General features: G+C 51.1%; 2 protein-coding genes across 2 annotated transcripts; one reads left to right on the forward strand and one right to left on the reverse strand.

The window, feature by feature from the left end:
• Positions 1-13,447: 13,447 nt before the first annotated feature.
• NGEF (neuronal guanine nucleotide exchange factor) lies at positions 13,448-51,001 on the forward strand. Its single transcript, XM_035006838.1, has 13 exons — positions 13,448-13,615; positions 14,325-14,467; positions 20,238-20,542; positions 39,486-39,646; positions 40,960-41,112; positions 42,267-42,396; positions 44,648-44,722; positions 46,346-46,435; positions 47,348-47,511; positions 47,746-47,901; positions 48,527-48,606; positions 49,364-49,468; positions 50,022-51,001. The coding sequence occupies exons 1-13, from the start codon at positions 13,509-13,511 to the stop codon at positions 50,210-50,212; spliced, it is 1,860 nt and encodes a 619-aa protein (XP_034862729.1). The 5' UTR covers positions 13,448-13,508; the 3' UTR covers positions 50,213-51,001.
• A 1,833-nt stretch (positions 51,002-52,834) lies between these two features.
• On the reverse strand, positions 52,835-59,366 carry SNORC (secondary ossification center associated regulator of chondrocyte maturation). The gene is made up of 3 exons (XM_035006847.1): positions 59,279-59,366; positions 53,090-53,272; positions 52,835-53,012 (listed from the first exon to the last, which is right to left on the reverse strand). The coding sequence occupies exons 1-3, from the start codon at positions 59,349-59,351 to the stop codon at positions 52,903-52,905; spliced, it is 366 nt and encodes a 121-aa protein (XP_034862738.1). The 5' UTR covers positions 59,352-59,366; the 3' UTR covers positions 52,835-52,902.
• Positions 59,367-69,985: the final 10,619 nt, after the last annotated feature.

Raw genomic sequence — 69,985 nt, forward strand, 5'->3', positions numbered from 1 at the left:
ACCCCTTGTGAAAACCTAGCCTCCTCGAAAAAAGAAAATTAAAAACATCACACCTTACTGAAATTTCCCTTAAAGTGATCAGACTCTTAAAGACATTCTTCCATGCCCATAATTCATTAAGATAACTTTTAAACAAAGAAACTCTAAGTTTACAGCATTAAATATGTCATTTACCCAGCAATTTTTCAAAAATTATTTACAAGGCCTCTATTCTGTGAAAGACAATGAAATAAATCCTTCGGAGACCATAAAGATGAAATAATGTGTTCATGTCACATTCTCAGTATTTTCTCGTGTGAGGTTTTGGGATTTCACACAGCGATCATTAAAGTCGGTAACAGCCAGCGATGCGCGTGCTGGCTGTCACAGCAGGTGCTGAGGCCTGTCTATAGGGCTTTGTAGATAGTGGATGCTCAACAGTCACTTGTGGAATAAATAAATTACTGAACAGTTGGCAGTTGATATAAATTCGTCAGCTATTCTTCCTTGCATTTTTTTGGGAAGCATGTGGTGAAACTGATCATATGCTAGTGAGAAAAAGACTGAACCGACAGACAAGGCAAGTCTGGTTTTGATGGTGACGGTTTCAGATCAAACTGCCTCAGACAGAGGTAGGGGGACACAGGCAGTGGTCAGGGGACTTCCTGCAGGTGACTGGAGGTCTCAGCAACTGTTCAGGACTAAGGGGCCTACGCTGAGCCCCACCCCACCCACATGGTCCTGAGAGGGGCAGTGCCCCCTTGGTTGTCTTTTCTACATCTTTTCTATAAAATCGTGATACAATTATCTCGCCTGCCTCAAGGCAGGGGCTGACCCTGTGAGGCTTCTCTCTGCCCCCCAGCCCCTCATCTCCTGGGGGAGAGTAGAGCGAGGATTCCCAGGGGGGCCGGGGAGGGTGGCTGCAGGGCCGACCCCACCACCCTCCACTCAGCATCCATCAGTTCTCACTGATTCTTTGATCTTTCCTACAAAATTTCCTACCATTTTTTTTAAGCTCATATAAACAACATGGCACACTGTATTTAAAATCCATTAGAAAAACATATACATCCTAAAATTCAAACAAGCAAAAAACACACAAAGATTATTCACAAAAGAACAATGCTAAAAAAAAATCACAAACCAAAAACAAACAAACCAAAAACTTCACTAGGAAAGAAAGAAATGTAAAATAGAACAATATACTGTTTTTCATGTATGAAATTGTCAAACTGTTTAAAGTTCTAATACTGGCTATTAGAAAGAATGCAGAGGGAAACCAGTATAAACATTTGGAATTTCATAATATATGTGAAAGGCACTAAAAATGTTCTAATCTTTGACCAAGAGTCTATCTGAATCAGACAAAGATGTTTCTCACTGAGCTATCTACATTTCATTTCATCAGGTGGGTGTTTTGGGGGCATTTACCATGATCCAGGCTTTGCTCTAGGAACTGGGGGTCTAGCAGTGAACAACAAGGGACCAAAAGCTCTGCCTTTGTGGAGCTCACATTCCAGTGGGTCCTGGCACCCCAGAGCTCCCGAGTTTGGCAAGGTGACTGGCAAATGCCACTTCATTCCCTTGGCCTTTGTACCATCCCAAAGTCAATATTCTCCATCTTACAACCGACTACATTTAAACTTGATCATTCGTACATTTCTTTAAACCAAATGTGCTGTTCCTCTAAATATTTTTCCTTTTCCCCAATTTTTTATAAAGAAAAAATTTAAACACCAGAATAAATGAAAGAATAGTACAACGAACTCCCATATACGCTCAGCCTAGATTCAAAACACTTAACAGCCTGCATACCTGTGCTTTCTCTCTCCCTCCTCCATTTCCACTAAACCATATGAAAGTAAATTGCAGGCATTATAACACTTCACATTTTAAAAATCCGGAGTACAGCTTCTAAGAATAAGGCTGTTCCTCTACGTAATCAGAATGCCGTTATCACACCTAAGAAAATTCACAACCGTCCCATAATCTATCTGAAATCCAATCTCTATTCAAATTTTTCCTGATGGCCCCCCAGAATGGCTTTCACGGCTGGGATTTGTGAACCAAGATCTCACCAAGTCTCAAGCACTGCATTCGTCGGTTTGTTCTCTTCAGACTCCTGTAATCTAAAACATCTCCCCACTTTGTCTTTCTGACTGACCTTTTGAGAAGCCAGCCTTGTTGACTGCAGCGTGGCCCCCACTGTGGATTTGTGTGACTGCCTCCTTAACACGGTGTTTTAACTTGTTCCTTTTCTGCCTGTATGCTCTTTCAAGGGGAAGTCAGGGCTAGACGCTTCATTAGATGCAGCTTAACCATATTTAGCAAGAATGCCATCCAGGTGATGCATGCTTCAAATTGCATCCCATCAGGAGATAACTGTGTCAGCTGACCCACCGCTCCTGATGCTAAGTTTGATCATTTAGTTAGTGTGGAAGCTGCCAGATTGTTCTGAAGAAAAAGTACGATTTTTCCTTTGGCAACTATTAAGTCATCTGTAGAGAGATCGTTTGAAACTATGTAAACATTGTCTTTTCTAATAACCTGTTAACATCCGTTAATGATCCTTCCTGAATTAACCATTACATTGGGAATTGCAAAATGGGAATGTGCTAGTGTTCCTTCTACTTATATTAGGTGATATTTTCTATGAAGAGGACTCCTCCTTTGTTTTTTGATTTGTTTTGTTCTGTTTTTGAGTATCAGTACGGATTCATAATGAGTTTGTTTTCGGTCTGGTTTTTTTAGTTCAATGTGCTTTTTATTTTTTATTTTTTTAGATTTTTTTTTAAATTTATTTGACAGAGAGAGACACAGCAAGAGAGGGAACACAGGCAGGGAGAGTGGGGGAGGGAGAAGCAGGCTTCCCGCTGAGCAGGGAGCCCGATGCGGGGCTCGATCCCAGGACCCTGGGATCATGACCCGAGCCGAAGGCAGACGCTCAATGACTGAGCCACCCAGGCGCCCCTGAATGTGCTTTTTAATCCATTACTGTCATAGTCTTGATGCTCAAACTGTCACAAATGTAACCAATAGGAGCCCCTTTAAGCTGGCTACTATGTCTCTTTGATACATCTCTTCCCATCATTGAGCATTTCCTTCCCTTCTGACACAGCAAGATCCTTTATATACTTTCTTATACTTTCTATATCCTAGACCTGCAGTCAGCCAGTTCTCCAAAGAGCCCTGGTTCCTGTTAGTGCGGAACAGTATTTAGAAACCAACATCTGGTGGCTCTGTGTGCTCATTACTCCCGGCAGGTCAATGCCTCTAGGACTTTGCAGGACACACAGCTAGGAAACGTGTGTGGGTGTGTACACGTGCTCAGATGGATACCTTCGATTGCAATCCCACACACGGCGTTCCTCTTTACTCTGCCCATTTACCATCAACATCAGTACATTGTAGGATATTTCTCTACTCTCCAATTACAGAATTTCAGTCACGCTGCGCCATCACCGACAACAAATCTACCATATTCGTTTCCTAGGGCTGTTGTAACCAAGTACCACAACCCGAGTGGCTTCAGAACAATAGACCTGTGTTCTCTCTCAGTTCTGGAGAGCAGAAGTCCAAAATCAAAGCATTGGCAGGACCATGCTCCCTCTGTGGGCTGCAGGGGAGGGTCTGTGCGCGTCTTTCCTAGGGTCTGCAGGCTGTTGGCACCCTTGACTTTCCTTAGTTTAAGAGATGCATCATTACAGTCTCTGCCAATGTATTCACATGGCGTTCTCCTGTGTTTCTGTGTCTGTGTCCAAATTTCTCTCTCTTTATAAAGACCCCCGTTATTGGATCAGGGCCCACCCTGATCCGGTATGACATCATCTTAGCTTTGTTACATCTGCAAAGACCCTCTTTCCAAGTCACGTCACCTTCACAGGTACCAGAGGCTGGGACTTCTGCACATCTTTTCAGGGGACACAATTCAACGCACACCACCTACTGAGTGAAGTTTAGAATTTCTTTGCTTTTTTTAGTCCCAGAAAAGATAGATCTCAGTAATGCTATAGAATATGAAATTCAAAAATTCCTTGAATTTTTTTTTTCTGTGTGGGTATGTTATCAATTTGATAAGTACTTAGGTTCATTGATATCAGTTTATTTTCAATTCCAGAGTCTGGTTTTCCCCCCCAGACTTGCAGATTTTTCTTTATTCATTGAATACGTAAAACATCTACATGGTTTACAAGTCAAAACTATATGAAAAGGTATACCCAGAAAAGTCTTACCCTCTGCCCCACCTCTGGAAGTAACCAACTTTCCTAGTTTCTCTGTTTTCCTTCCTGCACTTCTTACTTGAGATAAGACCAAGAAAATTGCATGTGGACCTGTGTAACTTCCCCTTCTTTAGTTCACACACTTCGTAGGCTTGTTCACAGCGTGCTCCTTTTACACAAAGCTGGAAATCACCCACTGTCGGGTCAGGAATGCCTCCCCATGCTCACGTCTCCAGCTGCACAGTACTCCACTGTGTGCCTTCCTCATAACGTATTTATCCAGTTTCCTGGGTATGTAGGTTCTTTCCGGTATTTTGCTATAAAAAAAATAATGACACAGCAAATAACCTTGTGCGTATCTTGTTTCATAGTTCAAGGTAAATTCTTAGAAATGCAATTGCTGGAGCAAAGGGCAAACTGTCTCCGTGCCATCAGGCAGCTGTGACAGAATACCAAAGTCTCGGAGCCTTATAAGGAACATTTAGGGGGCGCCTAGGTGGCTCAGTCGTTAAGCGTCTGCCTTCAACTCAGGTCATGATCCCAGGGTCCTGGGATCAAACCCCGCATCGAACCCCGCATCGAACCCCGCATCGGGCTCCCTGCTCGGCGGGAAGCCTGCTTTTCCCTCTCCCACTCCCCCTGCTTGTGTTCTCTCTCTCGCTCTGTCTCTCTCTGTGAAATAAATAAACAAAATCTTAAAAAAAAAAAAAATTTAGTTTCCACAGTTCTGGAAACTGGGAAATCCAAACCCAATGCAAAGGATCTCTCTGGAGTCTCTTTTATAAAGACACCAATCCCATTCACATGGACTCCATCCTTATGACCTAATCACCTCTCAAAGCGCCCCCCCCTCCAAATGCCATCACCTTAGGTTTGGGATCTCAGCATCTGAATTGGGGGGGGACAAAAACATTCAGTCCACTGCCCATCTGTGCTTCTGTCAGTTACGGGCAAATTCCCTTCCATATGAGATTGGGCAATTTTGCTCTCATCAGCAACGTATATGAAAGCCTGTTTCCCATGAAGATTTTCAGTTTGATAATAACAGTGGATTTAATCCAGAAAACTTAGAGTGCTCCATCTTTAAGACAAGTGCACCATTGATGGAGATTCACAGGAGGTAGAGTGCTGGGTTAAGGAAGGGACATCGTATATTTGAAGGTGTTCTCAAGGGTAGGAATTTTTCCATTCTGTTCTGTCATTGCTCTGACTCACTGTGTCAAGGAGGCTTTCCTCTCTCCTGGTAAGAATCCATCACTTCTAAGAGAAAATACTCAACTGATGACAGGTTAGAGTCTCTTTCTTTTTTAAGAACGAATGCTAATTTCAAATGGAAGAATGTCTTTCTGGCGAGCTTAAGACCCTCCTCTGAGACCCCTACAAAAGATCCTCATGGTTAAGAAGAAGAGACTATTAAAGACTGTCTTTTACCCTGAGCCTAACAGAGCAACAGGCCTAGAGATCCTGCTGACTCTGTGACAAATAAAAGCCACTCCAAGGGCTGAGTAACATTTTAGCAATAGTGATAATTTAGCATGCAATCTTCACTGCATGGAAAAAATGAGACATGGGTTTAAAATTAGGAAAAGAAGCATCAGCTGGTCAGCTCAGGGGAAGGGTAAACAGTAAACAGGGAAAGAAACAAAAGTGAAATTTCATTTCTTTGTTGGTAAACTGATGCTCCCCCCAGGTAATAATGGTCCCTCCAGCTGAAGGTGCACTTAACTTTCTAGAGAGTAGCAGGTGAAGGTCTGTAGTTAGTGGGTAAAGGACAAGGATCCATGAGATGTTTCTAAGACTGTGACTTACCCTGAGGCACTGGGATAATACCAAAGCGTGCCTGTGTGCTTGTGGATGTCCAGAGCCTCGAGGATGTATACAAGGTCTCTGCCCACACAGCAAGGGAGGTGACATCAATCAGGCTGACTCCTGTCTCCTTGCATGGTCCCAAAGGACAGAGAATTAATTCTCCAAGAAAGTAATCAAGCTTTAAGAGAAGCTCGGTGAAGTGCTCCAAGAGAGCCTAAGAGTGAGAGAATACAGCCAGCTATTGGATGGAATGGGGGGAGGGCTTCATGGAGGAGCCGGCATTTGAACTAGCCCAGGTGGGATGTAGCCACCCAGCAGGGGCAGGGAAGGGCTTCGGGCCTTAGGGAGACCTGCCTTTGACAGGAGGCAGTGATTTCTTTGATGACTTCTTTATGACACCGTGACTTCAATTGAAAAGGCAGAAAAGCATCCTGGTTAGAAGTCGTGCTTGTGGAATTATAGAAGGAGAGGGGAATTTCTGGAAAAGGGACTATTTTTATAACCAGGCCAATTAGACTATCAGGTAAGTGCTTTAGTTTTAGAGATGCCAGGAAGTGATCTACTGTTAAAATTTGAATTCATGATTCCTTAGAAACCGAAGAGCTTTTTACAAGATTTATGTAATGAATTGAGGTGTCTCCTCCCCACCCCCCCACATCATGTAATTCTAGAGAACACACAACAGCTCAGCCCTCTTTTTCAAGTTCATCAGGATTCTCCACGGTTATGTGAATGCCTTAAACCCATGCTCTAAATTTATGCACATTAAGGGACTGATGTTGTTTTTGAAAACAACTTTTTTCTCCTTGTTACGTAAGTGACACATTTATTGTAGAAACAATTTTAAGCAGGCGAACAGAAAAACAGGAAATGTTTTTGCGATCATTCTCGCAGTCCTTCTTCAAATATATATGGATGCCTAAAGTTCCATGTCCAGAAGTCTATTTATAAACAAAATAAGATCATACTACCATCCAGTTTGGGAATCTGCCTTTCCATTCAGTATATTATGGACATCTTTCCAGATTGTTAAATATTTTCTAAATCGTTTTTCATGATCCTCCGCTTTAGAGATAGGTCCTAATTTGAATAGTCAATCTCCTATCGTTGGACATTTAGGTTGCTCCACAGATTCTTACAGCTTATTAGGATATATTCCTAGAAATAGAATCTCTTCGCTAGAGAGTATGAACATTTGCAGGTTTATGCTCTGGGTTGCCAGGTTGCCCTCCAGAAGAGTTGTACCAATTCACACTCCCACCCCCAGAGGCAAACGACAGTCTCCAAGCCTCGGCGAACACTAGCTGTTCATTTTTAAAATGATTTGATTGCTGTGTATCTGATAGGTTCTTTAAAATATCTGCTTTCTCTTTATGCTCGCATCCACTTATTTGGTGCTAATTTGTGCACTGTGGTCGCCAGTTCCCTTATTAGAGTCCTCAAAATAGAAATATCAAAAGTAGTCAAAACCTTTGAATTTCAGGGGGAAAAGGCTTGGCTGTGAACGTGATGATGGGCAGTGGAGGACCGGGCACTTGGTCTGACGGCATATCTTGTTCTCATCCATGAAAGAGCTTTTGCAAAGTGATCAATCCCCAGCAAACACGTATTGGCCTTTTCATGAGACTCTAAATCCTTATGCTTACTCCTGGTGACTTAACAAAGAACATTCTCTCTCCTGGGTGTTAAGGCTGAGGTGACTGATTTCAGCAGAAAATGAAAAGTTACCATGCTCCTTACTTCTTGGTATGGAAAATACTTCTCTGAAATCCAGTTACGTGCAATTTTCAAGGAACAGTCTGTGAACAATTTCTTGTTATTAATTTTGTTAACTATGTGCCATTCCTTCAAAGCTACTTTGTTTATGAATGGACATCTTTTTCTTTCTCATTTCATACCTACACGATTTTGCTACCTTTGGTTAATGGTTAAAGCAATAAATTCTTCATTACAACAGTGAATGTATTTTAGTGCTAAATGTAGGCTTCCTAAGTACTAATAATACTAATACTAATTCCTATTTGTATAGTACACTATATTCACTATATATGACTAAATTAGATCTAACTATATAGTTTATAAGGTAATTTAAAATGAATAAATTTAAGTGGAAGGAGGTGGGCTAGTCATCCCTTTACAGTTTGAGTTTCAACAAAGAGTGTATAAACCCCCATGGCCACAACCTAAAATGTAAATTATGTGTACTGGGGCAACTCCCTATTTACTCTAAATTTCAGCCTCCACATACCTTGAAAATAACAGTATTTTTGATTCCCCCTTATTCAGGATGTTCCTATTGGTCAAAAGCCCATGACATCACCCACAGCCAAAATTCTTGGACCCTATATGTCCCAGGCTTCTTGGTTAGGAATATTCCAAAGAAATTCACAGCCCAGGTCTCCTCTCATTTCCCACAGTTCCAGATAAAGACACAAGCATTACAGGTTCTTATCCATGAGTTATTTTAGGGAGCCAGCTTTGAGAAATACATTTCTATCAAGGCCATACGATTGTCTGCATCTCATAATTGAAGACAGGGCCAGCATTTGTCCCAGCCTTTTAAGGACACTATAAGGACACATCAACCATCAAAATGCTTTGGAAATTCCAACATTTCATGGGCCAAGCAACAGCATCCAGGCTGCCTCCCACATCTGGACGTGGAGCAAAGCTTGGCCACCTATTTTTGATTCTGAAAATGTAATTCAGCACAGCAATATCAGTCTCCAGCAAGTAAGCCTGCTTCCCAGGATCGCTGAAACCTATCCAGTATTGGCCTAGCTCCTTAAACCAGCCCAAGGGTTCATATGCATCTCTTTGTCCCTCTGAGTTTTTCCCTATTTAACTAAAACTGTAACAACTGTCCACCATAGCAACCATATCAAAGAAAAAGAACAAACACAAAATACTCCTCACTTTACCAAAATAGTGAATCCAGCCTAAGTGGTTTTTTCTTTCTTTTTTTTTTTTTACGCACCAAAACAGGTCACAGGGACCTCCTCCAAGCTTGAGGCAGCAACCCCAGAAGCCCACTAGTTCCCAAGGAGGTCAGTTAAAGAAATATCTTTGTTGGCCAAAGAAGGACAAGAAGTACCACCAGGGAACGCCAATGCTACACTCAATAACTGTAGGAGGACTGGAACCAAGGATACATCCATGTAGGCTGTTTAGGGAACACAGAGTAGAGGCTGGTGATGTTTGCGGACAGCTTACAAGTCCACCCTCACTTCTGACACCAACTGCAGAGTTTGAGGGTCTCCAAACCCACCCTTAACTCAGGTTCAAAAATTCAGTAGAAGGACTCAGAAGTCACTGAGAGCTGTAATACTCACAGTTATGGCTTAGTCCACAAAAGGCTACAGATTTCAATCAGCCAAGGGAAGAGATGCATGGACAGAAAAGTCCAGAAAAGGTCCACTTGGAATTCCAGTTGTCTTCTCCCAGTGGAGCTCTGACCAGGACTCACATGTGTGACAGCCAGGAAAGCTCACCTGAGTCTTGGTGTCCAGAGTTTTCATTGGGGCTCAGTCACCTAGAACTGTTTGGCCACTCAGTCTTCAGCCCCTCTGGAGGTTGAGCTATTATCACCCGGCCCAAAGCCCCCACCTTATCTGGTCCCAGGTCTCCAGGAAAGCAAAGACACTCTTCTTATCAGATAAGCCATCCCCGTGGCTTAGAGATCACCTCCCAGGAGCCCAAGGCAAAGGCTAAATTCTTTGGGTAAGATTAATTCTTCACTACAGAGAGCTAAATTGATTGCTTTTAACTTATTTCTGTAACATTTATAACCCCACATTTGTGATTTATCTTCATGATCAAAAGTAAGGGAAGAACTCCACCTCACCAGTAAAATACTTCCAAACACCCAACAGAATAATCGACTTCTGGAAGCGGAGAAATCTTTCTATCCATCAGGTATGGATTTCCAGGTTTCTCAGAGCTGCAGTATGGTGAGAGGGGTACATCTTGTCCTTTTCCTAACTCTCTCCCTGAATTTTGGGGGTTCAGTTAACCTCGAGGCAGTAACCCCTTGCAGATTGACTGCTGGGGCTGCCTATGTGGTTTAAAAGTGTTGATTTTCAAAGCAAGTAAAAAGCCTTCAGAGGGTGACAAAAATAAACTATTGTCTTCATGGCTTTAGAAGATACAGGTAACTTAATTAAAAACTATCAAGCACCTGTTTCTAGACGTTTCCAATGTATATGTAAAGATTATCCTCTTACTTACCAAAAAAAAAAAAAAAAAAAAATCCAAGTCGTTTTCCTACTAGATTTAAAAATGTAAATGTGTCTTAACATTTGAGAACCTGGTAACATGCCATGTGACCCTATAAAACAGAATAAGTGAATAGAAATGTGCAGTTCCTTTGTCCACACAATATAGCATACTTACTAGCATATACTTCAAAACTCTGCCATTAGCCAGCTGTGTGATCTTGGGCTTGTCATTCTAACCCTCGGGTTTAGCTGCTTTTTCTGTAAAATCAAAGTGTTGGATGAGATCGTTTCTAAATTTCCTCTGGTTTTCCCTATTCTTTCCCAGAATAAAGTAACATTTGTAAATCTAAATGAGGGTTCCTCAAAGCAGAGATTGCTACATAAATAAGAATCCCCCTTGTTTCCAATATTTACCTTTTATAATGCAAAGGAAGAAATAAACAATGTTTAGGCTACATATATAAAATAACTGAATATTTTTTAAAAATATGCCATTAATATCTTAGCAAATCATATGGAGCACCTACCATGTGCTAATCGGGTATAAATATTTGAAATATTGATCTATATTTTGTGAATGATCCTGCATAAATATTGGTTAAATGGAGATTTTAGTAATAGCCTGATGAGCACTAAATCTGACAGGAGAGAGAATGTGCAGGATTTAGCTTAAAGTTATATGCCTTCAGAACTCAGTGACTTTCTAAACCGATTTTATAATTAGGAGGATATTTTTAGCTTCTTTTTCAATTGGAAGGTTTTATTATGCTCATCTTAATATATGTAATTTCGCTTGAGTATTTTCTGATTTAAAAAAAAATGAATCTTTTCCCCTTGGTGAAGCAAAGTGTGAAAGTAACAGCTTCCAGCTTAGTGTTACATCAAATTTAAGGGCTGGTGAAACCATCCTAAGAGGTAGGTCGTACGGACTGTCCACACAGTGCTCTTCCTTGGGCCCTGATGAAAAATGAGCCATGGAGGGAACCATGGCTTAGTGTAAGGATGGCCCTATTCACAGAGAATTACGGTGCCAGGTAATGCCACTGGTTATTCAGGGGAAGGGGCCTGGTGGGGAGGCCCCTGTGTGCCTCGACCTGCAGGAGTGAGGACTTGACCAGGGGAGCAGAGTTCTAGCAGAGGGAACAGCACTTGCAAAGCCCAGAGCCTGGAAAAGTATGTGGTGAAGCTAAAGCCCCAGAGGAGCCGGCAAGGGCAGTGGCCCCAAGGAAACAGAAAAGGAGTGGCATGCTGGTGAAGAGCCTGGTACTGTGCCAGGGGGCTGGTGGTGATGGGACTGCAATGCAGGTTGTTAAGCAGGAAAGGGACCAAAGCAGACCCATAATTTAGAAAAGGGGCAGAGAGAAGGATGGACTGGGGAGAGGTCCAAATGCAGGGGGTGGGGGTGGGGAGTACTACTTTGAAGGACTTTAGGGACCCAGGGGGCTCAGCAAGGCCCTGAGGCATGGGGTGACAGGAAGAAGGTTGAGGCCAGCTCTGGGGTTCTGCCTGGTCTCCTGGTTGGCTGCTGAGAGCAGTGGGGACATGCGTGTGCCATAGTGGAATGTGTAGGAGGCATCACGGCAAATATGGCCAGAGAGCGGATGAAAATGTGGAGTTCAGGAGAGGGTTGTCTGGGATCTGTGGAATGAGTCAAGGAAGGAAAGGGTTTGTCTTGGAAAAAGACCAGGTGGTTGTCATGCAAATAATTTGCAGCCTTAAGAGCAAGACGTCAGACCCCTCCATCGTGGCCCCTCGAGGTGACCAAGGGCCAAGTGGCAGCTTTAGGGATTGGGATTCAGTCAACCTGAGTCCTTTTCCCAGAGTCAGAACTGGGGGAAGGCCCATGGGGGTTCTCCTGCTAGTGTCTGGGGAGGGGAGTTCCCTTCCAGGCAACAAGCCTCCCCTCAAGCTGCTTTCTTTCGCCCCGCCCCAAACTCTCCCTTTTACCACAACCTCGGTGTTCAAGACGGCTGGCTAAGGAACCCAATAGAGCCAACCTACTAACCAGTAACTAAAGCCCTCCCACCAGGATTATTTGCATCCCCAAAGGAGGAACTGGTTAACTTAAATAAATGCCCAGTGGGTGGAAGGTACGGGGCAATGTGCAGAGGAAGATTTTCCACTTTGCTCTGCACGCCACTCCCCACGCCCGCAGGCATCCCCAGGAACCCGCCCTGGCCTGCAGAAGAAGCTGGCCGCTGTCACCGAGGGCCCACCCGGGGGAGCGGGCAGGCTGGCCTCAGAAAAGGACACCGAGGACCAGGCCAGTGGTCTCGCTTGATGAAAATCCCTCTAGATTTCCCCATCACACCGGATCACTCACATTCCACTCGACTCCAGTTAGACCTTTTTGCTGGTTTTGTGTATCCAGAAGTGGATTGAACCAGTTAACCCGAAGGAGCAGATCGCAAGGGTCAATGTGAGCAGGCAGGGAAACCGGGTGGAAGTTTGCGTGCACTTTGTCCTCTTCCCGCTCCCCCATGCCCAACCCCGGCCACCAGGCCCTCGGGGTTTCCGAGGGCGGCCAGACCCGCAGGGAAGAGGCCTCCAGCGGTCCCCCTTTCCATAGTCTCTGTCAGGAGCAGGGGTGCAGGGGCGCTGTAAGACCCCAGTCTCCACCTGGGGCTCCCTCAGACAGAGTGAGGACGTCCACGAGGACGCACTCCACTAAAGCTGGGCCCGGGGCATAAGAGGCGGGGCTTCCCGGGCCGGCGCCGGGGGGGGCAGCAGAGGATGCGCCGCGTGGGCCGGGCGGAGGCTCGAGGGGCGTGGGGCGGAGGGTCACGTGACCCATACCTGCCAAGTTCGCGGGGCGAGCTGGGGCGGGGAGGAGGCCGCCAGGCGACGAGGAGGGGGCGGGAGGTGAAGGCGCTGGTCGCCGGCCCCCACCCGTCCTGCCTGTCCGTCTCCCTGGGCCGGGCGAGGCCGCGGCGGGGCAGGGAGGCGCGGGCCGGGAGGGCGGGCCGGGCTGCAGTCGGCGCCCGCGGGGCCCGGGTCGCACCCAGTCCGGGCTCCCCCGCTCCGCCGCCGCGCGGCCTCGCCCCCGCCGCGCGCGCTCCTCCCGCCTCCCCCGTTGCCGTGGCAACCCGGAGCCTCCAGGCGCGCGCCCGCCGGTCCGCCCGCCTGCGGGAGCGCTCGGCAGCGGCGGCGGCGGCGGCAGCTCCGGCTCGGGCGGCGCGCGCTGCGACCCGGTTCTGGAGCCCACTCGTCGCGCCCGGCCCGGCTCCGAGCCCCCGGCACGGCCCGCGACCCGGCCCCAGCGCCCGCCCGGCCGCCGGCCCCCATGGAGCTGCTGGCCGCAGCCTTCAGTGCCGCCTGCGCCGTGGACCACGACAGCTCCACCTCGGAGAGCGACGCGCGCGACTCGGCGTCGGGACACCTGCCGGGCAGGTGAGAACGAGCGGCCGTCGCGACCCCCGCGCACCGCCCCCGCGCGCCTCTGCGCTCCCCCCCCCCCCCGGGGGACGCCGACCCCCCGCGGCCTAGCGCCGGCCCCCGGCTCGCCGCCCCCCACTCCCACCCGCGCCGCGGGTCGTGCAGCCTCCGCGCCCGGGGCTGGAAGTGCGCCCTGGCTCCGGCCGCCGACGCCGGGACCCCTGCCCCGGGCTCCTCCCGCGCTCCCTCCCAAAGCGCCCCGGGCGCGCGCGTCCTGCTCGGCGCCCCCCTCCCCGCGCCGCGTGGCCTGGGACGCGAGGATCGGAGCCCGAAGGGAGTCGGGGGCCGGGGGTCGTGTGACATCGAACGGCGCGGGGTGAGCAGCGCCGGCTGGGATCTCGGCCGCCGGACCCGTCGGGGCGGCGGGTCGGCGCCGCGGAGCAGGCAGGGCGCGCCAAGTTTCCGACGCCTGCCCGCGAGCTCCGAAAACATGAAGGTTTGGGGCGGGCTGGTGTGGGAATGAATCACCCGGTCGCTCCCTGGTGAGGTGACAAAAAGGGCCTGTGGGGCCCGCCTGGCCCGGAGGGGCGACGGCCGCTCGGCCTGGACCGTCCCGGATAGGGTCCAGTTGGCCAGGGCCCCTTGTGCGGACGCCACTCGCGAGCTGGCCAAGGTGTGTCATTGCTTAAAAATAACAGGCCCTGCCTCTCCTTCTCTCTGGCAGCGAGTCGTCCTCCACCCCAGGAAATGGGGCCACACCCGAGGAGTGCCCGGCCCTCGTCGACAGCCCCACCACGCTCACCGAGGCGCTGCAGATGATCCACCCCATTCCCGCCGACTCCTGGAGAAACCTCATCGAACAAATAGGTGGGTGTCCCTGGCGGCAGCCGGGCTTCGCTGGGGAAAGGCGGGTTTCTGGCGGACTCTGAGGGTCCCCCTGCTCCTGAGATGTCGTTGCATCTCGGTGAGCAAAGGTATCTGATGTGACTACGGAACGTTTTTGACATATTTGGCTCTAAATGGTTCCATCGGCAAAACCACCACATTTCAATAGTGCTATATAATTGGGCTTCAGCAAATGGATTTCTGTCCTGCTCTCCGAAGAGGTGTACCTGCCCAGCCCCTTCCTGGGGAAGGGCCCTCTGTCTCCTTGTCATTTTTGCCAGAAAGACCAGGGGTGAGGTGCTGCTGGGCCTTGCAGGAGGGGGTGCTGCCTGAGCACCCCCGCACCCCAGGGGCCCTGGGAAGACCTGCAGAGACAGCAAAGTCTGAGAATGGTTTCTGCAGAGACCCAGGCTCGGCAAGAAGAGGCATGGGGGACTTGGCACAGGGGAAAGTGGAGAGAAAGTGGGCGCCCCAGAGGCCCCTGGGTTAGGAAGGCAAGCCTGGTTTCCCCGGCTTTTCCAGGAACGTGGCCGGAGGTGTGGGGCGCGGCCTGTGTGCGCACCTTCCCCACCACGGCGGCTCCTGTACTGTATGAATGCAGACAGCGGATTGAGAAGGTGTCCCAAGAACCCGGGCAGTTGGATTTAAAAGTCAAAAATTGCTAATGACATCCAGCTAGTTCCCATCACAGTCACCAGTGGTGGTAGCGAATGGGTCATGTGGGTTCCATTCCCTGGGAAATGGTACCAGCTGCTGAGAAAAGCTTCTCGTTCTAAAGTGTTGTCCGTGCAGCAGACGGTTTATCCGTTAAGTTAAAATTCTAGGTTTGGAAATTCGCTTCCCTAAATACATCGCCATCGTCCTCCATCCCAGACGTTCAGATAGATGCGAAGTGGAAGTAGAGCTTCTGTTGCCCCAGGAGACCCTGCCTTCCGGAGCCTTCTGGGGCCAGCCCCCTCTCCCCTGGGAGGGTTTTTCCAGACCGAAGCCAGACAGGAGCCGAGCCGGGCACAGCGGAGGGGGTGGAGGCGCTTCGCTGTGCCGTGCGAAGCGCTGACTCCGGGAATTTGGTTGGCGTCAGGCTGGCTGGTGGCCGTGATGGTGGCAGATTCGCCCTTTATTTGCTGGGGGAACAAAGGGGGGTTGAGCTGAAGACAAAGACTCCTCCAAACCTTTTTCTCCCACCTCTCTGCCACGGTGTCCTTTGTGGTGAGGACAACCCCCTCTGCCTTGGCAGGCGCTGAAAACCTTGACTTCCACCCTCTTGGAAGGGATCCCCTGCGGCTCACATCCGTGTCGTAACTGGGAAGGACATAGAGTGGGGGTGGAGAGCTCTGTGCCTCCTTGCCCAGAGAGGGAGGCTCTCCTCTGCATCGGGGCGTGTGGAGACACCTGTCCTGGAGGCAGCTGGTCCTGTTAGGCGAGTGGCACAGGCTTGAAGCTGGGCTCTGGCCCGCACCCCTGCTGGCCCCCCCACCCCTCGTCTGGCAAAGTGTAGAGACTGACATTCTCAGGCTTTTCTCCCACTGCCCGCTTCCAGTATCTGCTGGTATAATTGGTGAATATCTTTTCCTGGCTCCTGGGCTGGATCCATAGTAGTTGCTCACCAGCTGTGACGGACGGATGACAGCCCGGAGCTGTCAGCACCTTCTCACTTCCCTCATCACGGACTTGGGGGCTGTGCTAAGCAGAGTCCTACAACAGCCCTCCCTGCTTTTAGCTCTAGGAAGGAGGTGAATCCTTTGCCAGGTTATCCGGAAAGGACCGATTCCTACAACCACAGTAAAATGAAGCAGGGAAGAAAGTAGGAAACGCGTATGGGCATATTTGCAGACCCCATGTTCGAGTCTGCGGCGTCTCCCATGGAGGGCGGAACAGAATTCCTCCGGGTCTGTGCACGATACGGGGCGCAGCTGTCATTACAGATCACAGCCCCTGAGCCCCGGCCCTTGGTTTCGCGTGCCCGTGCCCACTGCTGCTGTCTCTGACCTGACAAATGCTTGGCACATAGAAGGCGCTTGCTAAAAAATAAATGAACCCCCCGCCCTTTAGGAATTTGTGTTTGAGTGATTCAAAGAAAAAAATGACTCTCTTCAGAAAGTGAGATTTTTGAATGACTCCAGGGGCTTTGGCAAGAGGAGCTGGGGACTTACCCTCTTCCGTAGGATAGCACACCCAGCCTGGTACAAAACATTTTAAGTAGGGAAGATGGGAACTGGGTCTTGTATATCTGCACGAATATACTATACCAGCTGCAAGATTTTACCAGTAAAGTTCATTTTCATATAAAGTTGTGCTTGCTGACTGTACAAAATACAAGATAGGAAAACATTAAGAGAACAATGAATACAGAAATTTAATCAGTTAACATGTAGCTCCTTAGGTAAAGCTATGCTATTAGTCTGACTTTAAGACCAATAAAAATAAACAGGCATTGAAAAATGGTTACACAGTGTGTCAAATAACTTTTTGTAGTCACAGTAATTCCAGGAAAACTGGTATTTAAATTCATATTCTAAATACTTCAGAAAGAAGTAAGAGTTTTAAGAAAATTCTAAAGTTACTTGTGGTGGGAGTCCTTGGCTAAAAGTAACAATATCCAGCAAAAAATGACCGTAAACAATGGCAGTATTTTTTCTCATTTAGAGGTAGAAAATTCTGGAATTTGGTTCATTCAGCCAAGCAGTTACCCAGCTCCTTTCCCTCCACCATTCTCGGCATTTGTGCTTCATGTCACAAAATAGTTGCCACAGCTCCAGGCATGGCATTCCCCAAGCAGCCGCATGTAAATGCAAAAAAGAAAAGTTTTTCTTCAGGTGTCTGCTGAGGAGGGACATCTTTTTGGGAAGCCCTTCGCTCTCTTTTTTTTTTAAGTAGGCTCCACGCCCAGCATGGAGCCCCATGTGGGGCTTGAACTCACAACCCCTCAAGACCTGAGCTAAGAGTCAGATGCTTAACCTACTGAGCCACCCAGGCGCCCTGGGAAGCCCTTCTCAAGGATGTAAAATGTCCCCTTACTTTCCTTGGCCGGGTTGTGTCATGCTCATGTCTGAACCCACCACTGGCAAGAGGGAGGGAAGTATGGTTTTTTTCCCAAGTGCTTCTGTTAAGTTTATTTCCTGGCTTTCAGCATATATATGAGCAACCTGTACACTTTGAACCTAGAGATTAGGACTGAGTGCTCTCTGTAAATCTCATAGGGCATATGAGGCCAGATTTTAAGGGAAATTTACATTAGATGTGGACATTTATTTTCTAAGTCTTGAGTCTAATTTCTGTGATTTTTCTCTTGTCAAGGGAATCCCTAAGGCTAAGCCATTATACCACTGAGACAACTGAGAGCTCCCTAAAGAATATTTTCTTTTTTGTTTGTTTATTTTGTTCTGTTTTGTTGCTTTTTGTTTTCCCTCCGGAGAAAGTTTTTTTTATTTTAATTTTTTATTTTAATTCCAGTTAACATACAGTGTAACAGTAGCTTCACGTGTGCTATATAACGTCACAGTGGGTTTTGATCAGTCAGCGTTCACCCACTTCCCTGAGCACCGAATGGGTCAGCCCCCAGAGGACACCCCTCCCCTGCTAGCTGGGAACCCGGGGTGTGAGGGATACAGGAGAGACAGCCAACAGTGTCTGCCACAATGTGATTTCAGAATTAATATTTCCAGCCCGGCTACCCACAACGCTGATATTTCCGTCTCTTTTCACCATATGTATCACACTGAGACGCTGGAGATAGTACTTACCCATATGTGCCCACGATAGCATGTACAAGACATATTTCTGAACTGTCAAAAAGATGCCAAATTAGACACTTCAGCGAAGCTTCGACACTGCATTTTTTTTCCTAACGTAGGCTCCACACCCAGTGTGGGGCTCGAACACACAACCCTGAGATCGAGAGTCTGATGCTCTGCAGACTGAGCCAGCCAGGCGCCCCAAAGCTGCATTTTTAAAAGGGGTTCAATGCAACAGATATTTGAGTACCTGCTGGGTGGGAGGCTCATTCGCATTGAAAAGTGAATCCAAGTCAACTCATGGAAACTTGGTTTCTTTAAACCTCTGTAAACACCGTGCATCAGAATCACAGGAGAACAGTTGGTTCAAGGTCAGCACAACAGTTATGTCTTACGCTCATGACTGGTCGTGGTGGATGCAGTGGCGTTAAACCTCTGTCTTTATAGATCTTCAGTCCGGATTGCATTTAACAGAGACTTCGCTTTTCTCTTTCTCGTTCCTTTGTCAGATTGCCTTCCTGTTGTATTCTGCTGGATTGTAACATTGCAAAATCACAGGATCTTAATTTTTTAAAGTAAATGCTGTACTTACCATAAAGGCTTTATAATCTTGCGTTATGGGGCATAGGAAGCCAACTAATTAGTTCCACAGGGCAGATTTATGGGGCTCCCGTTCATGAATATACATGATCCGGCCACATTCAGGTTTTCTATCCTTCCTTTGTCTCCTGTTTAGATACCTTCAACAATGCAATAAGAAAGGAACAATCGCTAACGTTTGTCTGCATTGTAAGAGAGAGTGCTTTACAAGTGGTACATTTATCCCAGTTAGAATTTTCCTGGGAAAATTATCTTTGTTTTATAAGTAGACATGTCCAGGGGCCCCGAATGCTGTCCAGACCAGTGTGTTCAGCTAGCTGCCTGCTGGACCTCTCTAACTGGGAGCCCCTCTGAAGCACCTGGATCTCTCTGCTACCCCCGCCCCCCAGCACCAGGCAGTCCTCAGGACCCATCTTCTACCTTAACCCTGTTCCCTGAACCAGGCACGTGGTTCCATCCCTCCCCCGCCCTTGCAGTTCAGGCCTCCATCATCACCCCCTTGGGGAATTAACACAGCCTCTCTCTTCCTATCCACACCCACCCAAAGATGGAGACCAGAATTGCTTGCCTAAGGTCTCTCGGGGCCTCCCTCTTGCCCACAGAATAGTGCCACCTCCATGGCATGGCAGGCAGACAAGACCTTAGCGGTCTGACCCCCTCCCCACTCCTCCCCCACTCCCCTTCTCCCACTGCCTGGGGCCAGGACCCCCCTTTTCCCCTGAGGCTTTCCTACTGTAAAAAGACAGTCCCTCCACCCCAAAACCGGATGTCTGAAATGGGTCCCCCCCGCCCCGGAGATGCTACATTTGTGCTGATTCATATGTGCCCCCAAGACTTAGAATGCATTTATTTTAAATACAATTGGTCAGGGAAGTAAGTTTGAAACTGTAAAAGCAAAAAAGGAATGTTTCCTTTTTGAATCATAAGGTTGATGAACTATTGGTTTCTCCTTCAAAATGAGAATTTACAACTACTCCCATTTCACAAATGAACATACTTGAGTTTTAATATTGAAGCATTTAAGGCTAGGGAAAGCATACTGTTGGGATATTGAAACATAATCGGGACATTTCCATCAACTGTGCACACTGGTTATTAACACATCAAGTTCTAGACTTGTTTGCCAAGTGTGTGTGCAGAAAGCGTATATTTGTGTGACTGGATTCTGGATGCGTTCAGGGATTTCTTTATTTGTTGGAAAGAACTTCCATATGCTGATCATTCCCAAGGAATGAAGACATTCATTGGGCCGGGTAGAGCCCTTTGTGGGGACAGGCGCAGGCAGGCTGGCTTTCTTTCTGTTCTCCTGGGCACAGCATCTGCCCTTGATGAGAGGACCAAGTCTTGACCTAGTGATTGGGAAAGATCTTCCTCTGAAATCTTTCCCTTTTCTTCATTACAACTCTATTTGATTTCAGGGCTCCTGTATCAGGAATACCGAGATAAATCAACACTCCAAGAAATTGAAACCAGGAGGCAGCAGGATGCAGAGATACACACCAATGCCCACAGCTCTCCGGTCAGCGAGGAGACTCCAGAAGAGGAGGAGGAGGACGACGATGACGACGAAGAGAAAGCAAGCCCACCTGAGAGGAAGGCTCTGCCTCAGATCTGCCTACTCAGTAACCCCCACTCGAGATTTAACCTCTGGCAGGACCTCCCGGAGATCCAGAGCAGCGGGGTGCTGGAAATCCTCCAGCCCGAGGAGATCAAACTGCAGGAGGTAAAGGGCCACCCCAGGGGGTGGGAGCTCCGTTCAGAATGTACAGGTGTTTTAACCGGTTCGGCTGAGGCTTTCTGCGTGAGGGAGGCACCCCCGCCGGCTCACCAGAATCCCTGGCAGGGTTTAGCCATCCAGAACAGGCAGGGAAATTCACAGTATTTCACAGGCAACCAAAAATAGCTCGTTACCTTGTAGGAGAGCTCAGCCCAGTCGTGAGTGTTTGGGCGTCGCTGTATCAGGAGAGAGCGACTGTCGGGTATCCCCGGGCACACGTGAGCCTGGTGCCCTCGGTGACACCCAGCTCACTGAGCCTGTGAAGGAAGTCAGTCCCCTGAGGTTCACGTCCACCGCTGTATTCCGGAGTCCCATGAACCCTGCTGAAATGGTGCCGAAATGGAGGGCTCTGCCTTCCCGGCTCCTCTTGATGGTCCAGGCAGACCTTGCCCATCAGCTAGGCCGAGGCAAGAGCACTGGGTTGCCTAACGGTGTATTGCTAGCGGGAGAAGTGATCCATGAGAAAGTTACAGTCACGGACATGCGGAGACACGGGGCTAAGAAATCTGCGTGTGCATTTCAGTGGAGCGAAGGTGGAGAGAGAAAGCCGGCGGTCTAGAGGGACGGGAGCGCAGCCGATCAAGGGCAAGAGGAGAGAACGGTGGGGAGGAATGGTGATTGTGCACATGTGTGTTCACCGTGAAATTTCAAAAGTGGCGATAGAGGGGGAAAGGAAGAGATTTGGTTCAGTGCAATGTCCTCATCCGTGTCCTGTCCCCCATATTCACACACCCCTTCAGACCTGTTCTGAACTTGTTCTAGCCCCAGATGTCTGCCTCACTTTAACCCCCGCCCCTCCCTCCCGCACTGGAGTCTGGAGAAACATTTGCTCCTCTCGTGTATTTAAAAGGCAAAGTAACCTGCGCACCGCTCATGACCAGGACTGAGGATACTGCTGACCAGGGTGCGCTCGCTGGCTGCTGGGGGAGGCCTGGGGAGGCTGGATTTGTGTCTGGGAGGATCAGGCGGGATCGGTTGCAACTTGACATCCCTGGGGACTTGTGAGCAGGGATTTGTAAATGGCTGTGTCAGGAGTTTCTAATGAAACATCTGATGTAAACAACGTGTAGTCACCTGTTCCCAATGCGGCTTCTACAAAAACACTGGAGGAGACATAAAGATGCCCCTTGCCCCCAATCAGAAATGAAGACACATGTGGGGGATATCTCCACTGAGGCAAGCACGTGGGAGGTGCCAGAACACGTGGAGAAATCCCCCTGCAGTTGTCCATCCCTCCTACCTTGGGGCTCCCCCAGCCACTGATAGGGCCACCGTCCCTAACTTTGACTTCCATATAAAAGGAATTATGCGATACTGTTTTGTATTTGGCTTCCTTCACACAGTATCACCACCACGGGGCCTTTTTTTTCGCCCCCAGAACAAGGAAAAAAGACCGGTTTCTGGGGGAATACTTCTTTTTTACCTTGATAATGAGAGAAGTAAAGATTCTAAGTCCTTTAGAAAGCTTGGAGATAAACCCTAGTAGAACTTAAAACATGATATAAGCCTTCTGTGACATAAGCAAAGCTAAAAGCAGAGAGAGAAGGGGGCCTTTGTAGTAAAAGCAAACAGTAAAAAAAAAGCCCCCCAAAATAGCATAAAATAAGGGGGCAGAGTCAATAGCAAACGTATCAGTTACAGTGAGTTTAAATTGCTTACATCCTCCATGGAAAGACAACTCCTCCAATTGATTGGAAATCTAGACCCATTATATTGTGGGACAGCGTGGAATCTGGAATAAGTTAACAAAGGAAACGGGTCATTTTGTGTTATTCAAGGTATCCTTCACATTGATAAAGGTATCGCTGTATTTTTAAATGTTTTAAAGTTAAATAAGCTACTCATTAATAGATTTTCACTGTTTAAAGAAAATGCAGCACAAACATGTGCTGGCCTTGGCTCCTGGCTTCTCACCGGAGGACGGGCTGTGTCTGGCTTATCTCTCCTGATAAAGGATAGTCATAATGCACCATCTGGTTTTGGGGTTCATACATTTAAGAAGACTCTTAGGTGCAAAATCCTTACAGATCTTTATAAGGCTTCCCCCCATATTTACATTTGTTCTGTTCAACAGCAGTTTGATTTTGATTTTGGTTTTTAGCAACGTAGAGCCTCAGCTTAGTTTTAGTTTTAGCTTAGTGAGAACTGCCTGTGTCCTGAGTGCCGCTGGCTTGAGTGAGAGCAAGAATGAACACAGGGGGCTCCCGCGGTGGGGCGGGGGAGGAGAAGAAGCATGCAGCTGACCTGGAGAGTAGCCTGCTGCCCAGAGCACTCAGTGGATCCCACTCAACTTTACAGGGAAACCGTGCCATTGACTCAGCAAGTGGCCATGTGGGGACGCTGATTAGGGGGAGCTTCGGTGTGCCCACTTGACATTCCTGGGGACTTGTGAGCTGGGATTTGTAAGGCAGGGAAACTGTGGCTGGTCAGGAGAGAAGTGCAGTTTAAGTGGTGGACAGGGACGCCTGGGTGGTGCCGTCAGTTGGGCGTCCGACTCTTGGTTTCGGCTCAGGTCATGATCCTAAGGGTCGTGAGATCGAGCCCCACTTAGGGCTCCATGCTCAGTGTGGCGTCGGCTTGAGATTCTCTCCTTCTGCCCCTCCCATTCGTGCATGCGCTCTCTCTCGTTCTCTCAAAAAAATAAGTAGTGGTGGACACTGCCAAGTTGCCATTCAAAAAGGCAGGACACATGTCATGCTACTACAGGGTGGGAGAGACGCCATTTTCACCCAGCCTCCCAGCCCTGTTAGCAGACTTCATGATGTTTGCTCCCATCAGCCCATCTGTTGGATGAAAAATCCTATCTCATTTTAACCTGCCTATCCTTGCCGACTTGTAAATTGAGCATCTTTTCATATGCTGTTTCCACTTGTCTATGAATTGCCTGTTCTTATCCTTTGCCCTTTTTTCTGTTGGGTTGTTTATATTTTTCTTCATGATGGCTGGCAGCTTTTTATACATTTTGGCTTTTACATTCTTTTAATATGTTTAAAATGTTTTCTTCCATCCTGTAGTATAGGAGAAGTGATGTATGGGTTTGAGTCTCAGTTCGGCTGCTTCTTAGCTGTGTGACCTTGGGCAAGTTACTAAACCTCTCTTTGCTTTTGTTTCCTTATCTGTAAAACTGGAATCATCCTAGTACCTGCATCCCAGGGTTGTGAAGATAAATGAGTTAACAAGATAAAGAGCTGGACAGACTGACCTCAATCGAGCACTTAAGTGGCTTGCTTTGTGGTATCTTTTTTCCACATAAAAACATTTGGTCATTTTTATAGAAAATCTGCCAGGCTTTTTATTTTTTTGAAACCTAGGCTCCTGGATGTTATGTCTGTGATTAGGAAAGCCATTCTTAAGAGGTACACTTTACAATAAGAAGGTAATATTACAAACTGTTATGAACTGGCAGCCAGATAGAGTGGACTCTGGTAGAAACGTGAGCAGACATTACTGTCCACACTATAGTATTTTCTGTAAGAGTAGGACATCCATGGATATTAGCAATCTGCAAAAAGTAATGAGGTGGATTAAAATATTTTTACGGAACTTTGTGCAGCCCAGTGCAGTGGCCACAGGCCATTGGTAGCTACTGAACTCTTAACGTGGTTGATCCTCATGGAAACGTGGCATGTGTATAAAATACACACCAAATTTTGAGGACTTAGCACAAATTAAAAGAAAGCAAAGTACCTTATTAATAATTTTTCTATTACATGCTGATAATGATATTCTGAATATATTAGATTAAATAAAATATGTTAAAATTTTCCTGTTTCTTTTTACCTTTTTTAATAGTTACTAAGTGGTTGCTAAGAAATTTAGAATTGTGTATGAGACTTCTATTTCTTTTGGACAGCAGTGCTCTTAAGAGAAGCAATCTTTTATTTTCCAGTGCCCATAAATACCACCAGAAAGTGGTCGTATATTAAGCCATAAGAAAAAGTTCAATAAATATTTATTAAAATTGTATTGGTCATAATCACTCGGTATAGTGCAGTGAAACAAGAAAGTAAATGTAAACAATGTAAAAACCTCAAATCAGAAATGTTTAAAATGCTCCTAACCTTTGAGATAAGAAAGTAAATCTTATGTTGACAGATTATTTCAAAGATAATGAGGAGGATGCTACATTTTAAGAACATGTGGAATGCTGCCAAAGCTGCATTTGGATAAAAATTCACAACCTTACATGCTTTAATTATTAAATAAGAAATAAATACAGAATTAACTGAACTCAGAGGTCAGCTTTGAGACATTCGGGGGGAAATACACAAACGCAGTCCTAAGGAAAGCAGATGGAGCGGAGATCAAAAGATACTGTGTAAAGTTGTAATGAGATGCATGCCTTCCTAGGAAGATAGAAGCTACCACAAACTGACTCAAAACTAAAAATTTTTTAAACACCAAAATATACCAGGTAACCAAAAAAGTCTACAAAAGAGATGTTGCACCCAGATGGCTGAGTTGTGCCAAGTGGTCAAAGCACAGAGAAGTTCCTTGTCCCTTGGGCTAGTCTAGAACACGGCTGCATCCCCCAAAGTCACCAGCTACATGTGGCTACTGAGTGCAATATGGTTGGTGCAACTGAGGAACTGAACGTTTAATTCTGCGTGATTTAAACTAACTTCCCTTTCAAGAGCCATGGGTGGCTCCTGTGTTGGTCAGGAAATATCTAGAGCGGGGGCCATCCCTTTTGAGAGGACCAGATAGTAAATATTTTAGGCGTTGTGGGCCCTATAGCCTCTTTCAGAACCACTCGGCTCACTGTTATAATGTCATAGCCGCAAAGAGCATGTAAAGGGATGGACATTCCGGTTAAACTTTCTTTATGCTCACAGTTGGCCAGCCTGTGGGCTCTGGTTTGCTGTCCTGTGGTCTAGAGCATGGAAAAGAGGGAAATACACAAATCAAGTGAAAATATTAGCAACCAAATCTGATCCAGTAGTGCACAGACATTAAAACAAAATCCAGGGGCGCCTGGGTGGCTCAGTCATTAAGCGTCTGCCTTCGGCTCAGGTCATGATCCCAGGGTCCTGGGATCGAGCCCCGCATCGGGCTCCCTGCTCAGCGGGAAGCCTGCTTCTCCCTCTCCCACTCCCCCTGCTTGTGTTCCTTCTTTCGCTGTGTCTCTCTCTGTCAAAGAAATAAATAAAATCTTAAAAAAAAAAAAAAAAATCCACATAGTTCATAGACTTCAGCATTCCTCTCTTCGTAATCAGTGGGACCAGGAGACGTGAAATCAGTCAGATATAGAAGAGTTGGGTGTCATCAACCAACTGGCACTAATAACGTTTCTAGGACGCTCCACTCGACACCTTAGCAGAATACACATTGTTTTTCAAGTGCACACAGAACATTCACCAAGGTAGAACTTAGCACACTTTTACAAATTTAGAAGAATTCAGATCATACAAAGTATGTTCTCTGGTCATAATGGAATTAAAATGAAAATCTGTGACATAAAGATAACAGGAAAATCTCCAAACACTTAGAAATCGAGGGGCACATTTCTAAATAATCCCTGAGTTGAAGAGAAAGTCTGCAGGGAAGTTAGAAATAAACTGTCCCTATTCACAGATGATATGATGATTGTCTATATAGAAAAATCAAGAAATCTACAAAAAAAAAAAAGCCCTCTTCAAACTAATAATGATAATATACACTAGCTTAAAAAAAATTAAAATACAATACCAAGTGCTGGTGTGGATGTGGGATAGCTTGAATTCACGTACATTGCTGGTGGGATTGCAACATGGTCTGGCTGCTCTGGAGAAGAGTTGGCAGTTTCTCATAAGTGACCAGACACCGTACAGCCCAGCGGTCCCAACTGTAGGTGTTTACCTAGTGCAGTGTCTCAAGAGCGACATTATGACGTCTGGAGCTGGATCATTCTTTGTTGCGGGGTGGGGGGGCGGGGGAGGTTCCTCCTGTGCATTGTAAGAGGTTTAGCAGCATCCCTGCTGCTAGATTGCAATAGATTCCTACCCCTAGTTGTGACAACCACGAAAGTCTCTAGACCTAGCTGAAGAATGTCCCCTGGGGAGCAAAAGTAGTTCCTGGTTGAGAACCCCTGTCCTATAGAAATAAAAACTTAAAATTTATACAAAAACCTGCACATGAATGTTTATAGTATCTCTGTTCATCATAGCCAAAAACTGGGAACAACCCACATATCCTTTAACAGACAGATAAGCAGACTCTGGAAGCTCTGTACAATGGCACGTGACTTAGTACTAGAAAGATCTATTGATGTACACAGCTGAGGTCAATGTCAAAGGCACGTTGCTGAGCGAAAGAAATCAGAAAGGTTGCACACTATGTGATCGCATTTGTAGGACCTTCTGAACCAGACAAAGTTACAGTGACAGAGACCAGATCAGTCGTCACCAGGGATGAGGGCGGGGAGGGTGTGCCTAGAACAGGAGAGCACAGGGGACTTTTCTGGAGTGATAGAACCGTTGTGTGTCCTGGTGACAGTGTTGGTTATAAGAATCTATACCTGTGTTAAAATTCATAGAATCGTGCATCCAAAAGTCAGTTTTACTGCATTTTAATTTAAAAACTAAAACATTTCTATAAAAGGGGAGAAAAAAGGAAAAGAAGCAGGTTGAATGTCCTCATTCTGTTCAACCTAATCAAATAAGCACTCTTTCCCACACCCCCCAAAAAATAAAATCTAGATCTGTCTACTGTGACATAAGGCAAAAACTTACATAAAACACAAGAAAATCAAATCTGGAGAAACATTAAAAGAGTGGCATACATTGAGGGGCGCCTGGGTGGCTTGGTTGGTTAAGCGGTTAAGTGTCTGCCTTCAGCTCAGGTCATGATCCCAGGGTCCTGGGATCGAGCCCTGTGTTGGGCTCCCGGCTCAACGTGGAGTCTGCTTCTCCCTCTCCCTCTGCCCTTCCTCCCCTTCCCCCACACTCGTACTCACACGCGTGCGCTCTCAAATAAATAAATAAAATCTTTAAAAAAAAAAAACAAACAACATACATTGAGGACCTATGCATGAATGCAAAGATGGTGTAAAGTTTGGGGCCAAAATTTTCATATCAATAGACCAGAGGAGGAGAATACCCTGATCGTCAAAGACATTAAAAAGGGAAGTAGCACATTTATTTCCATCTATACAAAACTCAGGATACTTTCTGAAATTTATAAGGAATATCCTAGGTCTATGTTCAAGAATATCTTAGGCCTATGTTCAAGATCACATTTCATGAAGAATTGTTGGTGACAATAAAGGCAAGACAATGAAGCTTGCTAAACGCTGATGTTGGTCTGGAAGTTCTAGCCAGTCCTGCAAAACAAGGAAAGAAATAAGAGATAACCGTGAAGAAGGGCAGAGACACCCTTACCTGCCAACAATGGCGGCCTACTTAAAAATCTTGAGGGAGTCGAAAATACTGGATCTTTATTAGGCATTTCAGGGAGATGGCTGATTCTAAGATAAACATGTAAAACTTAGTTGTTTTTGTATGTATCAGCAAAACCCAGGCCTCGATCAATTAGTGAGCTCTATCAATAAGAAAAAGATGATTATCCCAAAGAAAAATGGACAAAACAATTCTCAGGAAAACTGCAAGTGGCCAGTGATTAAATAAAAAAGGGGGGGGGGGGGTTGGGGGATTTTTCAGTAAGTACTCTCAAACACAGCTGATAGGAAGAAAATAGCAATATTTGTATCAAACCCTTACAAGGGGATGTTTGCCCAGGTCTAATATTACTATTCCTAGAAATTTATCTTGAAAAATAATCAGAAATGTGTACAAATAGTTATTTATTAGGATGTTCATTCCAGCAGAAATTAGGGGAAGAATGACAGGAAGAACCTGAAATGTGCCATGATAGGGGAATTATTTAGTAAGACAGTGTGCAAAGGCAAAACATGTAAAAAACATGTTTTCAGAGAATAGACTGGGTGAATACGTACGACACATTGAGTTTTTAAAAGGCAGGGTAGAGGGGCGCCTGGATGCGCAGTTGGTTGGGCGTCTGACTCTTGGTTTCTGCTCAGGTCATGATCTCTGGGTCGTAGGCTTGAGCTCCATGGTGGTGGGCTCTGGGCTACCCAGAGTCTGCTTGTCTCTCTGCCCTTCCCCCTGCTTGTGCTTACTCTCTCTCTCTAAAACAAACAAATAAAAATATTTTTTAAAAAAATAGAAGGCAGGATAGAACATTCCATCGATAGTAGAACTGGCATGGGAAATAAAGAGACATAATAAATTACATTTTTGTCATTTCCAATGGATCTGATAGAGATATTTAAATAACTAGGATGACCTAACAATAAATACTGTGGTCACATATAGTAGCAAATCACACGGGCACACAGGCTTCCATGGGTCTCGCTGAGTCTTTAGGGTTTATTTATTTACTTACTTATTTGAGAGAGACTCGCACACATGCCCCCACCATGCATATAAGAGCTCTTGGGGAAGGAGGAGGAAGAAGCGGAGGGAGACAGAGAGAATCTCAAACAGACTCCCTGCTGAGTGCAGAGCCTGTCACAGGGTTCAAGCCCAGGACCCTGAGACCATGACGTGAGCTGAAACCAAGAGTCAGATGTTTAACCGACTGAGCCACCCAAGTGCCCCTGCTCTGACTTTCCATATTTATTTTTAAAAGCTTAATGTGAGTGTCTATTTTGTTAATATTTGTCAAGGGAGGGCGCCTGGGTGGCTCAGTTGGTTAGGCAACTGCCTTCAGCTCAGGTCATGATCCTGGGGTCCTGGGATCGAGTCCTGCATTGGGCTCCCTGCTCTGCAGGGAGCCTGCTTCTCCCTCTCCCACTCCCCCTGCTTATGTTCCCTCTCTCGCTGTGTCTCTCTCTGTCAAATAAATAAATAAAATCTTTAAGAAAAAAAAAAATATTTGTCAAGGGACACAACAGAGAGATCTTCAGATTTTTTTCCAAGTCAGTGACTTCTGCAGTAGATCTCATTTATCAAAGCAAGTCAGGTTAACTCGTACCGCCAGCTCAATCTGTTGCTGGAGCATCTTTTTCTCCTTAGCCACAAAAGCAGCAGGTTGCGATGAACTACCGTTCACACAAGGAAAATACCCCAAAGTGATGGCCTTTTCGTAGGCCCAAGTCTTAGTCATTGAAGAATCAGGATTTAAGAATAAAATTGTATGTTTCCCTCCTTTTCTAAGTAAAAATTAGGTAGCTGAAATTGGAACGCATTGTTTTAGACGTCGGGTAGGATTTTCTTGGTTTCGATTTTGTTTTTTTAAACTTATTCTGAAGCTCTTGGTTTCCATGCTCCTATTTGGAACGGTGTTGGAATTACTGTCCAAGAACACAACAGTTTGAGAAAATAACCAGACATACATTCAAATTACGAGGTTGGGTGGGAGGCGGCTGTGAGGGGGTAGGGCGTTCATGGGGGGAGGGCAGGGCTTCCCCACCCCCGCAATGCGGTGGACCATGGAATGATCCTGAAAAGAGACTCAAAAGCAAAGAGGAGGGACCAGGACTGGAGAGGGGGGACAGGCACCTCCCTGGAGGAAGCATCAGATAGTACTTGATTCTTACCAGGCTGATGCCAGGGTCCTGAGAAATAATGGAGAACCTGCAGGGGCTGTCCCCAGCATGCCACGTGAAGCGGTCACTCCTGCGACTGGCGTGGCTTATGTCCCCAGCGAGCACCAGGAACCTGTCAAGGCAAAGGGAATAGAAAAGACAGACTTGCTCTGGCCCCTGATCCTGGTGAGCTGGGTGTGCTTGAAAAATGAGCAGGGAAGGATACTTGGAGTGTCTCCAAGGAGATAGGGTCACACAGACACTCCTGTGGGGTGGCCTGCGCAGGCTGGTCCTTACCAGCAACAGGACAGCCCCGACGTGCCCAGACAGGACCTTCAGCTCCGTCCTGCCAGGTACAAGAAGGGAGGGGACCCAGTGTTCTCCGTTGCGGGCCGTCTAGGGGATCTGTCAGGATCTACCTCAATCTGAGTCTGCTCAGCCTGGGAAACAGGACAGGTTTTTTCTTTGTTTTCACAACTTCGAATTTTAATACACTTTTTTTTTAAACTACCCATTTTAGAAGAAAATTATGGGTTTTTAATATGATGCACTTCTATCAAGAAATTAAATCGTGATTGTTATTCTGCTCACCGACCTGCACCGAACCACATACTTGTCTCTTTAGGATAAAGCTTAACCATTCAGCAAATGAGTCTCCAGTCAGGAGGGGGAGGGACTTCGCCTGAGGTTTGAGATGGACAGTAGCCCTCACACAGAACGTCAGATAACTCCTGTCCTATGACAGACACCTGTAACTCTTCCAACAGAGAGACGTTAGCATTTGTCATTTTTAAAAGGAATCTTTTGGATAAGTAATTTATGTACCTGAGGGACACCTGGGTGGCTCAGTCATTAGGCATCTGCCTTCGGCTCAGGTCATGATCCCAGGGCCCAGGGATCGAGCCCCGCATCGGGCTCCCTGCTCAGTGGGGAGCCTGCTTCTCCCTCTGCCTCTCCCCCTGCTCGTGATCTCTCTCCCTCTCACTCTCTCTCGCAAATAAATAAAATCTTTAAAAAAAAAAGAAATGTGGATCAAGGACATTCAGTGCAGCATTATTTAAGACTGAAACCCTCACAGTGGAGTACCATGGGAATTGCCAAGTGGAATTGTGGAGTTAAAAAAGTTACCTGTTTTTTAGATTTGGGGAAGATACTGTCTTCACACTGTGGTATAAGGGAGCTGGCTCGGCATCACCGCTGTCCGTTAGTTGATCATTTTGTCTTGACCAATGTGCTAGATCATAAGTGATATCTTGTGGTTTTAATTCACATTTCTCTTACTGTGAGTGAGGCTGAACATCGTTTCAAGTTTTAAGTTTTTACCTACTTTTGTGTAAATCTTTTTTTTTTTTTTTAAGATTTTATTTATTTACTTGAGAGAGAGAGAGAGAGAGCACGTGAGCCTGGGAGTGGGGGTCGAGGGAGAAGCAGGTTCCCCGCTGAGCAGGGAACACAATGTGGGGCTTGATCCCAGGACCCTGGGATCATGACCTGAGCCGAAGGCAGACACTTAACCGACTGAGCCACCCAGGCGCCCCTAGTATAAATTTTTTCATAAATCATCTTACTAACCAGGTCATCTGGAAAAAACGTTAACAATTGGCACTTGTGATATGTGTGGGCTTGCAGAGGATTGGGATTGGACTGCTGGTGGTGTGGGGGGCACTCTGGGCCCCCAGGGGCTGCAGACAAGCTCAAATGTCATATGTGAGCCCTAGGCCCCCAAGAACACCGTGATCTCCCTCAGTCTTGTCCCTCCTTGTATTTCCCACGTGGACCGGACCTACTGCAGCCGGTCAAGGCATGGGCTCTGGAATCTGACTTCATCATCATTCATGGAAGAAAGAGACACTCTTAGGGGCTTGTTCTTGACTAAGAGCCTTTTTTGAGTCACTTCCGGCCGCCTTAATGCCTGTGACGTGTGAATTACTGTGCTAGCCACAGAAGTAAGCAAAGCCTTGTGCCATTCCGGTCGGATCATGGGGTGCGGGGACCAGCCTGGAGCGTGGAGGTGAACCTGCCCGGGGTGGCTACTCGGAAGGCCCCAAAGCCAAGAGCAGGTGCGGTCTCTGACGGAAGGGCCTAGCCACCCCTTTCCTGACTCCGGCAACACCCCCTGAGGAGAGAGCAAGTGTGTGGCCATCTGTGCATGGGGACTGAGTGTCTGGAGCACAAGGCCCGGCCTTCGGCAGAACAAGGTACCATAACTCCCTCTGGCACATTGTGGGGCATGGAGCCTGGACCGTGGGGTCTGAACCAAGCTGTCCATGGGTTACATGCCCACAGCCTCTGAGGCAGTCTGGTGCTCCAGGAGGGACACCCCAAACCCCTGGCATGGCTCAGCTTTCTCTCTGTCCCCTCCCACCTTCCAGCTAAAAGCAAATGTACTAACAGGAAAGAGGCATCGGGCACGTGCCCTGACACTTAGGACTCCGAGGCACCAGTAAGAAAGAAAGGTGCTTGTGGAAGCTTTGGGGGCCAGCGCCCTCAGTCACTGCCATGCCTCACAAGGACCTGGTCTTCTTTTTTTTTTTTAAAGATTTTATTTATTTGACAGAGAGAGACACAGTGAGACAAGGAACACAAGCAGGGGGAGCGGGAGAGGGAGAAGCAAACTTCCTGCTGAGCAGGGAGCCTGATGCGGGGCTCGATCCCAGGACCCTGGGATCATGACCTGAGACAAAGGCAGATGCTTAACGACTGAGCCACCCAGGCGCCCCTGGACCTGGGTATCTTGTTAAAGGACAGGTTGTGTGTGGGTCTAGGGTGAGGCCTGGGGATCTGCATTTTCACAAACACCTGTGGTCAGGGGACCAGGTTGAAAAATGTTGGCTTTTCCCCCCTTTTGCCTGGCTAACTCTTATTCTCTGACTCAGCCCCTTCCAGAACCCTCCCCACCGCTGGGGTGAGGCCCCCTCCCCTGCGTTCCCATTTCACTGTCAGGATCGCTGCTGAGCTGTCATTGACCGTGCCCTGGCTGCATCCTTGGTGACAGCATGCCTCTGTCTCTCTATGTCCCCAGCATCGAGCCCAGGCACATCCTGGAGGTAGCTCTTGGTACATGTTTGTGGAACGAGTGAGCTGAGGTGCTGGGCTCTCCCCCACGGTTGAGGTCTCCTGGGCTGAGGGTCTCCAAGGGGGCAGGGAGCGGGTCTTGGTCATCTCGGGGTCCCCAGTGTCTGGCGGCCCCCAGCTTATAGCAGGTGGTCAGTAAACTTCTGGAGCATTGAGTTTTCTGTATGAGCCGCTTTAGGAAGCTGTCCAGGAAAGGAGATGGACATTGGACGTCCAGGCCAGCAGGAGCCAAGAGAGAAGGATGAACATAAGATGCGGCTAATGGTGTCCTTGTAAACAGACGGGCAGGCTGCCCCGAACATGGGGAGCAAGGAGCCTGGGGAGCAGAACCTTTGGGTGGAAGTTACCAGTGGGCAGACATTACTAACCCACCTGTAAACCAGGACTGGCTCATGCTTGAGTTGTAGTTTGGAGATTTTTTCCTTTAACAGACTTATGAAGCACCTACTTGAAAGCAGTACATAATAAGCAGATGATTAAGGACCTGGAGAGAGTCTGCAGTCCAGTGTAGGAGGGAGGGGGCTTCTGTATAAATCACAGCAGGCCCACCTCCGAGGAGACAGGGCGCTGGCCGGGCACCACCGGCCTCTGGGCTTGTGGGGAAACCTCGGTGTCTGTGTAGAAGGCCTCCTTGTCCCATAGCAGAGCGGTGGAGGCACGGGGCCCTGGAGTCAAAAGGACAAACCTCGGTCTCGCCGCTCACAGGCCGTGTGACCTTAGCACCCGCCTCTGCCCGGTGGGGACAGTCTGGGAGACCTCCAGGGCTTTAGTGAGGACTGGGTGAGGTGACAGGCACCTGTCGGGTGTTGGACGAGCACCCTGGGGCCATTTGTCTCTGCTAACCCTGCACAGACAAGGTGGAGAGAACAAGGACATCCGTGACCTCCGTTCACCCGCCTGTGTGTCTGAGCAGAAGCGTAGTGACTAAGAGAGAAGCATGGCCAAGCATTTCCTGGATTTAGAGAGAGAAAGATGCCTGATTCTGGTGAGGGAGTGGCAGCAGGAACGTCCTGAGTTCTTACAAAATGAACTTTCTCTCCCGTGTGATTTTTGGGAAGAAGTACGGGCTGTTACAGAATACCGGTGAAGAGTCATCTGTCGGGTCTGCGTGGCCCTGCTGACGCAGAGGTCGTCTCCTTTCTCTTGACTCTGGTCCCAGGCCTCGCTCCGGTGATTTGGAATAATGTCCGACTTTCCCTGGTTCCCTGAGAGGTGTGTGTCCGTGTCGGGAGGGGGCTCCTGGCCCCAGCCTCCGGTCCAGGTCGGGTCAGATGGCGAGCGAGGGCGGCCTGGAGGATGGAAAGCACCAGAGTTCCTGGAGCTGGATGGGAAAGCAGGTGGTGCTTGGCCAGCTTGGGCTGCACTCACCGACTGCCCCAGACTGGGTGGCTGGCCAGCAGGCATGGATTTCTCACAGCTCCGGGGCTGGAAGTCCGCGATTAAGCCGCGTTGGTGTCTGGTGGGACCCCTGTCCTTGGCTTGCATCCCTGGGGTCTGTCTCTTCTCGTAAGGACACCAGTCATATTGGATCAGGGCCCCACCCTTATGACCACATTTAACCTTAATGACTTCTTCCTAGGCCCCATCTCCAAATGCAGTCATACTGGGGGCTAGGGCTTCAACATATGAGTTTTGGGGGACACAACTCGGCCCATAACAGGTGGGAAAACACAGGCTACCTAAGAAGATCCATTTTGTTCCCCTCACCCGCTCAGATGGGAGCTCAGACCCGGCCGCTGTGGACAGCCTGTCCTGGGAAGAGGGACTTGGGAAGAGGCGAGCCCCACCCCCACCCTGGGACTGTGGGGGAGGGGGTGCTTCTGCGTCCTGGCTGCTGATGCCCCGCCAGACAACTATGGCAGCAGAGACAGGCGGCCTTAGTCTCTGACCTCCACAGAGGTCACCCTGGAGACTCAGGTCCCATGACCACATCGTGATAAAGGGAAGGTGAGGGCCTCAGACAGCTGTGATTCACGAACACTGAGGTCAGGGGGTGCTGAAAACAATCCAGAGCCATACAGAATGCACCACATGGGGGTTCCACTGAGCATCCTGACTTACAAGGAGACGGTGCAGGTGAAGACCAAGGTAGGGAATCACCCAGATTTTCTTGGTATCCATGCCTCCCCTTTCATCCCCCTTGCTGGGCTGGGGTCTCATTCGTTTCTTCAAATGCATTGCTCGGACAGCATGGCCAGGTGGTCCTAACTCTGGGCCCCCCCCGGCCCGTGCTGAGACAGCCTGCACACCCAGCGATCCCCAAGCAGACCCCGTGGCCCACACTGCATTAGAGGGGGGTCCCGGCTTTGTGCGTCTGGAGTGTCTTGTATCCGAGGGGTGCAGTGCTGCTCTGGGGGCCGCAGTCTCACACGTCTCTGGACGGCCCCAGGGAGGGGAGATGTTGCCGGCTGAAGCTAAATCTGGCCGGCTCGTGTGAGATGGAACCGTGATGGTCCCAGCTGGGACACCAATGATTTCTCTCTGTCGTTTCCTTTCTTTGGAGAACAATCTGAATTTACTGAGAAAGATAGGCTCCGGTGCCTTCCAAGCGCAGTGGGGTAGCCTGCAGGGAGCCGGACATGGCTTCTCATCCACGGGCCAGCTTGGGAAATGGTGTGAACACATTCAGAGCTCAGGAGCAGCCCTTCCGGACACTGGAAAACAGGGCTGTGTGGTTCTGGCCTATGCAGCAGGCAGGAGGACAGACTCAGAAATGCACACAGGAGCCTGTTCTTTCCTCTGTGGCCCTCTCTCGTGGCCTGGCCACCAGCCCCACTGTCCCACCAGGTGCCCACATCCTTCTTTGCATGAACATTTGCGCCCCTGGGAATGGGCTTGCTGTCACATCCCGTGTCACCTCCTAGTACAAGCCTCTCTTAACCCCTCTGGCCGGAGCTCCATCCCGTGAAGCTCAGGCTGTGAGGGCAGCGCCCTGATGTCAGCTTGGTAATGACCCTGGGCGTCCAGCAGGTGCTTTGAGATGGGCAGGCTCCAGGCTGAGGACTGTCCGCTGGGGACTGTTGTTCCCATTTTGTGCGCATGGAAACAGGCTTAGCTGGATAAAGCAATTCTCATTCATGGCCAGAGTCTGGCTAACTCCAAGGCAGAAGCCTTGACCGTTCCGCTGCTCAGCTGCCTGGGGCGGGCGCCCTGGCCCGGCCCCTCCCACGCAGCGTCCAGAGTTGAGCAGCTCTTACCTCTTGAAAAGAACCCAGGCAGGAGCGGGCTTGGTAGTGGCAGGGCTGGAAAAAACTGGAAGTGTAACAGGAATATTGGCAGAAATCAAACAGAATACTAATCGAACTGAGCACTAAGAGCACCATCGAGAGATGAGCCGTGATTGATAAAATTCAGGTCAGTGTAGCTGAGTGTTCCCTGAGGCCACGGGTCTCAGCCGGGTGGTGGGCAAGGGGGGTCTCACCCAGCCCCGCCACAGAGCAGTGGTTTTATCAGGAAGGAGTGCCCTGCAATAAGCAACACACACACGTTCTTACACACACACACACTCCCATGCACGTTCTTATGCTCATTCATACACACACGCATACACACACGTACACGTTCTTATGCTCATTCATACACACACACCTGTCCCCGTTTGCTCCGTGGCCTTTCTCACCGCCTGACCAGAAGTATTGTACTCCTGTCTGCTCTGTCCCCACCCCTGGACACAAGCTCCATGGTGGCAGGGAGTTGGCCACGCTCGCCACTGAATGCCCGGGGCCTAAACAGGCACTCAGTAAACATGGGAGCAGATGGGAGAGTGAGTGAGTGAATGAATGAATGAGTGAGGAATGAATGAGTGAGTGAATGAATTAGTGAGTACTGAGTGAATGAGTGAGTGAATGATGAGTGAATAAATGAATCAGTGAATGAGTGAGTGAACAAATGAGTGAGTGGACGAATGAGTGAGTGAACGAATGAGTGAGTGGACGAATGAGTGAGTGGACGAATGAGTGAGTGAACGAATGAGTGAGTGAATGAGTGAGTGAGTGAGTGAGTGAGAGTCTGGAGAGCAGACAGGGCCCAGATCCCCGTCATCCCTGCGCTGCCACCACGAGGCTTGAATGAGAGTAAAAGGAGTATCGATAAGGAAAAGGCAGGCATAGTGATGGAGTAAATAACGTGACATAACACAAAGACAACAGCCAAATTCACGGACGACTGATGGCCTGTCAGCGGAGGAGGGGGAGTGGGCGGTGGGCTCAGCCGGTGTCCGTGAGCAGCGAGTCAGGCCCAGCCGCTGAAAGGCCCCGCTGCCTTGGCCCCGCTGCCCCCGGCCCCCTGAGCCCCCGCAGACAAAATGCCGTGGGCCTGGGGCTGCAGGTGCAACCCCGGGCGGGCCTGACGCGCGTCACTCGGGGAGACGGGGCCGTGGGTTGGACACGGTGTTGTACCCTCTCTGCAACACTCAGTTTAGGGGGCTTTTTTAGTTATAGTTGCTTAGAACTCGCAAGCTGCAATGGCTTGACATTTTCTTAGGAAACTTAAATTTAGCAGTGGAGACGCGGTTTGATGTCAGCCCCATCCCGGTGCATAGCCGTCGGCAGGCCGAGTGCTGGGGCCGCCAGCGAGGCCGGTGGGATGTGCTTTCTGTGGCTTCGTCCGCTAAGTGGACCAGGCCCCCGTGACTTGGGGATGCGTCTCCCGTCAGCCCAGGTCAGGTGCAGACCCTAGGGCACCTGGGGGACTCTGCGGCGGTGGCCCAGGCTCTGTGATGGGTGGACGACCCCTGGAGTGACTTCCCTGTGAACTTTGTCACTGTTGCTGGGCAGGTTTATGCTACCGCGTGACCCCCACTTACAAACATGTCCCTTCTTTCTCACGGGGCAGCGTGGTGCTCGGGAGACCCTTGGGCTGAGTCTCTGCTCTTCCATCATCCATGGGTGCCTTGGGGGGCATTACATCGCCCCTGCATCTGGTTCCTGTGGTGAAACGGGAGCTCCTCTATGCCCCTTCCTGGGGGACCTGGGAGGATTCCTAGTGCGTTTGGAACAAATTCTAGGCCCTCCCTATCTCCTTCTGCCGGGCCTTCCAGAGCCCTGGAGTTCCAGCTTGCATTGCCAGAGCCTCGAGCCCTGCATCAGGGCTCTGGCCAGTGGCGGGAGGGTTGCAGTGAGATGTGGGGTGGTCGGGGCGCGAGGAGAACCGGAGTCCCGGTGCTCCTCCCCCTCCTGCTTCCACCCCTCCTCCGGCTGTCTGTGATCGTTTCCTGGGGCCGCTGTAACAAATTAGTGGCGGGAGCCTCACTGCCCCCGAGGGCTCCGGGGAGCCGCTTGCCCTTTCTAGCTGCAGCTGCAGGTGGCCCTCGGCGTGGGGTAGCATATCCAGCTCTGCCTTGTCTTCACACGGCCTCCTCCCCATGCCTCCGCGCCAGACGTCCCTCACGTGTCAGATGGCTCTCTTCTAAAGACACCTGTCATTGGATTTAGACTCCCGATCCCCAGCGATGTCCTTGACATCCTTCTGTAAAGTACTTGTTTCCAAATAAGTTCACATTCATAGGTGCCAGAGCTTTGGGGGGTCCATGGTTCACCCCACTACACGGTCCCTTCTGGGCAGCCACTGTGGGACCTGAATCCCCCCCTCAGGAAGGGTCGTTGGCTTGCTTGTGAGCAAGGGAGGAAGGTGAGCGGAAGCTAGCGCCCTCACTCCAGAGAAGCTCCTCACCGGAGAGCACAGAGGCTCAATGATCAGGTAGCAGTCATGACACAGAATAAGGGTGCCTCCAAAAAGCTTATTAATTCTGGATTTCTTTTTCTTTTTCAAAACAAAAATTGTTTTATCGATTACATTATAAAATTAGACCGTGAAAGAAATGATAGATGCTCGTTTTTCAATTTTCAGACAAGTGAAAGATACAAGTTGCTCCCCCTGCTGATACGTGTGGTTGACATTGTGGCCCGTGTCCTTCCAGCCGGCCTTGGGGGTGTGTAAGGGTGGGCGTCCCTCCGTAAGGATTTTCACACCCATTCTGCACCAGGAGACCATCTGCATCACCCTAGGCAGTTGCTGGGGCTCCCATAGATGACTGACCTCTTGGGTTTTCACCTGCTCTGGGTTTCGGGCGTTAGGTGGTCTCCAGCGTTTGATACAGGGAGCCATGAGCACATTCTCTCTACCTTTTGTGCAGAGGGGGGCTCGCTGCCAGTGTGTGGAGGCGCCCTCACTCCACACGCCCTTGCGCACGCGGGCCTGCCTGTCTTTGCGTCTCTAACTGGGAGCGTGGTAGACGCCCCCCTGCAAGGTGACCCCTGGCCCTCCTCTTGCCTGTCTGTCCCGACACAGGCCATGTTCGAGCTGGTCACTTCCGAGGCCTCCTACTACAAAAGCCTGAGCCTGCTCGTGTCTCACTTCATGGAGAATGAGCGTCTGAAGAAGATCCTGCACCCGTCCGAGGCTCACATCCTCTTCTCCAATGTCCTGGACGTCATGGCCGTCAGTGAGCGGTGAGCCACCTGCTCTGGGCCTTGTGGGGCCTGGCTTCTAGAAGCTTCTCCTCACCTGGGGCATGGCTGAAGCTGGTGGTGAGAGCTCCTTGCACTGGTTTCTCTGCTTGTGTGTGTTCGGAATTATCTGTAGTAAGATATAAACAAACACGTGAACCCAACCATCTGCCACCCCTGCCAGCAGGGCGGCAGATCACGTTCCCCTGGACAGGCCTGCTACCTGCAGACCCTTCCCATCAGCACAAGTGCTCCACGTGTCCCCCACCATCAGGCAGGTGTGTGGCGGGCATCCTGACCAGGTCCAGGGGGGTCTGTGTGAGCTGCTCTATATCCCGGTGTCCTAAAACCCTGGCCTGGCGTGCGCAGGGCCCCAAGACTGTCTGGGGGCCAGTGCAGAGCCCCATCCTGGCCTTACGCCCTCTCCCTCCGATTAGATGGGGTTTGCAATAATTTGTGACAGTGGCTTTGGAACCGTGCTTAGGTTTCGCCTGTGAAGGATGGGAGGAGCTTAAATGAAGGAGGAATAAACAGCCATTCATTGATTCTTGCAAAGAGGAAAGGGACACCAATCATACTCTTAGGATAGAACTTCCACTGACCATTTCCCGCTGGGCCACGGAGTCTGTGGCTCAAAGCGCAAAACTCAGCTTTTGGGTGCGCTGGTCCAACCGCGCACGTTCAGATGTGAAGCCACGGTGTGGCAGGAGGGGCCCCTCCACCCCTGGGGCGCCCCGGGCACTCTGTGGGCCCCCCGTGGGTCCCTCCTCCTCCGCACGGACACCCACCTCCTCCCGGCAGCCCCGCCCAGTGGGCTCGGGTGCACGGTGGCTGAGAGACCCCTCGGCCTCTGCCGCTTCACCCATGGGGGAAAGGGAATCTTTTTTTTATGTATTTACTTATACTTCCTCGTGGAGAGTTCCAAACACGCAGAAGTAGAGACACCAGAGTGGCAAGCCCACCGCCAGCCCGGCATCCGGGTTTGCCCGTGTCCCCACCCTCCCCACCGCCCGGGGGATCCCGCTGAAGCGAATCCCTGTCGTCACCTCATCGTGAGCACATCAGTATGTACGTCAAACATAAGGCCCCTTTCTCTCTTTTTGACAAACACTCCTAACGCTATTACGCACCTAAAAACACTGGACGAGTAATTCCCTGATGTGACTGAGCGCGCCCTCAGTGTGGGCATCACGTCCTGCCGTGTCTGTGGCTTTGCCCGAGCCAGGCCCGGTGGTGGCGATGTGTCCTGAGCGTCCCTGTCCAGGCGCCCTTAACCCGAGCCGCGGCCCCCCCCCCCCGCCCCTGCCCCGCCGCAGGTTTCTCCTGGAGCTGGAGCGCCGGATGGAGGAGAACATCGTCATCTCAGACGTGTGCGACATCGTGTACCATTACGCGGCCAACCACTTCTCGGTGTACATCACCTACGTCAGCAACCAGACCTACCAGGAGAGGACCTACAAACAGCTGCTGTGAGTGCACCCCCCTCCCCGGCTGCGGGCTGTCGCTTCTGCCACCGGGACACCGAGCCACCGTCCTGGGACCTCTGCTTTCCCGGGACAGTCTCCACGCCTGGCACGTCCGGGGGCTGCGGGGTCATGAGAGGAATGTTGACTTCAAGACCACCAGCCACGGCGCCCACTGGACCCGTGTCCGGAGCGGCCGGGCTGAGCTCTGTGAGCTTAGAAAAGAGAGTTTGAGGCCGGGAGGGCCCCTCGGGGCCCAGGAGGTCGGGAGGATGGTTTGAACTAGAGCCAAAGGCAAGGATGGGGCGGGGGGGGTGTCTGGTGTTCCAGCAACACCCTTGACTTCGCTACTCATCTGCCCACTCGTCAGCCTCCCTGGGGTGCGGGTAGATGAAGTGATTTTCCATTCACTTTGCCTCTTCTGCCTACCTCACGCGTGTGTGCCACGCCCTGGTGCCAGTTGAACCCGGGATGTGTTCTTAGCTGCGCTCAGGAGCGCAGAAGCCTCCCTGAGAAGTGGCATCTGAACGCTCCACTCCCCTGGGCCTGGCCGTCCGGCCTCATCACTAACTGTGGAGGTTTTAAAACACGAGCATTCGGGGGTTTGGTGTTCTCTGTTCGGGGGTTGAAAACTGGGACTCGAGGGAATCCGGACGCTCGCTCTGAGGACAAGCGAGCAGACAGGAGGACAGGATGCCGGCGTTGCAGGGCCGGGGGTACACGGTGCGCCCCTCGAGCACGGGCGTCTGGGCCCGAGGGGACGGTGGCCCCCGCTCCCCACTGCCGAGCCACCAGCTCGTGTCTGCTGGCAGGAGCGGCGCTGGGCCCTGCAGCCGTGGTCCCCAGCTTGCGGCCGCTGCTGTCACTTTGGGGGTTCACCTCGCCACGGTTCCCCGCTGGGTAAATCGCCAGATGCCGCGTCTGAGTCATAGACTTGGCCGCACGAGGAATTCTTACCTTCCCACACACAACGTATTTTGCTAAGTTTTCACGGGCCGGGCATGTGAAGCCACTATTGTTATTTGGCTTGCACGTGAACAGTCGATTTTCCATTAAAAGACAAGAACTCAACGTGTGTTCCGTGCCCGTGGGCTGTCTGGTTCCTTCCGACTGACGCCGCCTGCGAGCCAGAGACCCACTCTCATGTCTGTGTCCCCCAGCCAGGAGAAGGCAGCCTTTCGGGAGCTGGTTGCGCAGCTGGAGCTGGACCCCAAGTGCCGGGGGCTGCCCCTGTCCTCCTTCCTCATCCTGCCTTTCCAGAGGATCACGCGCCTCAAGCTGTTGGTCCAGGTACCAGCTTCTCCCACCCGACGTGCGGACCGGGCTTGCGTATGCTTCTCCCGCTGCAGACCATTTCCTTTGGTCGTTCTAGCTCTCTGCTAGCTTTCTAGGAAGTCCATTTGTTCCACAAACCCTAACGAAGCTCCTACTGTGTGCCAGGCAGTGGGGGACTCAGCCCCTATTCCCGGTGAGCCATAGTCTGGGAGAGAGACTGACAAGCACACACAAGTGGGAAGTGGTCGTGGCTGTGAGGACAGTGAAACGGGGTAGCACGTGATCGGGGGTCACTGCCTGGCCACCGCCAGTTGGGGGTGGTCAAGAAAGACTCTTAGATAAGTGACATCTGAGCTGAGACTTGGCTGACAGAGAGGAGCCATTAAAGTGACAGGTAACTGCTTATGCAAAGGCCCTGGGGCAGCCAGGCTCACAGGCAGGAGGGCCAGTGGTGAGCTGAGGGAACTTGACAGGAGTGAGTGCAGAGACGTGGTGAGGCCAGTTGAGGCCCCGAGGGACCAGGTAAGATGCTGGCTTCATTCTTCAGCAGGACAGGGAGTCGCCTGATCTGACTGCCTTCGGTGAGCGCACACAACGCTGCCTGTGCAGAATGATGGGCAGGAGAGTAGGAGGGCAAATGGGAGAAGGGGTCAGGAAGCTATGGGAGAAAGGCAGCTTGGCCTGGGGGAGAGGCGGGGTGGGTGGGAGGTGGGGAGGAGGGGAGATCCTGGAGAGAAATCAGAATTGAGATGCCCACTTGCTACTCCGGGGAAGAGGGAGGAAGAGTCTGAGCTGGAACAGCGTGAGGGATGATGCAGCCCCTACCGAGGCGGGGAGACAGGCTGGGGAGCATCAGGGTTCCATGTGACCTCGCTGAGCTTGAGATGACTGAGCCAGTGAATCTCCAAGTGCAGAGTTAAAGGGAGAAGTCAGCACAGGGCCTCTCGGCATCCAGGTGGCATTTAGTGAAAGAGACCATCAGGGAAGGAGAGAAAGGGGTCCCAAGACCCAGCCCTGGGACACAGTGCCCAAGGAGGAGTAGGGGGAAGGAGGAAGCCCAGGAGGGCTGGGGCCAGGGAAGCCTGGAGAGGGGGACATTTCCTGAAAGGGGACCCCATGCCTGCCGCAGGCTAAGGGGGGGGTTGGGTCCACCTGGCAGAGGGAGTGGATGGTGTGGATCTGGCCGTGTTCTGTGGGCGATGAGCTGACAGGTTGACCTGTGAGCCATAGTTAGGGGAGCTCAGAGGTCAGACGGGGCAGAGACCAAAGTCCTGGGGCAGCTAGCTAGTCCCTGGCAGCAGAGTAAGGAGGAGAGGTCCCAGCAGGGGAGGGGGGGACCGGGCCCAGAGGCCTGAGACCAAAGAGAGGGGCGTCAGAGGAAGCAACCCCCACCCCCTGGACAGCCCGAGAGGGCGCTATTCGAGAACTCAGGGAGCACGAACCCAAGTCACAGGGCGCCGGTCAATGAAGGGATGTGTGAGTTTTTTTTTTTTAACTTGGAAAAACTGAAACAGAAGACAGAGGGGGGAGCATTTAAGAAATCATAGCAAAAGCGCATATATGGATATATAAAAATCTTAATTTTTATACAATGAAAACCAACGAAAGTAAGATCAAGACCTAGCTCAACGTTGTGTTGAGGAAGCATGGGGGCGAGGGGAGGGGGTGGCGGCCTGGAGCCGTCAGGGAAGTGGTCCGAGGAAGCGTGTCTAGGCAAAGGTGAGCAAAAGCCTCGTTTTGTTAATTCAAGAAAATCAAACAGTTGGAAAAAAGGCATTTTCATCAGTAAGACCAGATCTAACAAAGTCTCAGGGTCACTGGGGCTCGGCTACAAACGGCAGTCCTAGGGGCCGGGCAGGGAAGCCCCCCCACCCGCCCCGTGCCTCCCGTGAGTGTTGTGTGCCCCATGGGGCCAGGGCTGGCCTGAGCATGCCCGTCCCCCCTCTGGGGCCACCTCACTGGGGCCACCCCGCCAGCATGGGGCTACCGGCTTCTCTCTGGTCTCCTTGTTGAGCCCGCGGGGGGGGGGGTGCAGGGAAATCTCGGGCTGCAGCTTAGCCTTCATGGTTAACTCTCTGCAGGAGCCTGACTTGTGGTCATCGTTTTAGAGCCGGGCCCCCCTGTGGATCAGGATGCTCGGTCCTGGGCCTGCTGTGGGTTCTCCTGCGCCCCATTGGGCTCTTCATTGTGTCACCGCTGCATGGGGGCGGGGTGGGAAGGAAACGCCACACGGGATCAAATTAACGCAGAATTTTCCTGTGCTCAGAACATTCTGAAGAGAGTGGAAGAAAGGTCTGAGCGTGAGTGCACTGCCTTGGATGCCCACAAAGAACTGGAAATGGTGAGCTGTGCTTCCTCCTTCTTTCTTCCCAATGAACTGTTTTCCTTGTCCGGACACCTGCCTTCTGGTCCTGCCTCCTCCTCTGTCGCTGTGTCTTTGGAAATTGCAAATTCATTTTTAATATCTGCTTTTGCAATCGAAAAAGGTCACTGAGGGGCACCTGGCTGGCTTGGTCGGGGGAGCAGGTGACTCTTGAGCTCAGGGTCGCGAGTTCAAGCCCCACATTGGGCATAAAGATTACTTTGGGGCGTAAAGATTACTTTAAAAAAAAGAAAAGAAAAATCACTGAGTTCCCAAAACAGATCGGGTGTGGCCTGAGCAGATGTCACCGTGAGCCCAGGCCACAGCCGTGGTGACCTCTGCTGCCCCCCACCGGCGGCCCCACGCTTGTCCTTGCCCGCTTCCAGTGTCTTCCCTCCTGTGCCGCCCGAGGGGGCTGGATCTGGCTCTTCTTGTGCCCTGACATGGCCCAGCCCTGTGCCTTCCTCCCCACGCCTCTCCCCGACCCCAGGCTGCTCGCCTCCTGTCTGCCCTGGGCTTTTCCTGCCCAAGAGGGAAGACGCCATGTCCACGGCTCACCCTTGGAGAGGCGGTTCCTCCTAGGGGTCGCCAGCAGAGTAGGGGATGTGCGGGGGTCAGCAGGTATGTCCGTCCTCGCTGCGAGCCAGCTCTTGGCAGAGGGGCGGGGGCTGCTCTGTCGTGCCCATGACTGTGATGGGCGAGAGCCTGGGGTTGGGGGGCCCTTTCCACTTCTCGTACCGGAGGCAGCAGCTCAGTGAAAGGACTGGCCTCAGCAGCCGTCGGATGGCAGTTCTAAGCCACTTGGAGTCACGGGGGCTCCTTCTCACAGTCGTCTCCCCGGCCGGCCCCTCCTCCTGTCCCTTACCAGTTGGCCACCTGATCAGGCGGGGGTTCATCCCGACCCCCACGGGGCCCCAGAGGGTGAGTCCAGTGACCGTCTCCACCCACGAGAGGCCCGTGTGCCGGGGGCCAGGCTCTGTTTCTTAAGTTCTTCTCTGCTGTCACCTCCCTTTCTTTCTTGTCTAACAAAAGCTCTACTTGTGCTTCTCATAGCTTCCCATATTTGTAACAAAGGTGGATTTTTAGGGGCACCTGGCCAGCTCAGTCGGTAGAGCATGTGATTCTTGATCTCGGGGTTGTGGGTTCGAGCCCCTTCTTGGGTGTAGAGATTACTTAATAAAATCCATAAAAAATAAGTAAAAAATAAAAGTGGATTTTTTTTAGTTTATAAAAGTAATTGATGTTCAATACAAAAAAAAATTGAGCAAGTGCCCAGAAGTAAAAGGCAGAGGGTAAAGACGGCCAGTTTTTGCACACCTCGCTGGTGGCATCTGGGTGCCGCCCTTGCAAACCTGCTCATACAACTGTAATCTCTGCAAAAAGCGATTGTGGTTTCCAAGCTGGCTCTGCGCTCCACTTTAGTGCATGTAAAATTATTGCAATTTTTAATGATCTCCCCCAGAACGGAGAGCCGTGGCGAGGAGCGGGCCGGCCGGTCTCGCTGCAGACAGTGTCCGCACACTCTGGGGCCTGCGTGGACAGAGGCGGTGGCCAGGAACAGCTGGGTGCCCCTGGCCTCACGTGTCCCCCCTCTCATGCCAGGTGGTAAAAGCGTGCAACGAGGGTGTCAGGAAGATGAGCCGCACGGAGCAGATGATCAGCATTCAGAAGAAGATGGAGTTTAAGATCAAGGTGAGCCTGCGCCCGTCCATGTGTCCCCAGCCCAGCTGGGCTGGCCGGGGGCATCGGTCCCTGGTCGGGTTCCAGTGGCACTTTCGTTGACACCTCTCTTGGCACCCCTCGCTGCCCCTGCCTGCCCCCCCCCGCCCCCGCCGCTGTGACCACTCCATCGCAGTGGCCTGTGCTTATCTTCTGAGTGTGCAAGGACCCCGGAGCTGCCTGCTCTTATTTCTTGGCTGTTTGACCTTGAGCACTTAGTTGACATGAAGCACGTGACAAGGACCATTCCAGGGATTCTTACATGGGGGGCGGGCGGGTGGACTGAAAATCTGAAGCAGTGACCGACCTCCCCCGACTTTATGTCAAGCTTCAGGCATCAGTGAGCCCCAAGGGTCCCTGGGGCCTGGGTTCTGGTGACGTGAGCGCATGAGCACACCGTGCCCACTGAGGGTCCCTGAGCCCCAGCTGTGGCCTTCTGGGCTCCCCCCGTGTCTCCACCAGCCACGCCGACCGCTGGGTGCCAGGAGCCTCCCCCGGAGCCAGGCAGCAGGCGCCTGCAGACTGGCCTGCTTGTCCCATGGCACCCGGTTCTCCCCTCTCCCCTGTGAACTTGGCCCCCCCACACACACCCCCGTGTAGAGACACGAGTCCACACAGACACACTTAGACGCAAGCACACACAACAGACAAATGCACGGCCACACCCAGGCACGCGCACACGGGACTATGCACCCTCATGCACGCGGCGAGCCCTCCCGTGCTTGCCCGGCACCGCTCCATCCCCCCACCGCACCCGCAGTGCGGCCCCCATGCCGGTCCTCCGGTTAGCGGGCCAGTGAGGCCAGGGGAGCCTGGGGAGGGAGGTGGGGCCTGGAGGGACACAGCCGACCTGACGCCGTACCCCCCCCCCCCCCGCCCGGCCAGTCGGTGCCGATCATCTCCCACTCCCGCTGGCTGCTGAAGCAGGGTGAGCTGCAGCAGATGTCCGGCCCCAAGACCTCCCGAACCCTGCGGACCAAGAAACTCTTCCGGGAAATTTACCTCTTCCTCTTCAACGACCTGCTGGTGATCTGCCGGCAGATCCCCGGGTGCGCAGGGGGGGCCCCTGCCCTGGCGGCTGCGTCAGTGCTAGCCCCTCGGTCACCGTGGGAGGTGGCAGTCTGGGGGGCCAGGGGGACCGGTGTTCAGGTGGGGGGCTTCCAGGAGGAGGTGAGGAGTGGCCCCAACAGGAGGGCCAGCAGGACTGGGGGTGGCGGGTTCCCTGGGACGCTGGGGCCTCCTTGGGACCAACACACTCACCCTGCCGTCCTGGGTCCCCGCAGAGACAAGTACCAAGTGTTTGACTCGGCCCCGCGGGGCCTCCTCCGCGTGGAGGAACTGGAGGACCAGGGCCAGACGCTGGCGAACGTGTTCATCCTGCGGCTGCTGGAGAACGCGGACGACCGGGAGGCCACCTACATGCTGAAGGCGTCCTCTCAGTGAGTGCCCCGCGCCGCCGGCCCTGCCCCTGACGCCCGAGGCGCCTCCGAGTCTCCTTCCCGGGTGGAGCAAGGCTCCGGGGCTCCGCCACACCTGGTGGCCCACCGGCCTCCAGGGGCTGCCATCAACTGGGGGGGGTGTCTGCGTGTGTCCTCTCTGGTCTCAGGCTCTGGAAGGGCCTCTCTTCCCTGATGAGATGTAGAGCCCTCGGGGCCACGCTGACCAGTGCCCCACACCACGGGGCGGTCCCAGGGCCATCTTATCACCCCTCTGAGCAGCCAGGCCACCTGCCCTGCAGCCCCAGGGCTCTGGGAGGGACAGCCAAGGTCAGTGTGGACAGAGGTGCTGGAGCCCCGTGTGGTGCCCTGCACTTGTCCCCACGGAGCTCACAGGTCACGCCCCTATCTAGGTCCAGTTCCTCCCACCCAGATGGGGACGACAACAGCCTTCCCGGTTCCATGTCTGAGAGCCTGTGGCTTCAGGGCTGTTTGGGGGGGGGGGGGCTCCCTCACCAGCGGACCTTCACACGTGTCAAGGAGATTGCTGTGGCCTTGTGGGATGCCTGGCACCACGCCGGGGGGGGGGGGTCGCTCTGTGGTTTTGGCAGTGTCCTCCATGTCCCAGGAGTGAGATGAAGCGTTGGATGACCTCACTGGCCCCCAACCGGAGAACCAAGTTTGTTTCCTTCACTTCCCGGCTGCTGGGTAAGTGCCCTCGGGGAGGAGGAGGAGGCCGCCTGCAGGGCGGGGCGGGGGCGGGGGCGCTGCAGGGCAGGGGCGGGGCGGGGGCTCTCTGCGCTCCGACGGGGCAGTGCCTACGAGCCGGCCGTCCCAGAGGCCACATGGCCTCCCCCGCCCGAGGGGCTTTGAACCAACCCGGATGGACGACATCGGTGTAACTGAGCTTCACAAACACGTGGATGCTTAATAATGAAATAAGTCACTTGGTCTTAAGTGACAGGTCCCACAAGGAAACCAAGAGGAATCTGGGCCCAGAAGGCAAACGCCAGTGTTCTTTTGGGGTTGCCAGCTGTCTGAAAACCTTATGAACTATAAAAGGGTGCCGGCCCACCTGCCTCCCAGAGAGGCTGATGGGCTTGCTGGGCTCTCCAAGTCCTGGCCCTCCCACAACTGCTCCCAGCACCACATTCCGGGTCCGAGAAGTGCCCTCTGACGTCCGAAATAAGCCCCCCTCCCGGCCTCTTCGTCCCTTTAGGCATAGACCGCTTTTTCTTCAGCGCCCCTGGCTGTTTTAACCACGTTTTCTCTGCATCCACACCCCCCTCTCCCTCGAACAGACCCTTTCCAAGAACAGACCCTTTCCAACTGCCGTGGGAATTTGCACTGCTCTGTTAGGCGTGCCTGCCCTGCTAACCCGGGGGTGTCCACGGTTTGCCGGGCCCATAGCAGGACGGGCGACAGGGGGATGAGGACATGCCACCTCCCTCTCTCCTCCCTTCAGACTGCCCCCAGGTCCAATGTGTGCACCCGTATGTGGCCCAGCAGCCGGATGAGCTGACACTGGAGCTGGCCGACATCCTGAACATCCTGGAAAAGACCGAAGACGGTGAGACCTGGGGCTGGGTGCCTCTCCCCCTCGCACCACCCCTTCCCCACCCCTAGGACTCTGCACCAGTCTGAGGGGTGGGGGGGGTGCCTGAGCCCCATGGGCAGAAGCAGACATCACGAGGCTGAGGCTCAGAGACAGGCTGCCCAGCAAGAGGGTGATGGTGGCATTCCAGACTCCAGGTGGTCCGCTTGGATACCTCTCCCTTTTGGGGGCGGCCTGGGGTCTCCTGGCTTCATGCTGAGAGGCAGAGAGTTGCCAAGAGCTCAGGAATGGGTTCCAAAGCCAATACGTTTGGGAGACACCCTGGCGCCCCAGGACCATGTTCCCCAGGAGGAGGTCGGGGCAGTGCTTTCCCGGCTCCTGGGGAGAAAAAAACCCAAGTGTGTCCAGTAGCAGTTGTTCAAGCAGGTGCCCTCTGGAAAGGCCAGCGGGGCTCCTGCATCTCCCTCGCCTCTACTCCCCGCACAGATGGGAGCCCTGGCCAGGACGGAGGCTCAGCCCTCAGCCCTCACCCCCACGGCCTGACCCTCCCCGACCCGCCCCTACACAGGGTGGATCTTTGGCGAGCGTCTGCACGACCAGGAGAGAGGCTGGTTCCCCAGCTCCATGACTGAGGAGATCTTGAATCCCAAGATCCGGTCCCAGAACCTCAAGGAATGTTTCCGAGTCCACAAGATGGACGACCCTCAGCGCAGCCAGAACAAGGATCGCAGGAAGCTGGGCAGCCGAAATCGGCAGTGACCCCCGGCCTGGGTCACCAGCCTGGCGGGAAGACGCGGGTGGGCAGGCCAGAGCAGCTCCGGGCAGGCAAACCCCGACGAACGGTGGAGGGGCTCTGGGGGGAGGCAGGCACCTCGTGCAGGAGCCACCCCCACCGCTCTCCCTGCCGCGTGCTGAGTGCTCATGTGTCTTGGCCCCCTCGCTTGCAAACTGGAGAAAGGGCGCCTACGTCTTTCCTCTGCTGCATTTATAAACGAGAAAGGGTATTTTAAACAGTATTCTCCCACCTGTCCCTCTTGTCTCTTAGAGGGGGTGGAAGTGGACTGGCATGCTCCAGGGGCCTTCCCAGGCACTGGAAGAGGCCCCAGACCCCGGGGTGTCCCTGGCCAAGGGCAGGCTGGAAGGATTCTCATGACCCCCTGCACATGTCCTTCTCTACCCTGGAAGCCATTAGAATCCACCAGGCGTGCAGATGGACCGCCCTTGCCTGAGCTTGTTGAGCAGCCCTTGGTCTCCGATTCAAAGGACCAAGAGACCAAATGCCTCTGTTCTCCCCCCTCCCCAAGCCTCTGCCAGCCTCTGGCTGCACGGCCAGGCCCTGCTTCATGGCAGGCCTACCAGAGTTTGGCCGAGGGCCCATGCCACCTCTGGCTCCCTGACAAGCTGGATGTAACTTGTGTCTTCTGGCCCCTTCAGGAGCCCAGGTGTTGTGAGGAATGAATTGGCCACTGCATCCTGTATCGGTTTTGGTTCCGAGAAAAGCAAATATCATTTTTGGCTGCATTAAAAGAAGCATCATGTATAAAATAATGGAGGTGAAGCTCTGTTCTTTCTTTATTGCTCTGCTACACACAGGAATGAGGTGTTTGGTTCCGGGCAGGGAAAGAAGAACTCCTTTCAAGGCCAAGGGAGTAGCATGTCCTGAAGGAGGAGGTTAAGGTGGCTTCCAAGACAGGAAAAAGCCAGAGTTAGGACCTCAGGGTGGAAGATTTGGACCTCAACTTGTGGAAGGATTCCAGAAACAGAAGATGCTCTTTGAGGGAGCTGGGGACACCCTTCTGCTGCAGTGGAAGTGAGAACACAGGTTTGGGAGACCACAGTGCAACAGAGGTTGTCAGTGGGTGGTGATCCCACAGGAGATCTAACACCAGGCATGGGGCCGGGGCTGCCTTCCCACCTTCCTACCTTGGACACTTTGTCCCACTTCTGGCGCTAGCAAGTTACCCGAAGACTGCAGCTCCTCGCCCAGCCCAGGTAACCCTCACAGATACCCCACCCCCACCCTTGATTCTGTCCTGGAGTGTGGAGGGTCTGGAATCTGACCCTGCCCAGCCTTGCATGCTTGGGACCACACTCTGCCAGGACACTCTTTTCTCCATGCCAGAACAGGCCTTTCGTTAGAAGCCCAGGATTTGGATCAAGTGGGACTTTGTAGCATCTTCCCACAGGCCACATGGCTCCTGGCATTCTTGAGACCTGAGACCCTGTGAGAATTGGTTGGATTTCTGGAAGATGCATACATGCGCAACACTCTGGCTCGACAGTGAGGGGCTGATGCTCGTGGGGCCTCTCTGCTACGCCCCCAGGAGGAGTACCCATACTTAAGTCCCCCAGCAGTGGGGGCAGGGGGAGAGGGGCCATTCCTGAGCCCTATGCTGTTCTTGGGGGCCGGGGGGGGGAACGACTCTGGGACAAAGGGGAGGGGGTGACCATTGGTCCTGGCCCTTGTCCAGTTTATCTTTTTGAAGCTGGTAAACAGCATGCTGATTTGGATCATCTGCTCTAACTAGGGCTTTGGTTAGCAGAGATTATGTGGAATGAAGTAATTTAAACAGCTTCATGAGAACTGGTCAGTTTTAGAACAGCCCTTCCTAAGTGGAGACTTGTAACCCTCGTGTGTTTGGGGCTCATCTGGAGTATGCAGGAGGAGAGAACTGGTCTTAGCTGGAGCAGGAGTGGTCAGGAGCTCAGGGAAGCTAAGGAGGCCAAAAGAGTTGCTAGAAACAGTGAAAGAAGAGGAACAGCTTCCCTCCACCAGCACCCACACCTAGGCCCAGGGTATCAAACCATCACGGGGTGTGCAGACAGTCCCTCCTCCAGGCCTCCAGTCTTCTTTTCCACTCCAAAGGGATGCAGTTCAGGCTTCTTCCCTGCCATGCCCTGAGCAGCTCAGCCACTATTTTAAATCTATCAATCATAAGAGCTAGGCTTCCCGGGAAGTGTGCAAAACAAAGGACATGACCTAGAAAGGAGAGCCAGGGCCAAACGCGGGGTTGAAGGGAGGCTGCCTGGGCCTGTGGTCCCATTGCTCCTGGGGCTCCCTGGGGTGGAGGGGTTCACGGGGGCGCTGGAGGGACGGGTCTGGCGCTCCGAGCCGGCAGATGGGGCCTGGCTGACCAAGTCAAAGACGCCGCCGCCCCCCTAACCCCCCTCCCCGTAAATAACGCAGGCTCTCGTTCGTTGGGAGCCCCCACGGCTCGGCCCGCCTCTCGGGCGCTCGTTAGTCTGCGCCCGAGCGCAGGGCTTGGGCCCTGGGCACTTCGGGGACAGGGGCGTGGGCTGCCGTGTGGGGACCCCGCGCGCACGTGTTGCGAGTTGTCGCCCGCCCCGCTCGCCCACACACGCACGCGCGGACACACTCGAGACACGGGGGCGCCACCGGGGGTGCAGCCGAGTCGCGCCGCGGTGGGGGCGCGGCCCCTTTATTCGCTTCAGGAGGCGGAAAACTTTCTCAGCGCGACGACCACGAGCGCCAGCACCACGCAGGTGGCCAGCAGGGCGGCGATGACGATGGCCGCGATGGCGCCGGGCCCCAGCGAGCCTGCGGAGGACGGAGGGCGGGTCAGCCCCGCGGCCCCCGCCCGCCCCGCGCCCCCCGCCCGGCCGGCCCGCGCCTACCGCCGCCCTGGTCCAGACGCTCCCGCGCCGTGCTGTCCTCGGGGCTCGGCGCGGCGGTGGGGGCCGGGGGGCCGGTGGCCACGGGCTCCCGGGCGGGGCTGGTGCTCTCCACGGGGCCCTCTCCCGACGGCAGCTCGGCGGGCTCGTTCCACAGGGTGGGCGCGGGCTCCTGCGGGCCCTCGGCTGCAAGGCCAAGGACAGGCGCTGGGGCGCAGGCCGCAGGGCCGACAGGGACGTGGCCCCCGCGGTTAACGGGCTGCGGAGGTGGCGCTGTGTGCGGGACTCTGGGGTCAGCACTGCACCAGGCCTCCCGTTTCACAGGGGCTCCAGGACCCCTACTGTGGCCAGGCTGCTCCCGAGCCCAGTGAAGACAGGCTGATGGGGGGGCGGGGGACCAACAGGTTCTCCTAGAAAACAGCTGTGAGGACCCTGCGCTGGCAGCAGAGCCTCGGGCGGCAGGGGCAGGGCACTTCACCTCTCCGGGCCGGCCCGCGGTCCCTTATCTGGACTGCTGGGCTCTGCAGGCCTGGGTGAGATGCCTGACGCCTGTCAGAGACCCCTCCCCCTGCAAGGCAGGCAGGTCAGCCTTCAGCCTGCAGAAGAGGCCAGGAAGGTGAGGCAACTCTCCCTTCAGGAACCAGGGTCCCTGCCTACCCAGAGCCCCATGAGGGGCTAGTGCTGCAGGAGGTGGGGAGGACAGGCAAACTCCTCCTTTGGTCCCCCTCCTTTGGCCTAACCTGGGCAGAGCCACACAGCCCACAGGACATGGGGTCCAGCACCCACACATAATCCATGTTCCAAGGCTTAAACCCCAAGGGGACTCTATATCCTAAGAAACTGTGATGCCAGCATATTGCTGCTTCCATACAGAACAGGGCCAGAGGGATGGGCAGGGGTGTCTATGGTCAGAGTAAGGGAAGCCCCAAGAAAGGGACGATGCCCCCCCCCTGCCCCCACAAGCTGGGGCTCAATCAGCACATCAGAGTCCCTGTGCAGCATTTTCTGCATTTCTGCTCATGGGTTGGGAGTTAGCAAGGTTTGGAGTACCCAGGGACCTCAGGGAATGGGGGCAGGCTAAGACTGAGAGGACTGTGTGTTGATAACCCCAGCCCCACACCACTCCCCTCCCCACCAAGGATCCTGGTCTGTGGAGCCCCACAGCACTACCCTAACCCTGGACCCATCCATCCTTCCCAGACAGGAGGTCCCAGCCACCCAGTTAAAGACCAGAATGGCAGACAGTCTCCAGGCTCTACCCCTCACGCCCCGCCCCCCTGACGCCTGGCCCTGACCATTGGCTTTAGCAGGGTCAGGGCTCCCCAGTGCCTAATCTCAATTGTGATCCGAGGATGCTCAGCCCCCACGCAGTCCCTAGAATGGGCTCAGCGGGCATCACGACGCACTATCTTGTTGACTCCAGCTGCTAGGAACTCTTGTATCCCTGCCTCAGAGTTGAGAGAAGCAAGGCTGGGGCGGGGGGGCACTGGGAGGAGCGCTGCTGGGACTCTAAAGCCCCCAGACGATGAAGTAGCAGGATACACTTCCCCAGAAACCACCAGGGAAGTTGTGTCGTTCCTGCAGCTCTAGCCAGCCTGTCTACAGGTCCCTGGGGCACCTTTCCCTCCGCAGGCTTCACCCGAGAGCTCCCTCTGGCCCAGACAAGCCAGAGCCAAGCTGCTTTCGGACTCGCCAGCTTCCAGAGAGGGGCTGTTCTGGGAAGACACAGAGGGACTTCTGGTCTTTCCTGCTAACAGTGCCCACCTGGGGCAAATCACGAGGAAACATCAGCTAGACCCAAATTCAGGGTCAGTCTTAAAATAACTGTGCTTTTCAAAAACATCAGGTCAAGAAAGACAAGGAAAGGCTGAAGAACTGTTTCAGATTAGAGACCTAGGAGGTTGAACGCAGCATGTATTCCTGGATGGGAGATGGGGGCACTACGGGGTTTACTGGGGAAGCATGAATATGTAGCTTAGGTAACAGTACTATATCGATGTCCATGTCCTCATTTGGGTAACTGGTTATGTAAATATCCTTATTCTTAGAAGCACTTAGGGGCCAAAAGGCATGATGTCTACAACTTATTCTCAAGTGATCAACATTCAGATGGGTCACATGGGTAGACAGAGATAGGAAGAAGAGCAAATATGGCAAAGGTGAATCTAAGAGTCTGCTGGAGTTCACCGGGTTATTTTTGCAACTCCGATGTAAACTTAGAATCTCTTCCCAATCAAACTGTACAGGACTCCTCAGGCCCTGCCCCTGCAGCCTCTCCCAGGCCTGGGCTGGATCAGTTCTGAGGCTCGGCTTGCAGGCAGGGACCCCTGTCCTATTTCCCAAGGGTTACCCCACCTGGCATCCCTTTTCAGCAAACAGCCCTCGCAAGGAGGCCTCCCACGGGCAAAAGGTCCCTGGCACAGAGTGTGGGGGAAGCCTTCCGCTCGTAGGGCCTGAAGCTGAACCAAAAGGCTGGTGTCTGGGGGCCACCGTGGCCCCCCACCAACTGCAAAGACCACCCTGTCCTCCATTGTCACTGCCTGGGAAGGCAGGGGTCTGCAAGCCTCATAGCTGCTGTGGAAAGTGCCAGGCCCCAGACATGCTTGCCTCAGGCCCCCAGGGGCTGGGCCAGAGAAAAAGCCTGAGTATGTCCACTACTGGGCCCTGGAGTCTGGAGCTCACAGACTGCCTGTCTTCCCAGGTAAATGGACAAGCCACTGGCCCCCACTCGCTCCCCATACACCCACGGCAGGGAGGCCACCACAGGGCCAACCTGGGTAGCATTTGGGGAATCAGCTGCCCACAGCTAGCAGGGCCCAGGTAAGCATCTACCTCTGCCCTTTGCCAGAGCCCAGGAGCCATCTCCGGGGAAGAGTGGGCCGCCCTCTGAGCAGGGCAGTTGGGGGCACACCCAGGCCTTCTGGCCTTCTACCCCCGCCGCCGTGACCCAGCCTGACTCTGCTGCTCCCCACACAAGCCTGGATCTTCCCTGCCAGACACAGTGGCTCAGGCCACCTCATCCCTGCTGTGTGTACCCACCTCTAATCCCTCCTTCAACACTCAACCAGTCCCTAAAGCTTGAGGGGCTGAACCCACAGGCTTCCAAATCAAAAGGGCTGGGTCCAAAGCCTGGCTCTGTCACCCTAGGACCCCCGCAGACTGACTTTGCTCCCACCCTCCCCGACTTTACTTCCCAACCTGTGAAATGGGAGTGGCCCATGTCTCTCTCGGCCCACAAGTAGTAACGTGCTGTCACTGCCATCATGAGCTGCTGCCTCGGCCCCAGGGCCTCTCCAGCCGGACACAGGCCAGCTGGATCTGTGTGCTGTGCATCTGCTGCAGCTGACCATCACGGGAGACCCCCAAGGGCTCATCTGCACCCAAACAGCCAGGGCCCCAAAGGCCTGCCAGCTCCCTGCAGCTTATGCAGCCCAGAACTGCAGCCTGGACTCAGCCACCAGCCTTCCAGCAAAGGAGGTGCAGGTGCCGGGAAGAGGCCAAAGCATTTTCTGATCCTCATCTACATGTCTCTGTATTTTCTCAATTTGCTGTAATAAAAGGGGAAAACAAAGTTTAAAGGCAATAACCCACCTTCCCCCCAAAATCTGCCTTGGGGAGCCCTAATAAGAAGCAGTTGTCAGGGAGTTTGCCAGCAGGAGGGCCCGTCTGAGCAGGAGTGAAGATGAGGGAAGGAAAGAAAGCCAGGCAGAGGGAGCAGCACAAGCAAAGTCAGGGAGGATGGAGCCCATGGGCATGGAAGGTGAGCTGTGAGCCCCAAGGGGGATGTTAGGTGAGGACAGAGAGGCAGGTAGGATCAAGGAGGACCTGTGATAGACCTAAACTCCAAGGACCAGAGTTAGCAACGTCCTGTGACTCTGACCAAGGAAACCAGGAAAAGTGGGGGGCCCATGACACTGCCACAGGCCTGGGCCACGGTGGGCTCTGCCCCAGCCCGCCGCCTCCAGCCGCCCTGCCTTTCGGTAAATAGGTTTGTTTAACACTCCCTCTGACCGCGGGGCCCCGAGGCCGGGCACCCGTGCTCACAGACTGCCTTTGTGCCAGCTATGAAGGGCCTTTTCATCCCTGCCCTGGCCTCCCGCCTGCTCAACCTGGCCTGCTCCCCCTACCCCAGTAGCTGCAGCCACAGGCAACCGACAGGGAGGGCAGCAGGCCGGGCCTGGACCTCAGCCACGGGGCCACCCCTTCCCTGCCTGCCTGCTACAGGACCCCAGCCCACCAAGCAAAGGTCAGGGGGCCTGCCAGACCTTCTACACACCTGCTCAGAGCTTCTAGCCCAGAGTGGGATGGCTGAGAGCCTCCCAAACATCCTCCCTCCCAGAACAGCAGGAAGAACCACAGCCAGCCAAAACCCCAAAGACTCTGGGGTGGAGTTGGCCTGCCTGTTCTTGGTAGGACACGTGGAGGGAGGTGAGGCCAGGTGAGGTCCTAGAGAGCCAAACACGTCCCCAAACATTCCTGTGGCAGCGGACAAAGCCCACCCACCCAGGCTGTGTATGCACAGCCTGATCCAGGGCCTCTGGCCAGCATCCTGGGCTGGAAGAGCTGGCTACTCAGGGAACAAGAAACTGGACAGAGCTCCCCAGGCGGCCCCAGAACCTGGGCAGCCAGGCGCCAGCACCTTCACCTCTACCCACTTTGACCACCAGGCAGGGGTGGAGTGGGGCGTGGGGTGGGGAGTGGGGGATCTGCAAGGACCACAGTCCCAAGATCTAGTCCACAGAAGATGCCACCCGACACTCAGGTCACTTTCCCAATTCCTGGGGCATCCCACCAGCCCCTCGTCTTGCCCAGCTGGCACATCTCCCACATAAAGGGGGGCTGGGCACTTTCCCAGCCTATACGGGGAGGTGGTTCTGCCCCAAGACCACCCTGCACCTAGAGGGGCTGGGGACATTTATTCACGGTTCCCCCAACATTTACTGAGCGCTCCAGGATGCCCGGCCCACCCTGAAAGCTCATGTGTCCGAAGTCGGTAGGCCCGCAGTCCCCGACAAGGGAGGCAGAGCTACTGATTGTGGTTATCACCACGTCCAGATGAGGAGAGGTACAGAGAGGCTGAGACACGGTTAGTAGACAGAGTCAGAAGCAAAGCCTGGCTTCTTCCCAGGGCATCTGGAGGGGCCTGCATGCCCACAAGCAGCTCACCATCACCCATTTCTTCCCGGTGTTTGTGCCTGAGTGTGTGGCTGTCCACCAGGCCTCACACCCCCCAGCAACTCTCCCCAGGGCCATGCTCAGGTGGCTGGCATCCAGGTGCCACCCCTACAGATCCACAGACATTCCCCCAAAGCCATGCTGCAGAGAAGGTCTCCAGGGGTCTCCCCACCCACACCTCTCTCCAGCCCCAGGACCCCCCCCAACACACACACGTACACACAGGGGCCCTTCTCCTTTGGCCCACCCCACAGCCAACAGAGACTGCTTTCTTCTGGAGAAAGACCATCCACGACCTGTCTGAGCTTTTTCTCTCTCAGGCTTTGAAGCTGGACTGGGCCAGCCCCTCTCAGCAGAGGGCCCTAGAGCCATGCCCAGGACTGGGGCTGAGGTCCAGGGAGCCTGCCACCCTGAGCCTATTGGGACCTTCCTTCTCACCAGACCCCAGACCCAGCCATTTTGACCTCAGTACTGAGGCTAAGTCCAGTGTCCTCATCACGGTTTTGCCAAGGAGTCTCAGGCCCTGTGCTCTTTCTGGAATTCTTCCTGGGCTGGGAATATAGTACTTGGGTCCTCAGTCTGGAAGGTCATTTCAGAAAGCCAGCACAGAAGGGCTTACAGGGTTGAAAAGTGAAACAGCAGGGCTCTGGGGTTTTCTGTCTAGGAGCCCAGGGCCTCTGGTCCTTCAGCTGTTTGCCCTATGCCTAGTGCCCCCTCCTGACTCCCAGATCTGGAAGCCTTCAGATTTTAGCATGCTGGGGTAAACCCCGTGTCCCCCAGGCAGCTAATGTCCCTGGTCCTGCTCCCTAGATCACCCCCCTGCTTCAGGGGCCATCGTCCCCACAGCTAGCAATTCCCAGGACATCGACTCGGCTCCTGGCAGCCAACCTCATAGGAGCCCTCCGCAGAATCACCCCAAACGGCGGCTGTCTCCTGGGAAGGGCTTCTGCCCGGGGGGCCACACGGGGCTTCCTGGCCCTGGGCGGCTGGTGGCAGCAGTCAAGGGAGCACCCTTACCTGTGAGCACTGCAGGGGCCAGGGCCCCGGAAAGGAGCAGCAGTGCCATGCGCAGGGCCACACGGAATGCCATCCTGGCCAGTGAGGGAGCGCGGCTGGAGAACGGGATGCACCGAGGACTGAGCTAGTTAACTTCAGAGCGGCGGGAAAGAGGTATCAAAGGGCTGGGAAGGGTTTTCATCAATGCAAACTCTGTCCTCCTGGGACACCGTGCCCGCCCCCCACACATAAGCGCGCGCACTCACACACACACACACACACACACACACACACACACACACAGCAGAGCTTACAGAACGGACTGCTTTCCTAACTCCAAAGTAGCCCCACCCTCAGAGAGGGAAAGAAAGAGGAAATTGCTCTCTTTCCCTCTCTCCCTGCCCCTAGCCCTCTCACTCTCTCTCTCTCTGTCTCTACCCCGCCCCCCCCAAACACACACTCCTCAGCCGCTGGAAATAAGATTCTCAAACTTCAATGTGCAAAAAGACTCACTCAGGGAACTTGGAAAATACAGATGCCTCCAGCACTCTGTATCCGAGGGTCATGGGTAGGCCCAGGGATCTGCATTTTAGTACCTATGGCCCTGGCTCAAGAGACTGAAGCCCAGGCAGTCAAGCACTGCACAGTCTGCTCACTTTTGGGCTCTTGATGCCTGGTGGGGAGACAATACTCAACAGACCTTGTTAATAACAGAAGCACTTTTAAAACAGTTTCAATCCAAACCCTCAGCAGCTCTAGTCTCTTTCCAGAAAAGCTCATGTCGTTAAATGCCCTGTTTCTTCTTGCTCTCTGTTCTCCCAGATGCCTGAGACTTGACACACCACCTGTGTGCTCCTGGCATCTGTGTCCAGCCCGGGTCTGGTGAAGCACTTCAGCCCTACCACCCGTGGCCTCCCCAAAAGCTCCATGAGTATCTAAAAAGTATGTCCAATTTAATGTGTCCAAAGCGACCTTGACTCCATGCCTCCCTAGTCCTGCTCAGTCAGTGGAACCCCAGCCCCCGACCTTCCAGATATCCTAGACACACAATTAAAAGTTATCAAAGGTTTCTCTCTCCCTCACTCGTCGAATCTCTCAGAAAGTACTGCCAGCACCCCTTACCTCACACCCTTTGTGCCCCCCACCCCCCACCCCCGTTCTTAGAAAAGCCACCTTAAAGGCTTGCCTTGGCCCTGCTCACAGTGTTCCAGTCCACTGGTCTTGATTAGGTTCCTCCAACACACCAAACGTGGTCCTGTCGCAGGGCCTTTGCACTTGCTGTCCCATCTCCCAGAAAGCAGTTCCTCAGTTCATTACGTGGCTATCTCCTCATCACCATTCAGGACTCAGCTCTGATCAGTCAGCCTCCCATCTACCCATCACATCACGTAATTTCTTCTTAGCACTTATATTTACATAAAACTCTCATTTCTTTCTTTTTTTTTTTTTTTTTTTGGTGAATTTTCTGAGAAATAACATACATACTGTGAAAAGCACAAATCTTATGTTTACAGCTTGAGGAACTTTTATGCATGTATACACCAGGGCAAATATCACCCAAATCAATATGGAACATTTCCAGCACACCAGCAGGATCCTTCCTGCCCCCCAATCCCATCAGTAACTCCAAAGCATGATTCTGTCTTCTGTCACCATGGAGGAGTTTGGTCTACTCCTGAACTTCAAATAAATGGAATCATAGGATATGAACTCGTTTCTGGCTTTTGTTGTTGTTGTTGTTCAACATTCTGTAAGATTCATCCACATTGCTGCATGTAGATGCTCATTTGTTTTTATTGCTGAATAGTATTCAATTATATGAATTATGTCACAACCTAATCATTCTTCTATCCATTTTGCCATTTATCTGTGTCTATTTGGGTTCTTCCTAGAACTTCTATGAATCCGGCTCCTGTGAATATTCTTGAACATGTCTTTTGATGAACATATCCACTAGCTTCTCTTGGTTATAAATCTAATGACAGAATTGCGAGGTCAGAGGGGAGGCAGAGTTTAGCTTCTGTAGATGCTGCCGAGCTGTCTTCCCAAGTGTTCGTTTATAAAGTTTATACTTTATAAGCAGTGTGAGCGTTCCAGGTGCTCCGCATCCTCACCCACACCGGGCATTGCTAGTCTTTGGTTTTCTAGTCATCCTGATAGGTATGTAATGGTGTCTCATTGCAGATGCATTTCCATGACTGACACAGTTGAGCACCTTTGCATATTTAATGACCAAAGGAATATCCTCTTTTGTGAATGGTCTGCTCAGTTTTCTTTGCCCATTTATTAGAGTGGTATTTTTACATTTATTTTGTTTGGTGTGTGTATCCAAGATAAACATCCTTTGTCAGATATAGGTAATGGTGCCGTTAGATGAAGTGTTCATAGATTATCTATCCCCACCCTGTGACTGTAAATCCCAGGACGGCAGGGGCTGTGTTTTATTCACCAATGTATTTCTAAAACCTAGCACCACCATGTCCAGTATGCAACAGGAACTCAATATTTGGATTCAATCAGTTGGGATTTCTGGGATAGAGCTAACAGGGAGCATCTTCTCACTTGTTTATTCATTTGTGTTGCTTTTTTGCTCCCAGTCCCCCATCCTCAACTTTCTGTGCCCTGCAGTGTAATGTAGCAGCATAACTAGTCAGATCCCCACATGACACTTGAAACTTCCGTCCTAGCTGACTTCCTGGTAGCATCTGCCAATGGGAGGCGCTCTTGTGAGATGCAAGGCGGGAGGGGAGAAGTGACCCTTCCTGACAGCGTTAAGAACATCAGGGACTCAGGGCTTCAAGGGCAGCCACATCAAGTTGGAAGTCCGGGCTCTGGGTCCTTGCCAGGAGCCTTAGTCGACAGTGCCGTGACCTCTGAGGAATCTTTCTCCAGCCCTGGCTGATGTCAGTTGCCTAGGTGCAGTTGTCAATTTATGAGCAACCTTCCCTCCTTCCCTTTTTTGCTCCTTTAGTCCTTTAGACATCCTAAAACATATCCCTGCACTAAATCTCTTCTGTCTGAAATACCTAGAGTGAACTCTGTATCCAAGTCTGATCCTGACCAGTACAGAGCTTTGCACCTGGAATCGTCCTGAGAAACAGGCCCTCGAAGATGTGTTTCTGAGCTTGGTTCACCACCATGTTTGAGCTTCAATGGCAGGAAAGACCTCATTGCCAGTGGAAAACCTGATCTGGAAATGTATGGCACGCCGTATGTTAAGACTTGTGGTTGTTTTTGCATGAAATGCCTATTGAAGACAAGGCTTGAGAGACCAAGTAGATAATGCATTTGATGTTTTGAGTGGTGATGATGATCAACAGGATAGCGAAATGAACTGGCTACTTTTTACTTCACTGGGTGCTCACAGAAAACGACAAGTTCAGGCTTTAAATTTGAAAGCCAAGTCATGATCAGAATACTGGAGTCCTTCTGTGGCCGTCTTAAAAAAGGTATCTTATTTCTTGTGGATACAGGGCATAACTGGCTGCAAACGAGGCCCCAAGTCTGTGTGAGTTGCAGAACTACAGTCTTGAATTCACAGCTGTGCCAATTCTCTTAGGTGAAACCGATGGCACTGATTGGAAAGGAGTGAGACATTGAGATGTGGAATGGGGATATTTGGGTAGACTCAAACAAATCTGACTCTTCCACTCACAAATCCTCAGGCCTCCCCTGCAAAAGCAGCAGACTCCTTAGAGAAATGGCTAATTCCAAATCTGGGAAAGGAAAAGTAGATGATGAGCCTAGCACATCTCATGCCAAAGTAAGTAAGTGCTCAAAAAAATGATGGGGACATAGCGAAAGGACACAAAAGACAACGTGGAGGGGCACCTAATGAATAATCTGTGCATGAAAAATATTACCAGATTGTAACCTATAGTGTGTGTGTGTGTGTGTGTGTGTGTGTATGGAAAGCTCTTCCTTAGAGTGCTAATAAATATAAAAGGAAAGTTTGGCAAGTATTAATTGTTCAAGCAAGAATCAATGGCTGCTAAAACTAGTGGATAAAAGTCTGATGAGGAGGGGCACTTGGGTGGCTCAGTCGGTTCAGCATCTGTCTTCGGCTCAGGTCATAGTCACAAGGTCCTAGGATCAAGCCCCATGTTGGGCTCCTGATCAGCTGGGAGCCTGCTTCTAACCGCTCCCTCTCCCTCTGCCCCTCCTCCCTACTCATGCTATTTAAATAAATAAAATCTTTTTAAAAAGTCTGATGAAGGATATTTACAAAGTCTCAAAGTATCTCCCATTAAAAAAAAATCAGGGGTGCCTGGGTGGCTCAGATGGTTAAGCGTCTGCCTTCAGCTCAGGTCATGATCCCAGAGTCCTGGGATCGAGTCCTGCATCGGGCTCCCTGCTCAGCAGGGAGCCTGCTTCTCCCTCTGCCTCTCTCTCTCTGTCTGTCTCTTATGAATAAATAAAATCTTAAAAAAAAATAAAAATAAAAAATCATTACAGTGGAGAAACCTGGAAGACACCACCTTAATCAAGTGATTAAAATTAACATCACCAGTAATGGTTCAAACCAACATCATCATGATATGGTACATCGAGGACATAACATCACTTCTGTATTATTCCTGCCCAATTTCATAATCTCAGCCAAATCCTGAGAAAACACCAGACAACTCCAAATTGAGGGCATTCTACAAAACAACTGTCCTGCACCCGTAAGTGTCAAGATATGAAAAGACAAAGACAGAGGAACTGTTCCAGATTAGAGGAGACTCAAGAACATGACAACTAAATACAAAAAATAATCATGGACGGCATCCTGCATCTTTTTGTTTTCTCCTTTTAAAAAATATTAGCGGGGGGCGCCTGGGTGGCTCAGTCGTTGAGCATCTGCCTTCGGCTCCGGGATCCTGGGATCGAGCCCCGCATCGGGCTCCCTGCTCTGCGGGAAGCCTGCTTCTCCCTCTCCCACTCCCCCTGCTTGTGTTCCCTCTCTCACTGCCTCTCTCTCTGTCAAATAAATAAAATCTTAAAAAAAAAATTTTTTTTTAAATATTAGGGGAACAATTGGTGAAACATTAATGAAACCTGAATATTTAGTATTATATCATTTATTTCCTAATTTTAATAATTACACTGTGGTTATGTAAGAAAATGTCCTTGTTTCAAGGAAACACACCCTGAAATGTTTAGGAGTAAGGGATATAATGTCTGCAGCTTGCTTCCAAACGGTTCATAAAAAATAGTTACGGAGAGCCATTATTGAGAAAAACGGATTATCCAAAAAAACTGATAAAGCAGATGTGGTAAGATGTTAGCAGATGGGAGTGAAAGTCATGTTGGAATTCTTTCTACTGTTCTTGCAAGTTCTAAGTCTTGAATTATTCAAAATAAGGTCCCCTCTTCCCCTGAAAAGTCACTATTTTTCAATGACAAATGCAATAATAGGACCGAGACAATGACCACTGAGGAATGTTAAAACTGCTACATGAATGGTCAACAGAACAGTTATAATGGGTAAGTCAAAATGGGACAGTCAGGCAATACCGCCTGCTGACGTGACACAACAGGACATACACCAGGCAAGCAGCTAAGTATTCCTGGAGGGGGAAGGGAGAATCTGAATGTAGTCAAGCCTCTAGATCTGACTCTGAATTTACAGAAAACATGAGAGACATAAACAAATGGACACTATAAATATGCTCCTTGCTAACCCTAAATACGGGATGTTTGATGGATAAATGACCCAGTTTTTTCAACTTTGTTTTTGAGGAGGAACTAGATTGCACCAAATGCAATCCATGAGCTTCATTTTGATTTTGATTCAAACTTTTGTAAAAAGACACCTTTAAGGGCGCCTGGGTGGCTCAGTTGTTCGAGCGACTGCCTTCGGCTCAGGTCATGATCCTGGAGTCCTGGGATCGAGTCCTGCATCGGGCTCCCTGCTCAGCGGGGAGTCTGCTTCTCCCTCTGACTCTCCCCCTGACTCTCCCCCTTCTTATGCTATCATCTCTCTCAATAAATAAATAAAAATCTTTAAAAAAAAAAAAAAGACACCTTTAAGACAATCTGAGAAAATCATATATGGACTGGGTTAAGGTATTATCAACACTGTTAATGTGATAATTGTATGTAGTCTCTTTTTTTTTCTTTTTTAAGATTTTATTTATTTGACAGAGAGAGAGCACAGGCAGGGGGAGCAGCAGGCAGAGGGAGAAGCAGGCTCCCCGCTGAGCAAGGAGCCTGATGTGGGGCTCGATCCCAGGACCCTGGGATCATGACCCGAGCCGAAGGCAGCAGCTTAACCGACTAAAAGCCACCCAGGTGCCCCTACTCTCTTCTTTTTTTAAAAGGCATCCTTATCAGGGTGCCTGGCTGGCTCAGTCAGAACAGCATGCATCTCTTGATCTTGGGGTTGTGAGTTCAAGCCCCATGTTGGGTGTAGAGCTTACCTAAATAAAACTTAAAAAAAAAAAAAGGCATCCTTATCTGTTACCATGCACATTAAAATATGTGACATATCTAGGATTTGTCTTACAATAGTCTAAAGAAAGGGGTACCTGGGTGGCTCAGGTAAGTGTTTGACTCTTGATTTTGGCTCAGGTCATGATCTCAGGGTTGTGAGATCAAGCCCCATGTCAGGGTCCACACTGGGCATGAAGCCTGCTTAAGATTCTCTCTCTCCTCTCCCTCTGCCGTTCCCCACCCTCCCTCTCTTAAAAAAAAAAAAAAAAAAGTCTAAGAAAAAAGGGTGAAATAAATAAAAACTGGTAAAATGTCAATTGTTGAAGCTAGGTTATGTTAGGTAGGAGTTTGTTACACTAGTTGCTTTAGCTATTTGGGTCTCCCAAAGTTCGTATGTTGAAGCACTCACCCTCCAGTGATGGTGCTTAGAAATGGGGTCTTTGGGAGGTAATTAGGGTTAGATTAGGTCATGAGGGTGGGGCCCTGACAAAGGGAAAGAAAGATGATTTTTAAAAAGATCAAAAGATATAAAGGATTAGTATCCAAAATGTACAAAGAATTGATACAACCCAACAAACGGGCAGAAGACATGAACGGACATTTCTCCAAAGACGACAAGATGGCCAACAGACACATGGAAAAATGCTCAAAATCACTCATCATCAAGGAAATGCAAATCAAAACCACAATGAGATATCACACCTCACACCTGTCAGAATGGCTAGACTCAACAAGAAACAACAGGTGTTGGTGAGGAGGCAAAGAAAAAGGAACCCTCTTGCACTATTGGTGGGGATACAAACTGGTGCAGCCACTGTGGAGAACAGTATAGGGGGGTCCTCCAAAAATTAAAACTAGAACTACCCTATGATCCAATAATCGTACTACTGGGTATTTACCCAAAGAATACAAAAGCACTAATTCAAAGGGATACATGCACATCTGTTTACAGCAGCATTATCTACAATAGCCAAATTATGAAAGCAGCCCAAGCATCCATCAATACATGAATGGATAAAGATGTGGGTGTGTGGGTGTGTGTATACACACACAATGGAATATTATGAAGCCATAAAAAATAAAATATTGCCATTCACAACAACATGGATGGAGCTAGAGTATAATGCTAAATAAAGTCAGAGAAAGACAAATGCCATATGATTTCACTCATGGAGAATTTAAGAAACAAGTGAGAAAAGGAAAAAAAGAGAGAGAGACAAACTAAGAAACAGACTCTTAACTAGAGAGAACTGATGGTTACCAGAGAGGGGGTGGGTGGGGGGATGGGAGAAATAGGTAAAGGGGATTAAGAGTACACTTATTCTGAACACTGAGTAATATATAGAATTGCTGAATCACTATATTGTATACCTGAAACTAATACAACACTGCATGTTAACTATACTGTAATTAAAATAAAAATCTTAATAAAATATAAATTTTTTTATAAATAAGTAAAATCAAAAGGTGGATAGAAAGAGACATGAGATCTCTCTGCCACCCAAGGACACAGCAAGAAGATGCCTATCTGCAAACCAGGAAGAGGGCCCTCACTAGACACAGAATCTGCTGGCACTTAGATCATGGTACTTCCCAGACACTTCTAAAGACACTAGTCTACTTCTGCGTACGTTTGAAATTTTTCATTAAAAAAAACCCTAGGGGCTCCTGGGTGGCTCAGTCGTTAAGCGTCTGCCTTCGGCTCAGGTCTTGATCCCAGGGTCCTGGGTTTGAGCTCTGCATTGGGTTCCCTGCTCAGCGGGAAGCCTGCTTCTCCCTCTCCCTGCTGCTCCCCCTACTTGTGCTGGTTCTCTGTCAAATAAATAAAATCTAAAAAAAAAAAAAAAAACTAAAAAACTAACCTTGGGGGGAAAAGCTAACTAAAAACAAAAGCTGCAATAACCTCAGGACGATTAAGGACTCAGACCCCTCAGGAATGAAGGTTCAGGTCACCCCACGGGGGCAGAAGAACATGGAATGGGTAGTACGGAAAGAAGTTGTACAAATACCACCCACAGCCCTGTGAGCTGGTACAAAAATAAGAACTGCATATATTTTATTTTGTATGTTTTATTCACTGCTTATTTTATGTATATTTTATTCACTGTATGTATATTTTATGTATATTTTATTCACTGCTTATTTTAGGTGGTATTACCCTCAAGAGGGTTTACTTTTTTAAGATTTTAAGTAATCTCTACACCCGACATGGAGTTCAAACTCACAACCCTGAGATCAAGAGTTGCACTCTCCACCAACTGAGCCAGCCAGGGGCCCCTCTCCTTGCTTCTTTTATATATTTATTTGTAGATACAAACCAATTTTTCTATTTTTCCATATTCATATTCATACAGAGTATCCAGGTGAGACTATAAGTGAACTGGAGAGACATTAGGATCAACCTAGAAATGGACGGAATGACTGATGGGATCACTGGATATGGTATTAATGGTTTCCCTACAATTACTGATTGATCCTTCAGTAACTTTACCTTTTCCCATTTTGCTACGAACCTTTTCAATACCAACTTTTTTTCATTTCTTTTGACTGAATATTTAGGGCGGTTTCTATTTCATGATGGGACCCTGTCCCGCTTAAGGCTTAATTTCATGTTACCAAAGAGAGTCAGAAAATCAGGTAAGTGCGGGCACCTGAGTGGCTCAGTTGTGAAGCGTCTGCCTTTGGCTCAGGTCATGATCTCAGGGTCCTGGGATCGAGTTCTACGTCGGGCTCCCTGCTCAGCGGGAAGCCTGCTTCTCCCTCTCCCACTCCCCCTGCTTGTGTTCCCTCTGTCAAATAAATAAATAAAATCTTTAAAAAAAAAAATCAGGTGATTGACTGTGCTCTATATGAGTCTCACCATACTTGCATTTCAGCTTCAGTCTGCTTCAGTAAAGTGCGAAGGATGATTATCATGCATCATCCAGAACCCACGCTGGAACACAAGTGCTAAATCTGAAAATACCCTGGGTCAGCAGTATGCTGGAAGAACGTGCAGATGCACACACAGATCGCACTCACATACTCCGGAAGTTAGAGCTGAATGAAACCTCACAGATCATCAGGTAGGCCATGCTTCCCCACTCAGACTGTCCTGCCAGACGCAGCAAGGCTGGGCCTTTCGAAACTGCTCTGGGTTCCCAGCTCTGCACAAGAATGGAAACAGAACCTGTTCTGAGCCTCCTCATTGGAAAAGGCTGAGATCCTCAGTCCACAGGCCAAATTGGGGTGGTTGCTAGGATTCCTTTCCCATGGTCAACGTGCACAAACTATCCCAAATCTTTGCAACTTCAAAACATAACACTAGAGAAAATCAGCATTAGAGACTGCGAACCACCAATATCCATTCTCCCCAGTTCCTAGGAACAGCACCCCAATGGTATTTGGGGTGGTAAAGCAGTCAACTAAAATCCTGAAATTTCCAGTCTTTCTTGCTATGAACTACAGTTATATTTATGTTCGGACCAATAAGACTTAAGATGTTGGATGGGGCTCCCAAAAAAGCCCCTTATAGGGGGCTGAGTAAGCAGGGAGGAGTGCTCCTTTTGCCCCACCCCACTCCTTCCTCCTCCCTGGAATACCAGGTTTGATGACTGGTGCTCTAGCAGTCACCTTGGACCATGAATGACCGTGAGTATGGAAGCCACAATCAAGGATTTAAAAAAAAGAACCCAGGCCCCAGAGCAATATGCCAGCCTCTGGGTTTTACTTGAGAAATAAACCATCTTGTTTAAGCCCCTTTGTTTTTTGTCTTACATGCAACCAAACCTAATACTGACCCACTGACAATTTTCAGGACCATTTCTCACACTAAAAGAGGAGGTCAAAGGAAAAAATAATTTTTGGTCAAGGGACACTAATCTACCACTCCTACACCTTGGGGACAAGTAAACAATCTTTAAGAAATAAACAATGGCTCTGCTCTGTTTAAGACCAGCTGGACTGAACTGAGTATTGAAGCTATTCTGAGTTTCATCCTCCTGATGTCATCCCTTTGCCAGCAACGAAACGCGGGCAGTGATAGATTTCAGGCTACGGAGCAACAATGAGGGAAAGAGCCCACTTCTCTTCCCTTGCTTCCCAGCATCTAGGTGCTGTTCCTCCCATACAGTGAAGCATGGCTATACTGTTTTAGTTGCAAAACATTCCCACTAATTAATCTCTGGAGGGAAACTCTCCTCTCGAAGGTTCCTGGTCTGGAACTGGCACTACCAAGAGCTGTATAGGTTCTTCATTCCCAGGACATCCAATGACATCCCTAAAATAAACAGCACACATCTGGCTGCTTCCAGGTTCCCAGGCTCCCTAGCG

Source organism: Mirounga leonina, unplaced genomic scaffold, assembly GCF_011800145.1.
Source record: "Mirounga leonina isolate KUSES-001 unplaced genomic scaffold, KU_Mleo_1.0 Mir_151, whole genome shotgun sequence".
Lineage (NCBI taxonomy): Eukaryota > Metazoa > Chordata > Mammalia > Carnivora > Phocidae > Mirounga > Mirounga leonina.

Bases quoted from the DNA above. Each gene is read 5' to 3' on its own strand.
- SNORC (XM_035006847.1), bottom strand. From the start codon at position 59,351: ATGGCATTCCGTGTGGCCCTGCGCATGGCACTGCTGCTCCTTTCCGGG. The intron at 53,273-59,278 runs GTAAGGGTGCTC...TTGGCCTTGCAG, and splicing joins GGCCCCTGCAGTGCTCACAG to CCGAGGGCCCGCAGGAGCCC. The intron at 53,013-53,089 runs GTAGGCGCGGGC...CGTCCTCCGCAG, and splicing joins GCGTCTGGACCAGGGCGGCG to GCTCGCTGGGGCCCGGCGCC.
- NGEF (XM_035006838.1), top strand. From the start codon at position 13,509: ATGGAGCTGCTGGCCGCAGCCTTCAGTGCCGCCTGCGCCGTGGACCAC. The intron at 42,397-44,647 runs GTACCAGCTTCT...TCCTGTGCTCAG, and splicing joins GCCTCAAGCTGTTGGTCCAG to AACATTCTGAAGAGAGTGGA. The intron at 49,469-50,021 runs GTGAGACCTGGG...GCCCCTACACAG, and splicing joins CCTGGAAAAGACCGAAGACG to GGTGGATCTTTGGCGAGCGT.